The sequence below is a fragment of the Asterias rubens genome, chromosome 11 (assembly GCF_902459465.1).
Source record: "Asterias rubens chromosome 11, eAstRub1.3, whole genome shotgun sequence".
NCBI classification, from domain to species: Eukaryota; Metazoa; Echinodermata; class Asteroidea; order Forcipulatida; family Asteriidae; genus Asterias; species Asterias rubens.
Window position 1 is genome coordinate 435,436 of NC_047072.1, and position 60,948 is coordinate 496,383.

The 60,948-nt window shown below is 40.9% G+C and overlaps 3 protein-coding genes and 1 pseudogene across 4 annotated transcripts; all 4 read left to right on the top strand.

Moving 5' to 3' along the window:
• The first annotated feature begins 2,519 nt into the window (after positions 1-2,519).
• Positions 2,520-4,677, top strand: LOC117296273 (annotated as a pseudogene).
• Positions 4,678-7,582: 2,905 nt separating this feature from the next.
• On the top strand, positions 7,583-12,589 carry LOC117296272 (tubulin alpha-1C chain-like). Its single transcript, XM_033779115.1, has 4 exons — positions 7,583-7,718; positions 9,524-9,746; positions 10,836-10,984; positions 11,487-12,589. Exons 1-4 carry the CDS (start codon positions 7,716-7,718, stop codon positions 12,462-12,464), a joined length of 1,353 nt encoding a protein of 450 aa, XP_033635006.1. The 5' UTR covers positions 7,583-7,715; the 3' UTR covers positions 12,465-12,589.
• Positions 12,590-17,411: 4,822 nt separating this feature from the next.
• Positions 17,412-27,448, top strand: LOC117296271 (tubulin alpha-1 chain-like). Its single transcript, XM_033779113.1, has 4 exons — positions 17,412-17,567; positions 24,701-24,923; positions 25,991-26,139; positions 26,416-27,448. Exons 1-4 carry the CDS (start codon positions 17,565-17,567, stop codon positions 27,394-27,396), a joined length of 1,356 nt encoding a protein of 451 aa, XP_033635004.1. The 5' UTR covers positions 17,412-17,564; the 3' UTR covers positions 27,397-27,448.
• Positions 27,449-31,051: 3,603 nt separating this feature from the next.
• On the top strand, positions 31,052-60,498 carry LOC117296502 (probable ribonuclease ZC3H12C). Of its 2 annotated transcripts, XM_033779464.1 has the most exons (8): positions 31,052-31,273; positions 36,606-36,908; positions 48,689-49,506; positions 49,828-49,967; positions 53,134-53,368; positions 55,998-56,879; positions 57,414-57,537; positions 58,437-60,498. In XM_033779464.1, exons 1-8 carry the CDS (start codon positions 31,256-31,258, stop codon positions 58,779-58,781), a joined length of 2,865 nt encoding a protein of 954 aa, XP_033635355.1. In that variant the 5' UTR covers positions 31,052-31,255; the 3' UTR covers positions 58,782-60,498. The 2 variants fall into 2 exon arrangements, with proteins under 2 accessions (XP_033635355.1, XP_033635356.1); XM_033779465.1 differs by lacking the exons at positions 31,052-31,273; positions 36,606-36,908 and adding an exon at positions 42,724-42,913.
• Positions 60,499-60,948: the final 450 nt, after the last annotated feature.

Below are 60,948 nucleotides of genomic sequence, written 5' to 3' on the forward strand. Positions count from 1 at the left end.
GGGGAGAGGTTGATGGTATAAAACATTGTGAGAAACGGCACTCTCTGAAGTGCCATAATTTTCGAGAAAGAAGTAATTTTCCACGAATTTGATTTCGAGACCTCAGATTTAGAACTTGTGGTCTCGAAATCTACCATCTAAACGCACACAACCTCGTGCGACAAGGGTGTTTTTTTCTTTCATTATTATCTCGCAAGTTCGATGACCGATTGATCTCAAATTTTCACAGGTTTGATTATTTTATGCATGTTGAGATACACCAACTGTGAAGGCTAGTATTTTACCAATAGTGTCCACTGCCTTTAATATCTAAAGAAATATCGCCAACACTTGATGTGCCACAAGAAACAACAAAATATGCTTTCCGGGCTCATTGTAAAAAACCGACATCAGTCACTGAAATTCTTAACGAAGCTTAAAAACTCCACCCTCGGTATAACTCCATCCCCTGTGTTTCTTTGGCCGAAATTCAGATGTAATCCTTTTCAAAATTATTATATTTCATATCAATTGTACGCCCTATACATTTGTCCTTATTTTGTATTTTGTGTTTCTCTGTCCTTCCGTTTCCACGAAACAATAACATCGTCGCAACCTTGAAGACCGTTCCCGGCCAAACGTTCAGTTTCAATTCCCTCCACTCTCATTTTAATTTGATTATATTATTCCATTCGAGTCGGACGTTTACATCAAGGTTACAAAATTATTATCAGTTATGATTATTATTATAGTAGAGAGAGGTTCGCGGTAACACTATGTTAATAATCTGTTTTGAATAAAGTTGGTGCTTATTCTGAATATAATAATTAAGCATAACAACTTACTAGGTAACGGGCAATGAAGAGCTGTTGATAACATAAAACATTGCGAGAAACGGCTTCCTATATGTAAACGTAAGTTCCGAGAAAGAAGTAATTTTCCACGAATTTGATTTTGAGACCTCAGAATCAGATTTTGAGGTCCCGAAATCAAGCATCTGAAAGCACACAATATTATAAGACAACGATATTTGTTCTTCTATTATTATTTTGTAACTTCGACGACCAATGGAGTTCAATGAATTTTTTCACAGGTTTGTTATTTTGTGCATATGTTGAGATACACCAAGTGAGAAGACTGGTCTTTGACAATATTACCTATAGTGTCCAGTGTCTTTAAAGCCATTGGACACTTTCGGTAAACAGTATTGTCCAAAGGGCCACACTTCGTGAATCATAACTTATATATCAAATAACAAACCTGTGCAAATTTAGGCTCTAATTTTACCTATAATTACTATAAGCTTTGTGTGAGCAATGTTAATATCTACGATAAAGATGATTACAGACTGCTACATGGCTGATGTGTATACAGCCTTTCAAGTAACCTTCAATTATAATCATTTTTACCCTTTCCGAAGAGCGTTAGATTAAGAATCCCGTCCATTAACGTCCCACTCCGCCGTGATTGTTTTGTTTGCTCAGTTTTGATCAATTATAAATGTTAGGAATAATGGAGGTTTCCCATTAAGATCGGCAGATAAAGAGAAGTACATGTCATTTGTATGGCTTTGCTTCTTGGCACTAGCCATAATTTATTTAGTTATTTGCTTTTTGTGAGAGAGCAAGGGTCTATTGAAATCTATTGTTAGTATTTTTTATCAAGTATTTGGCATGCATGACTGGGGTAATTCGTCTGTTCGTCCATCCTTGTGACCAATTTCATAGTGTTGCTTAACGGTAAGCAACTTTTCGTGCTTACTGTAACAGAAATATTTGGTAAGATGTAAGCGTATTTCACAGCTTAGCAAGAAAATTAGGCGGCCATCTTGCACGTTTACTTTGGATATGCATTATGGTGTCATTCATTTTCAGGCAGTATGAGTAGGCCTATCGGAAAGTTAGCATGCTTGTTTGAGTGATTATGGTTTGCAAAGCTACGAAATTGAAATCCTACAGTAAGCACAAAAAATCGGCCATTTAGTAGCTCTATGAAATTGGGCATTGGTCGGACTTTTCTTTTTCAACTCAAAATTATTTAAAATTAACTTAGTTTACATTGTGGTTTTTTACTTGATAAACCTACGAAAGGATTTAATATTGATTTAATGTTCTTAAAGCCATTATACACTTTCGGAACAGAAAAAAAAAGTTCACAGATTTACAAATAACTTACAGGGTTTACAGAAGGTAATGGTAAAAGACTTCTCTTGAAATATTATTCCATGAAATGCTTTACTTTTTGAGAAAACATTAAAACAATTATCAATTCTCGACATCGAGAATTACGGATTTATAGTAAACACATGTCATGACACGGCGAAACGTGCGGAAACAAGGGTGGGTTTTCCCGTTATTTTCTCCCGACTCCGATGACCGATTGAGCCTAAATTTTCACAGGTTTGTTATTTTATATATAGGTAGTGATACACGAAGTGTGGGCCTTTGGACAATACTGTTTACCGAAAGTGTCCAATGGCTTTAAATTGGGCTCCTCGTAGTTAAAACAAGTTGTTTATAACTTTACTTCTTCTAGCGTGAATGTATCTCAGTCCATGTCGGCCAGGCCGGAGTCCAGATGGGCAATGCCTGCTGGGAGCTGTACTGCCTGGAGCACGGCATCCAGCCTGATGGTCAGATGCCAAGTGACAAGACTGTTGGTGCGGAGGACGACTCCTACAACACCTTCTTTGCCGAGACTGGGTCCGGCAAGCACGTCCCCCGTGCTGTCTTCATGGATTTGGAACCTACGGTGGTCGGTGAGTAGGCATTTTTCAAACCTCACCCTTTTAATAAACTTATCCCATGGGGTTATCCGCAAAGTACTGGTTATGTATGTACGTCATATTTAATTGTGAATCCCCACAACCATACTAAAAGACATGTGAAATGTTGAGGTCAAAGGCTACGTCACTGCAAGTTTATCCAATTAAATGACTGTATCATATGAAATCACTGGTTCTTAAAAGCAAGTACCTGCAGATAAAGACAGGGGACCAGTCTAATTCTTTGATACAAACGGGATACTTTTTGGGACACTGGGTAGCATCATACTTATCAAGTAAATTGGCTAGTCCAAACATGTGAAATACCCCTTAAACCTCAGATTAAATCTTACTAACAGTTGAAAATAACCGTCTTCTCTCGTCACAGATGAAATTCGTAATGGGACTTATCGCCAGCTCTTCCACCCTGAGCAGCTGATCACAGGCAAGGAAGACTCTGCAAACAACTACGCCAGAGGTCACTACACCGTCGGCAAAGAGTACATTGACTTAGTCATGGACAGAGTCCGCAAGCTGTCTGACCAGTGCACCGGTCTTCAGGGTTTCCTCATCTTCCACAGCTTCGGTGGTGGTACCGGCTCTGGCTTCACATCCCTGTTGATGGAGCGTCTCTCTGTTGACTACGGCAAGAAGTCCAAGCTGGAGTTTGCCATCTACCCAGCTCCACAGATCTCCACAGCTGTAGTAGAGCCTTATAACTCTATCCTCACCACTCACACCACCCTTGAGCATTCCGACTGTGCCTTCATGGTCGATAACGAGGCCATCTACGACATCTGTCGACGCAACCTCGACATTGAGCGACCGAGCTACACGAACCTAAACCGTTTGATTGCGCAAATCGTGTCCTCCATCACCGCTTCTTTGAGATTTGATGGTGCCCTCAATGTCGACTTGACAGAGTTCCAGACCAACTTGGTGCCCTACCCACGTATTCACTTTCCCCTTGCCACCTACGCACCAGTCATCTCTGCTGAGAAAGCCTACCACGAACAGCTGTCCGTCGCTGAGATCACTAGCGCCTGCTTCGAGCCGGCCAATCAGATGGTGAAGTGCGATCCCCGTCACGGCAAGTACATGGCCTGCTGCCTTCTCTTCCGCGGTGATGTCGTCCCCAAAGACGTGAATGATGCAATTGCAATCACTAAAACCAAGCGTACCATCCAGTTCGTCGACTGGTGTCCAACTGGCTTCAAGGTGGGCATAAACTACCAGCCACCTACCACGGTGCCCGGTGGTGATCTGGCCAAGGTGCAGCGTGCCGTCTGCATGCTGAGCAACACCACCGCCATCGCCGAGGCCTGGGGTCGTCTGGATCACAAGTTTGATCTGATGTACGCCAAGCGTGCCTTCGTCCACTGGTACGTAGGAGAGGGTATGGAGGAGGGTGAGTTCTCTGAGGCTCGTGAGGATCTGGCTGCCCTGGAGAAGGACTACGAGGAGGTTGGGATTGACTCTCTTGAAGCAGACGAGGATGAAGAAGATGAACCTGACGAATATTAAACTGTCAACACCATCCTTCTTTAACTGTGGCCCATCACTAGCCTAGGGAACGAACTCCCCAAAAATCTTTGACACGTCACGAGCTTCAAAACTCATTTGAAAGCTTATTTTTTTGTGTGCTTAAAATGTCATCTTTACGTATTTAACTCATTGTAGGTCCGCTTGCTTCTGCATCTCTACCTGCGCCAGGATTGTCTTTTAAAGAGACATGGTGCAATATAAATGGCTACTGTTTTTCTTTCAACACCAGTGGTTGGTTCAAAATTTAAATTTTATCAACCACAGTAGCCAAATGATTTGTTGTTTTCAATCCTATTTGTTTCATAATATGTTCTGTACAATTGCCCACTCAGTTGGAAGTCTACGACTTGACAATTCATATTCAGTGCTAGGTCTGTATGCTTCGTTTTTGAAAGGGCAAGGGCACCAAGGCATTTTCTCCTTGGTAAAGGGCACCCTATGAGGAAACTGTAAATTACTACAGGAGCATTTCAAGGGCACCAAGGCAATGACCAGGGGGCATGGAGGCAGCAATCGCCTTCGTTTGGTGCCAAGGGTGCCAAGGCAACTTCTCATTCGTAAAGGGCACCCTATTAGGACATTGTAAATTTCTACTTATACTTGTCAGCATTTTATGGATACCATGAAAGGCATTGATCAGGGGACATGGAGGCAATCGCTTGCGTTGAATTGCCTCCGTGAAGCGGATTGAATTAACTTTTTAGGTTTACATGTTTATATACTATTGTTTGTATTCTTATTTTGATGGAGGACTTTCTTCCAGTCAGAACACTGCATGCGTATAGAGACTGCAAGTCCCGACGTGATCCAGTTAAAGATGCTATGTCAGATGTTTGGCCCCAAACATTAAAAAAGAAATTTGAGTGAATGGTATTTCAAAGAGTATCACCCGCTCTAACGAAAACAAGTTTAACTTTTACTTTTAGTGGTCAGGAACCATGACAAAAATTTAAAACGTTTCTTATAAAACACATAAGAATTGGTCACGTGATATATTGTCGGGATCCCGGCAAAAACTAATTTTGAGCACTTTATTTCACTGCTACTCATAATTGGCGGACTTTTGTGAGCAATGGCTCGAATGAAAGCTTGTAACTTCCTCGACCCCTATCAAAATACCTATTGAATTTAAAATCAGAATGTTTGGTTTAAATCGGCACAACATCCGACATAGCATCTTTAAATATATCTTGGGAGCAGGCAAAAGGGAATCCAAACGCAAATTAAGAGCATGCAGGGGTACGTGGTTGGACCTGGGTGGTCGGGGTGAACTATTCATACGGGGGTAAGGGGGCAATAAAAGTAGAGCAACTTGCTGAACGAAAGGGATACAGGTGGGCCCATGGGCTGATACTTACCCCTCAAAAAGGGGGACAAATAGTCGCCTTTGACCCCACCAGCTACCAAAGGGAAACACGATAATCGGGTACCTTTTAAAGGTACTGGACACTATTGGTAATTACTCAAAATAATTGTAAGCATAACAAACTTATTTGGTAAGGAGCCATGGAGAGCTGTTGATAGTATAAAACATTGTGAGAAACGGCTCCCTCTAAAGTAACAGTATTTGAGAAAGAGGTAATTCCTTATCTCAAATAATAAAAGACTTCAGCTGAAGCCTTTTATCATGCATCTGAAAGCACACAAAGTTGTGCAACAGGGTGTTTTTACTCTCTTACAACTTCGGTGACCAAAAGAGTCAAAAGTTTCACAGGTTTGTTATTTGATGAATACTGTTTGGATACACCAAGTGAGACTACTTGGGCCAATTTCATAGAGCCGCTTATACTCAAAAAATATTGTTTGATGATGTTCTGCTTAGCAAAAATAAGCAGGATAACTGTCAGAGACAATATGTTTAACACACACATTTTAGCTGGTAACCTTAATCTGGTAAGCATGATTGTTGTGTTTAGCTACTGTTTGAATTAGCCCATTGTCTTTGACAATATTATTATTACCAAACGTGTCCAGCAGCCGATTTCACGAAACGCTAGATTGATCCTATCTTAACCCGTCCTAAATTAGGGTGGGTTCATTGCGTCTTTTGACACGAAATTTAACTCGTCATCAGTCTTAAGAGTAATCCTTAGTTGGGAGGAGTCTGGTGAAATCGACGGCAGTACCTTTAAGGAGAGTTAAACTTCTTGTCATCGATGTGTCTCAGCTTATTTCCTTTCACGGTTTCAGAGACGATTCCTACGGGGGATCAGCTGCCCCCAAAGGGGCAGACATGACCATTAGCAGAACATTCAACGTGACTTGAACCGGCGTCTAAATTTGGCTAGTCTAAATTAATTCCTTCCTTTTAGCACATGATCGTTGTGAAATATTAGTAGACTGGCCACGTAGCCCTTCACCGTTTGCCTCCTCAACCCGTTTACGTAGGTCGCCTGGGACGCGAATCCACGCTTGTTCAGAACCGCTTTGGCGATCTCTAAATCTCTTTTAAACGTTGATAACGATACGTTGGAACGATACTGCTCATTTTGAACTTATCTTGATATTAGTTTCTTTAAATAGTTCGTTAGAATCATCTGTAATTCTGTAATTAGTGTAATTAATTTTTAGAAACAGCTTGTTACAGAGTTTTTCACGCAATCGTTTAATAAAAATTTGTCACTTCCTGTACTGACAACATAATTTATGGAAACACTTTGTGACGTCATGGTTTCCTGTCTCTCCCCCCTGAATAAATTTGCATAATGATTTGGTTGCAGTGTGGCTTCGGGAAAGTTTTGGTTTCCTTTCCACCAGACGGCTATTGCATGATAACCTGAGTTACGACCGCGCACAATTCGCTCTTGAAGTCACCCCGATATTATTAATGTTTGGTACGGAGTCTTGGAAGTGCCGTGATATACTGCATAACATTTTCTCATGTCGACATAGGATGTCGACACCCCGATAGTAGTTATCTCAGGTTGTCGACATCCCGAAATTATGTTGACTTTCAGAGGTATACATCTTAGGATGGTAACATCCTTAAAATGTCGAGAACAGGTGAGACAACATTTTCAAATCGTCATCTTTAGCGACGTCGTCATCTTTGTTCTAATTGTATACTTGCTTGTTACTCTTAGTTGCTGTTGTAATTGCCAACCATGGGCAATTCAGCTTTGACTGCGATTAGAGTTCTTTTTAATAAACCGTTTTGGGAAAAAAATGGAAAAAACTATCCATTGTATGACACTTCCAGAGCTCCGTAGTTTTTTTTTTTTTTAAGAAGTCATACATACAATAGCCGTTGAGGTGATCGAGCCCACACCCTGACTGCTTTTGTACAGGATATGCTTTTCTCGTATTCCTTTTACTCCCGGCTAAGCTACAGTTGAGGAACACTTCTTTGCCAACCCTTGCCCCTGGCTAAAGAAGACATCAAAGAAACACTTTATCTTCAAGATTCTTCAAGACAACCTCAAGAAAAATGGTAAGACAAATTATGTATAACTTTGTTGCAATTTCTACGGTCCTATGGACAAAAATAATACAGTGCATGAAGTTGATTAAAACTTGGCATACACAAAAATAGAGAACTTTTGCTTTTTAAATGATAATTAAAATTGAAAACTATAGCATATTTGGCTAAATAGACATAACTAAGCTGTTCATTTTCTGACAAAATAATAAGGTCACCGAACCAATATTTAGTTACTGCTAATATGTCCGGGTAGGTTGACATTTTATTCTAAGTTAAACCTAGGCATATAATATTGTCTTTTCCTTACAATATCAATGGCTAATTTCTTTATCAATATTTGGCTGCCTGGGAGGATTGGGTAATCCCCATATGTTTGTTCTAACCATCCGTTTTGGAGCAGTCTTAGCTATTTGAAATAAATGGATTGTACACCATAGTTTATTTTACTAACTGTAAATGGATGGTACAGCATTGTTACAGCACCGTAAGGGGATTCGGGTGCAGGAACTTTAATTTGAACTTGAATTTAAGTTTCCAGTTTTAAAGAGACTTGCCGCAAAGGGCTGGAACAACATGTTTGTGTCGAGTTTTAAGTTGTCTGGTTTGAAAGAGCCTTCCCGGTACAGTGATGGTAGGGGACTACAACACCAGGCCTAACATGTGTGAATTCTGCTTTTCTTGTTTAAAAATACTTTACCTATAAAGGATGGTACACCATTGTTAATAACAGTTAGGCTTTTGTGACTAAAGTTGTCTGGTTTAAAGAGACTAACCTACTGTTCGTCAATATTGGTATCAAAGTGTACGCGCTTAACGGGACTTGACTGTTAAAAAGGGTCGGTACAACATTTCTCATGTCAGTCGTTAGTTATGAGTGCTTGAATATGATTCCTAACATGCCTATAAATTTAAGTTGAAGTTTTAAAGGAACAAATCTGGTCTGTGAAAAATCACAGGAACCCCCCCCCCCCCCTATTGAGAAAACTACACAAAATGTCTGGTGTTTTTAAGCCTAAATTGTTTTGGCCCGAAGGCCGCGTGAAGATTGGTTTCGAACAAAAGTATTCACACTCACAGCATTGTTTCAAAATTAAAGATTTTAATATTTTCTTGGGATGAATGGCACCAAAACTGGATTGTACTTCAGTTAAAGGCCAATTACAGTTAGACACTCTCGAACTTTTAGTTTCGAACTTTTAGTTTCGAACTTCATGTTGTTGACACCGAATAGCTCATCACAATAGTTAAATACCATCTTGTTTTTTAAATGTATCCACAAAGAACAACATAACATGGAGTTAAACCAATTTCCTGGACAAGATACGCCACCTGCTAAAAAGCCACTTCCGAAATTTAATAGAACTCGAGTTTGTTTTACCATCGTTTCCTGCTTTCCAGTTGACACAGGAAACTGAACTTTGATACGGGTTATGAAGCGCAGTAAAAGTCAAAAATAAAATAAGGTTTTCGTTAGATTTAACGCGACTTAACACGATTATTCTGCTTAGGTATTGTAATTGCTTACAAAATTAATACGACCATGGCCCAATTTCAAAGAGCCGAATATCAAAGCACCAATTAGTAGATAATTACTAAAAAAAAGTAGCTTACTACAAAAACTATAATTTAGACAAGCTGGGCTTCTGGATAAAAATAAGCTCTGGTTGCAAACTTCTCTGATCTCACTTGAACCAGAACGAGGATTTACAAAAGACAGTTAAAACAAATTGAGACAATGGCATTACACATAAATCAGTTTTATTAATCTAAAAACTTTCGCCCAAAACAGTGATTATTCTTCCATTTGTTTGCAGCGAGAAATAATTTCAATCCACATCGGCCAGGCCGGAGTCCAGATGGGCAATGCCTGCTGGGAGCTGTACTGCCTTGAGCACGGCATCCAGCCTGATGGTCAGATGCCCAGCGACACCACCGTTGGGGGCGAGTCGGACCCCTTCAACACCTTCTTCAGTGAGACCAATGCCGGCAAGCACGTGCCCAGGGCTGTGTTTGTAGATCTGGAGCCCAGTGTCATTGGTACGTAGATGGACTAGGGTTTGGGTGGGTAACTCCACTATTTCAGCATGACGTCATCGGACCTTACACTTCATCAAAAGTATTTGACAGAGACGGTATTATGATAATTAAAGGTTCACCATGCAAACATACTATACTCTCTAAAATGTAAAAGAGTGAAAAACGACACTCTTTACATTTCGAGTTGTCCGTCAAAATGGCTCTTTAAAAAGAGTAGTGGTTATTTCACTCTTTTAGAATGGTTTTATTCCAGGACAGAGTGAAAAATCACTCAAAAAGATGCATACTTCAAACTAAAAGAGTGGAAGACCACTCGAAAAAGAGTTGTCCCTCATATGGCTCTTCAAAGAGTGCTTTTTCACTCTTTTGCATTAGAGGGATTAATGGGGTTTAACCTGCTCATGGGGGTTTAAACATGGTTGCCACTTTAAAGGCAGTGGACACTATTGGCAATTACTCAAAATAATTATTAGCGTAAAACCTTTCTTGGTAACGAGTAATGGGGAGAGGCTGATGGTATAAAACATTGTGAGAAACAGCTCCCTCTGAAGTGCCATAGTTTTCGAGAAAGAAGTAATTTTCCACAAATTTGATTTCGAGACCTCAGATTTAGAACTTGAGGTCTCGAAATCAACCATCGAAATGCACACAACTTCGTGTGCCAAGGGTGTTTTCTTCTTTCATTATTATCTCGCAACTTTGATGACCGATTGAGCTCAAATTTTCACAGGTTAGTAATTTTATGCATATATAGAGATACACCAACTGTGAAGGCTAGTCTTTGACAATTACCAATAGTGTCCACTGCCTTTAAAGGGTAGGCATGGGGTATCATAGGACCCTGGCTTGTAGAGCAGAATGCACTATATTCATCGTGGTGCCGTGTCAACGGCAACAGTTTGTGTGATGACTGGGATTCGAACTCACAAACTGCTGACAACACCAGATCATGTGTCCAACTTGACCGCTCAGCCACAACATGCCGTGATGAAAGGCTACACTTCCCAACCTTTAAAGAAACTGGAGGGGAAAAAGAAATAAAGATGGTTCAAAGTTCACAGGTCGAGTTGTCTTATATTCCGCCTTCAGATGAGATCAAGAGTGGGCCCTACCGCCAGCTCTTCCACCCCGAGCAGATGATCTGCGGCAAGGAGGATGCCGCCAACAACTACGCCAGGGGTCACTACACCGTCGGCAAGGAGCAGATTGATCTTGTGCTGGACAGGATCGGTAAACTGGTAAGCAAAATGGAGTCAAGCCTAATTGCAGTCTTCTTGTATATATTATTTCCATGTTATTACCATGGGCTGAAGGAGGATGATATGATCCAAAAGAGGGCGCTATCAGAAGATTTTTTACGACTCCACATAGACACAACCTGGGCCCAATTTCATAGAGCTGCTAAGCACAAACATTTGCTAAGCATACAAATTCTTCCAAGATAAAAAACAGGATTACCAGCCAAATTTCAATTTGTTGCATAGTGCTTGTTACTGGTATTCAGCTTTTGTTTGCTTATCCTGAAAATCACATGGAAATTTGGTTGGTAATCCTGTTTTTATCAAGGAAGAAATTTCATGCTAAGCTAATGTTTGTGCTTAGCAGCTCTATGAAATTGGGCCCTGGTCCGCCGCCGTGACAAGACTTTGTTTCGTTGGGACGAACGGGCGGGAAAAGAACATTTTGGGAACAACCCTTAGAAGAAAAGAAATTAATTCAGATCGTGTATTTCTGTTGCAGTCCGAAAGATGTACGGGTCTTCAAGGTTTCCTCATCTTCCATAGCTTCGGTGGAGGCACCGGCTCTGGCTTCACGGCCTTACTGATGGAGCGTCTCTCTGTCGACTACGGCAAGAAGTCCAAGCTGGAGTTTGCCATCTACCCAGCTCCACAGGTCTCCACAGCCGTCGTGGAGCCTTACAACTCCGTGCTGACCACTCACACCACCCTTGAGCATACCGACTGCGCTTTCATGGTCGACAACGAGGCAATCTACGAGATCTGCCGTCGCAACTTGGACGTGGAACAGCCGTCGTATGCAAATCTCAACCGTCTAATCAGCCAGATCGTCTCCTCGATCACCGCGTCATTGCGCTTCGACGGCGCCCTCAACGTCGATCTGACTGAGTTTCAGACCAATTTGGTGCCTTACCCGAGGATCCACTTTCCTCTTGTGACGTATGCACCCATCATCTCTGTAGAGAAGGCCCACCATGAGCAGATGTCTGTTTCTGAGATCACTAATGCCTGCTTCGAGCCCGTCAATCAGATGGTCAAATGCAACCCCCGTCACGGCAAGTACATGGCTTGCTGCCTCCTGTACCGTGGTGATGTCGTCCCCAAGGATGTCAACGCTGCCATCGCAACCATCAAGACCAAGCGTACCATCCAGTTCGTCGACTGGTGTCCAACTGGCTTCAAGGTGGGCATCAACTACCAGCCACCTACCGTGGTGCCCGGTGGTGATCTGGCCGAAATGAAGCGCGCCGTCTGCATGCTGAGCAACACCACCGCCATCGCCGAGGCCTGGGCTCGTCTGGATCACAAGTTTGATCTGATGTACGCCAAGCGTGCCTTCGTCCACTGGTACGTAGGAGAGGGTATGGAGGAGGGTGAGTTCACCGAGGCACGTGAGGATCTAGCGGCTTTAGAGAAAGACTACGAGGAGGTCGGCACCGAGACCGAAGAGGGCGATGAAGATGATGGAGAGGAGTACTAATCGTGACGTCAGCGCAGTGACGTCACCGAGCAAGCTAACCATATCCATCATGCTTTAAAGGCACTGGGCACAAATTTGTAGTTGTCAAAGACCAGTAGGCATTTACTTGCTTGGTGTATCCAAACATATGCATATTATAACAAGTCTGTGAAAATCGATTTGTCATCGAAGTTGCAAGAGAACAGTACGAGAAAAAACACCCATGTTGCACACCCATGTTGCACACTAATTTGTGTGCTTTGAGTTGCCTAAAACATAGGCTTTCATGCCTGAAGCCTTTTGATATTTTGAGTGAGAAATTACATCTTTCTCAAAAACTACATTACTTCAGAGGGAGCCGTTTCTCACAATGTTTCATACTATCAACGGCTCTCCATTGCTCATTACCAAGTACGTTTTTATGCTTACAATAATTTGAAGTAATTAACAAAGGTGTCCAGTGCATTTAACACACTCTAACTACTAAATAATTTTGTTCTACATAGTTTCATGTTGAAGAGCTTTTCGGGGTTGCAGTTCGAGTTTGTAGTTCGAGGCTGCCGTTTTAAGCAGACCAAAATAAAACCAACAAATCTGAAGACTTCCGCGCGAATGTAAAGTGAAATAAGATTGTTCAGAGCAGCTTTTTTGATCCGAATTTCCAATGACTATAAACACATTTTACAGCCTTTTTTGTTGTCAAAGTTCTCATTACATGCAGACTTTAATTTGACAGTTAATAAAAATGAACATTTATAATTTCTAATATATATCCTCGTAATATTCCTTATGTTTTGCAATATTTGCTCTAATATAAAAGGATTTTATAATAGTGTTAACGATAAAATTAAATCTATAAAAGAACAGCTTACACAAATTTCCTTGCGTTTGTTTGAACTAGTTGTTTGAAGGAGTAGAATAACTTAGTTCGGAATTTAAAAAAATGCGTCTGGTGACCCCCCCCCCCCCCCTCAAAGATGTGGTCATCTTTGGTCATACACCCTGACTACCCAATTGAACGTAATATTGAACTAACTCAAAAGATCGGGCTCTGCCTTTTTTCTGTATTTGTTAAAATTCCCGTTAAAATTATAATAGCGCGGGTGATTTTTGAGTAGACACCATGTGAGGGCGCTGTACGAGTACGTAAATTTGTCCGCATAATATGGGTGCGTTCGTTTAGCTTCCCTGGGTCGAACCCCGCAGTGCTGACTTGGCGGGTGAGCCCCTGACAAGAGCTAATCGAACGATCACACTCGCCCTCTCGTGGTGACAGCATGCACACCTCAGGTCACCCCAAGAGACCCACTCCACAAGCAGGGCACTGGGGGCTGACCCGGATGATTTGCTAAAGAGCTGGTTTTGATAATATCGATAGCCCGTATCAAATGCGCCATCTTTTGCTATAGAACAACTTTAAAAAAACTAAGCCCAGCCCGTCTGTTTCGAGAATGCTAGACGTTGTTAGAATTACCTCAACGATATGCGATGTTGTCCATGCCTGGAGAGACAATTTCAATCATGAAGAATTTTAACCGGTTTTCGATTCATTAGTTGAAGGCCAACGGTCACGGGTATGTTTTCCTGTGAATGACTCAAGAGTGCATTGCCGCAATATTGCAATGCAGTATGCGATGTGCATAAACATGTAAATCCATGGCGTTTCCCAGGACATTCAAGCACCTTTTTAAAGGCAGTGGACACTATTGGTAATTACTCAAAATAATTGTCATCATAAAACCTTTCTTGGTTTAAACGAGTAACGGGGAGAGGTTTATAGTATAAAATATTGTGAGAAACAGCTCCCTCTGAAGTGAGGTAGTTTTCGAGAAAGAAGTAATTTTCCACGAATTTGATTTCGAGACCTCAAGTTTAGAATTTGAGGTCTCGAAATCAAGCATCAGAAAGCACACAACTTCAGGTGACAATGGAGTTTTTTTTCTTTCATTAATATCTCGCAACTTCGACGACCGATCGAGCTCAAATTTTCACAGGTTTGTTATTTTATGCATATGTTGAGATACACCAACTGTGAAGGCTAGTCTTTGACAATTACCAATAGTGTCCAGTGCCTTTAAGGAAATGTTCACTGTAGTTGGTGAGGGGTTGATTTTTTCCACCGTAGGGCTGTAGCCAGCCTCATTCTTTTCTACAAATAGTTCATGGTAGATGTGCATAGGGAGCGTTCGATTAGCTTCCCCGGGTCGACCCCGGTCTTCCCCTCGGTACATTCAAATAGTTTTGACGTCTTCGGGTTTGGATACTTACATGGAATGAATAGATGTTAAATTTGCATCGGGGATAAGGAATAAAAAAAAAAAATCACAGGACTCGGGAAAGTACTGAGTATACAGTGCTACACACATCGGTGTATATGGGTAAAAAAAAAATTATATTACATGGAATGGTTACAAAATAAATCCTGAAAGAATGGTCAAGTGACATTGTAAACATTTTCCTTCTTCTATGATTATTATTATTATTTTTTTTTTTTTTTGCCAATCTGACATTTTTTACCAGATGACAAACTGCTCCTCCCCTCTTATTGTATAATAAATCGGTGTAAGGTTCTCAGTTGTAGAGCAAATTACTTGACGACATTTGTCAACCTAAAAGCTTTTTTAAAAACTTTATTAATCATTCTGTCAAATATTTCCGTCTAAAATACAGCTGTAATTTCTCAGAAAACATTTTTGAATCCTTGAGACAACAGAGTATCATGAGGAACGATATTGGCTGCATTGCCTCGTAACCGTTACCAATCATAACACAGTGGGTGCGTTCGTTTAGCTCCCCTAGGTCTTCCCCAGTGCGTGGCGTTTTTTTTTTCCAGGACGAACATGGGTAATTATCTGCACACGTTCGTCCTAGAACAAAAAATCCAATGAGATCATTGTATCCAATGAAATATTTGGGCCTGTAAGACCGGTGCCTGTCTTATTCCATTTGGGTAGAGACAGGGGACAAGTCTAGACCAGTGCCTGTCTTTATATCCTTTTGGGTATAGAGACAGGGGGCCAGTCTAGTGCCCAACCTCCGACTCACTGACAACGAGCTTTCACTAAACTGCTCAGCCACGACGCTAATATACCATAATAATAATAATACACGGTTTTTATATAGCGCTTTTTCACGGGGTTTCTCAAAGCGCTTCCGACATTATTACCCCTGGTCACTGGGCCTCAAATCATTCCTTAAACCATCTCAGCTCCCCGGGGAGTATACAGCCTGTGCGACAATTAGATGCACTACATGGCTAAACCAATCACAAGAACCATCTCTGCCCTCACAGGTACCCATTTACCCCTGGGTGGAGAGAAGCAATTATAGTTAAGTGTCTTGCTCAGGGACACAAGTGTCAATACCTCGATCCGAACCCACACTCTGCTGAACAGAAGCACCAGAGCTTGAGTCCGGTGCTCTTTTATCCACTCGGCCACGACACCCCACTACCATGTATGTATACCCTTAGCCAACGGCAACAGTTACGGTAGTGGGTGCGTTCGTTTAGAGCTTCCCTGGGTCAACCCTGGTCTGCCCCGGTACGTTCGAATACCTTTGACGGGGCTCACCCGGGTCAGCCCCTAGTGCCCTGCTTGTGGAGTGGGTCACTTGGGGGTGACCTGAGGTGCATGTCGTCACCACGAGAGGGCGAGTGTGATCGTTCGATTGTCAGGGGCTCACCCGGGTGAGCACCGCGGTGTAGACCCAGGGAAGCTAAACGAACGCACCCTAAATTAACCAGGCACCCCCTTCCTAATTCCTGTCAGTACTCAAATCAAATCGATCATACTTCGTAATGACCCCTTAACTCTAATGGCCAATAAATCCTTATCTCAGCTTTCCATTTTGATAAACTCCATCCCACGATTTGTTGAGTGAATACGATAGCATCCTCAATGCTCAATCTACGAAGATACGCTGTTGGGATCTCTCTTTTTGGAAGCTCTCAGATAATGTCAGAGTTGGCTATCTGTTCATGCTTTGCATTCACGGCTTCCCAGAGTTGTCCAATATGGAGAGAGAGATTGCGCAATAAAGACGTCTATAATTGTGAGGGGACACCATAAACATTGAGCTGACAACGTTGTCAAACGAATCTCTATCACAGATTTATTATACCTACTTATCATAACGACGTCTGGGGACTAGTCCAGAAAATGTATAAGTATTAGTCTTCACTGCCTGCCTACACAATGATTCCTCTTCTATGAGACTAGCAACATAATAAGGCCGTGTCCGATTTTGCGGCTACAGCTACGGCTATGTCTAGATCGCTGCGTCATCATGCGTTGATGATGTATAGGAAGTCCCTGAGCAACCCCCTTCGCAACAGTCGTGGCCGTAGCCGTAGACGCCAATTCGGATAAGGTTTTAGTCTTCACTGCCTGCCTCCACAATGATTCTCCTACTTGAAAAGAGGCTAGCAATATAATAAGCCGTGTCCGAATTTGTGGCTACGGCTATGACTAGATGGCTAGATCTCAGCGTTTAAGTATAGGACATCCCTAGCGACGCCATTTGCAAAGTCGTAGCTTTAGACGCTGTTCAGATACGGCATTGGTCTTCACTGTCTGCCTCCACAATGAAACTCCTTCTTGAAAAGAGGCTAGCAATAAAATTAAAAAAGCCGTGTCTGAATTCACAGCTACGGCTGCGGCTATGGCTAGCTCGCTGCTTCGACGTGCGTTAAAGTATAGGACGTCCTTAGTAACCCCCTTAGCAACAATCGTAGCCGTAGCTCTAGTCGCCAGTTCGGATACAAGCTAACATCTGGGCCCTGTTTAGCCTCTTGTCAAGGCATTCGTGGAGAGCTGCGATCCAACAGCGACTGGAACAGGAGACCACGCCGCCAAAAGGCTAGACCGTGTTGCTTGAGAGAAGGTGACTGGAAGATGCCGTGACCGTGACGTCACCAGATGTCATCTCATGCAGGCATCTATATAAAAAAAGACTTGGATGTTTTGGCGATGCCTCATTGCTTCGTACTCTCTGAGCATTGATACAGCTGAGCACGAGGGTTAGTGGCGTGGTGTAGAGGAATACTGAACCAGTGTATCATCAATCAGCTGATCTTCACTGTCTGTAACTTCAAGTGTAGCTGCTAAGAATTCTCAAAAAATGGTGAGCTGAATTTCATTAACACCGTTTACATCAGTGTAGTTATTTTCTATTGTTGCGTAATTTGCCCGAGCCTGTGGCAATTACCATCAACCCTCGTTTTATGAAATTGGGCCAATTTTATAGAGCTGCTAAGCACACAAATTTGCTTAGCATGAAATGTTTGCCTTGATAAAAACAGGATCATCAACCGAATTTCCACGTGATTTTCAGGATAAGCAAACAACAGCTGAACACCAGAAACAAGGAATAAGCAACAAATGGATATTTGGTTGGTATTCCTGTTTTTATCAAGGAAGAAATTTCATGCTAAGCAAATTTTCGTGCTGAGCAGCTCTATGAAATTGGGCCTGGTCTTCCCTTTACCCTGGTCACCCATGCCATCTTCGATGCTGGTATTATTCAGCTCATATTATTTTCCTTGGTCTGCATGACTCTTGATATGTTTCCCATTCTGTGATTATTCTGTGGTTGTTTAATTGTTCATCTCTCTTGTCTGACCAGACTGTGTCTGACTACACTTGTTCCGATGCCCACGTTAGTTTATTTCATTGTAAAACAAACTTTGAATCTAAATCTACACTCTGCAATCTCCGGGTCAGAAATGACCCGGATTCATGGCCCAGTTGTTCCTGACCCACTTCCGGGGTCAGTGTGACCCAGAATCTGTGTCAAACTGACCCAGAAATGGAGTCAAACTGACGCAAGATCCATGATGAACTTCTTTTTTATTTAACCAGGTTCTGGGTCAGCTCAACCCAGAAATGGACCAACCCAGGTTTTTGAATCGCATGCTCAAAAATTTATTGTTTACTTCATTTCTCAAACAGATTTCAGGGGAAGTTTTCCAGTATGACTGACTTCATATTTTGTAGGTTTTGTGTAAAAATGTATTTATTTTCAATAAAAAGGGAGGCTCATCACTGGATTGGAAATGAGGTCATCTTTGACAGAACCGTACTTGAAAAAAAGAAATTAAGGAAAAAAATAGTGAATGGTTTTTCAGTACTTTCTCCTGGCTCGCATACCGGATTAAGCCCAATTTTGTTTATAGGTTTCTATGTTTATAATGGTTAATCAAATAAAACGCCATCTGCGATTAATTGTCAGCTCTAACAATCCTGTACACCTTTAAAGACACTGGACACTAGTGGTAATTGTCAAAGACCAGTCTTCTTACTTGGTGTATCTCAATATATGCACAAAATAACAAACATGGGAAAATTTGAGCTCAATTGGTCGTCGAAGTTGCGAGATAACAATGAAAGAAAAAAAACACCCTTGTCATACGAAGTTGTGTGCTTTCAGATGCTTGATTTCAAAATCTAGTTCTGAAGTCTCGAAATCAAATTCGTGGAAAATTACTTCTTTCTCGAAAACTACGTTACTTCAGAGGGAGCCGTTTCTCACAATGTTTTATACTATCAACAGCTCCTCATTACTCGTTACCAAGTAAGGTTTTATGCTAATAAGTATTTTCTTGAGTAATTACCAATAGTGTCCACTGCCTTTAATGACCAGTGTGATGGTGGAATTAAATTCGGCTACAATTTAGCAAATCCACTTCAAGGAAAAAAATTGACATCAAAACAAACCGCCAAATAGCCTAGATTCGCACTTCGCAATGATCCATAAATAACACGCCAAAAGAAACTTAATTGAAATTCCTCACTTATTAAAAACCAATCGCCAAAAGAATCCACGTCCCACTACACCCCACTCCACTCTATAATAATCCTAAACACAAACTTAAATATTTATATTTAGCTTACAAACAGAGAAATACCTTTGAGCATTATCCAATTATTAATATAAATATGTCTTGAGCCATGTCTGTCGTGACATACAATCTGTCCGCGACACCCTGTTACAACCGACTTGAGGTATGCCATGCTAGGTCCAAGCCGTTGCAGACAAGAGTGAGAACTTATGACCATGTCTGCTACCAAATATTTCACCAAATTTGGGTAAAGATCCACGCACCCTGGATACGGGGGTTTTCAGTAATAACAAAGTCTCCTTTTTATGTCAGTTTCTTTTGTCAAATAGGGGATTTTTGTTGATGTTTATGCTTCCAAGTTCTTGGGACACAAAAGCGCAATGCTAGCCACTGACCAAATAAGGAAGTCTTCACCAGGTTGGCTGCACGGGGGCTTCTCGTTGTGAAGCCGGGCGAGCTACTTCCCTGTGACTCGCTTAAGTTCTTCTTTTGTCTGGTCTCTATTTATCAACAGAACCTTGACAAGAATTCGTTATTTATAGGAACCTTGCTCACTAAGTAATTTGTTTACATCGGGAAATGTTAACCTTTTCCCGAAGTATTGTGCGTTGACTTAAAGCCATTGGATCCTTTCCAAGGCCCACACCTCGTGTATCACAACTTATATATAACAAATAACAAACCTGTGAAAATTTAGGCTCAATCGGTCATCGGAGTCGCCGAAAATAACGGGAAAACCCACCCTTGTTTCCGCACGTTTCGCCGTGTCATGACATGTGTTTAAAATAAATCCGTAATTCTCTCTATCGAGAATTGATATTGTTTTACTGTTTTCTCAAAAAGTAAAGCATTTTAATAATTTCCCCCAAAAAAATTCTCTTTCAAGTTCTAGGCATACAAGTTTTTGTTAAGTTAGAATTCTTTCCCGGCCTGTAGGCCTACATATTAAATGGTGGCCTGTAGACATTGCTTTGTCCAAATATTTTTATAAATCAGTTTTAAAGGAACACGTTGCCTTGGATCATTGCATTCTACTTTTACAACATCTTTCTACCCACATGCATTTCATAAAAAAACGGTTACAAACGCTTGTCAAAGACCAACTCGACCGATCCAAGGCAACGTTTTCCTTTGATAACCTGACCTTCACTTGTTTACTTTCGTTTTCCATAGCGGAACGGAGACAAAGGTTTTGAGCAAGACAGCGCGGCAAGTTAAAAACATATACTCTGTTTTTATTTCAACCTTATGGTTCGTAACAACCGAGCACGCATGGTATGTAAGTCTTGTAGGGTATAGATGGACGATTCCCATCCAGAAAATTCAGAGACAATGAAAGTAACCTATAGATCATAAAGAAAGAAATAAAATAATAAGGCTAAATTTGAACATGGAGTAGTACTGTTTAATGGGCTCTTGGCACCATATAATAGTAAAAAAAAAAAAAAAAAAAAGTCCGCTTCCTCAGATTCAAATATTTTAGTGATGAGAAATTACCTTTTTCAGAACAAAACTATACGTTACTTCAGAGGGAGCTGTTTCTCACAAAGTTTTATACTGTCAACAGCTCACCATTTGCTTGTTACCAAGTCAGTTTTCATGCTAAGATATATTTTAAGTAATTACCAGCTATAGTGTCCACAGTGCCCTTTATAGACACTGGACACTATTGGTAATTGTCAAAATCCAGTCTTCTCACTTGCTGTATCTCAACATAAGCATAAAATAACCAACCTGTGAAAATTTCAGCTCAAGTTGCGAGATAAATGAAAGAAAAAAGCACCCTTGTCACACGAAGTTGTGTGCTTAATTTCGAGACCTCAAATTCTAAACTTGAGGTCTCGAAATCAAATTTGTGGAAAATTACTTCTTTCTCGAAAACTATGGTACTTCTGATGGAGCCGTTTCTCACAATGTTTTATACTACCAACCTCTCCCCATTACTCGTTACCAAGTGAGGTTCTATGCTAATAATTATTTTGAGTAGTTACCAATAGTGTCCACTGCCGTAAGTCATTTTCTAAACCCCTTCCAAGTGTCCCAATTTCAACCGTAAACTCTTCTCAAATCCCAGCCGCCATGTGCGTATTTAAGATGACCCAGTTTAATACACGGTAAAGTCATCAGGGCAGTCTGGAGTCAATACCGTCCTATTTCAATCAGTCAGTTCTTAAATAATTGCAGTTTATTTATAAATCCATTAACACACAGATGTTTTACAGATGACTAACCCTTTTTATTATTATTATTATAGACAATTGCTTCCTTGTTATTAAATACGAAAATACTTCGTGTATATGTATTTATGGAAATCTTCTACAGAAGTGACGCACATTTCCGCAACAACATAAAAAAAGTACAACTCGGATATTATTTCAGTTATCTTCCAATAAACCCATTATGTTAACCCCCCCCCCCCCTCCAACACCTCGTTTTGATCTTGAGTTCAGGACGGATCAAGGGCACTACATTAGGAAATGGGATTTCAAAAGGAAAAGTATTATAAACTGTGGCTTTGGACTCTCTAAATGTAAAAGAGTGAAAAACCACTCTTTGAAGAGCCATATTATGAGGGACAACTCTTTTAGATTGAAGTTTGCATCTTTTTGAGTGATTTTTCACTCTGTCCTATAGAGTGAAACAGAGTGTCACCACTCTTTTTGAAGAGATGAAGGACTCAGCTCGAAATGTAAAGAGTGGTGTTTTTTCACTCTTTGACATTTAGAGAGAAGGGTAATCGACTGAATATACGTAAATAAATTCACGACTTGCGCCCCAAATCGCAAATATTTACGTTAATGTTTGTGATTTGGGCACAAATCATTAATTTTGCGTATAATGTTTACATACAGTTTGCAACACGGCCGAAAACGTGAATGTTGACGTAAATATTTACGAGACTATTAACAATAAATTGTGCAAAGTATTTGCGACTTCGGCACAAATAATGGATAATCGTAATTATTTATGTTCGCCCTTCTTTTCATCATCTAGTTCTAATAGATGTTAAAATTTGCATCGGGGATAAAGAATATTAATTTTGGTTTTTACCCATACACCGATGTGTGTTAGCACTGTATACTCGGTACTTTCCCGAGTCATGCGAAAAAATATCACAGGCATGTTACTCTGGTGGGATTCAAACCCACGACCCTTGCAATTCTAGAGCAGTGTCTTACCATCAATTTCCTTACTTATTTTGTAAATCAATGATTTTTTTTTTATTTATCGTTTTGACATTGTTTTTTTGAATTGCTTGTTTTATTGTCTTTATTAATTTATTTATCTATATTTTATCATGTGTATAAAACTGTGCATTCATATGTTTTTGTTATAGTATTATATCTACCTATTCATTCATTTATTTTATTTTGTTATACTTGTAAATAATTTCTTTTTATGGGGGGTTGGGGGTCGACGGATCCGGGTGATCAACCTGAACCCGCCCCTAACAGCTGAACATTAACATTCAATCCAACATTGTCAGTTCAGCTGTAGTAAATCATTCATCTCTGAGCAATGAGCACATGTTCACATTGGTAACAGAATACCATATGACTCAGAGAGTACTCGGTACCCCCCCCCCCAAGACCCTCCCATCATTCATAAAGACCGATGATGACGCAGTGCTCCCTGCATCGTTCGCATAGTTCCTCGTCTGCTCATGCTAAATAATTAGTCTTTCGTCAAGGCGCACACGGCATCCCAGATGTCATGCAAGACTCCCAAATGTCACGGCACGGGGTGGATTTCACAAAGAGTTAGGACTAGTCTTATCTCGAGTTCGGACCAGTTACTCGTCCTAACTTAGGACTATCCATGCAGTGTGTACATCTCCTAGGACTAGTCTTAAGTTAGGACTATCGTAACTCTTTGTGAAATCGACCCCAGGGCCTAAATAATTTCACAGACTTCTAAGCAGCCGTTTGTGTGCTTATTGTGTTAATTCTATTTCTTAGCGCTGCTGATGATCGACACCCAAAAACGTGCCAACCTTCCGCGGCCGGTGCATAATTGGATACAAATAGATGAAGTCACAATGCAAATCCATGGCGAACGCGCAAAATGGCCGCCTATAATTTTCTTGTTTACTTGTGAATACGCTGATGCTAAGGCAATTTTTTTCAGATGCAGTTAGCACCAAAATTAGCAGCCTATATTACATAATATGTTTATGTTCTTGAATGTTTCTATGAGACCATTTAAACTGTGTCAAACTCGGTTATTTAATCCAGCGTGTCTCGATTTAGCCGAAAATTTGCAAGCCACCGGACTAGTATATAGGCAATACGGATTCTCAGTAAACGTCTATTGAGTTTGGACTCGTCTGAAGAGTGGCAGAATTTCGGGCAGAGAGAGATAGGGGGGGTAAACTTTTGTGTTCTTAAAAAGAGCATGTTTTTTTTGTTCTCTATTTTGACTACATCAGGCGGTGGTGAGGTTCGGGTACTGAAGGCAGATTAGATCAGGTTATAGATTAGATTTTTTTTCCGTCATGCCCAGCATGAAAATCACTTTCCCGATTTGCACATTAAAATGCAGTTATTAAAAATAGCGCAAAACATACATGAACCGTTAGACATTAAAACAGCAAAAATATAATAAAAATATCACATTGCACAAATAAATAGTTTTAAAGTACAACGGAATTAAAATGTACATAAAAACAGAAACTAAACTCAGGATGACTTGGAAAGGAAAGGGGGTGGAAAAAAGAGAGAAGGAAGGGTGTGGGAGGGGTGGGAAGACAATACATGGGAACGAGGGAGAGGCCGTAGGAGACATGGATTGGGAAGTACGAAGCAAGTTATCTAATAAAATTGTTGTTAAAACAAGAAATTGCACTGGGTAAGAAGGAGAGACGATGACGATTAGTGTTGGGTTTGAGTTGACGCAATCTCCCAGACTTATTAAAAACAAAAAGTACATGCAGTGGGGTAAAACTGGGTAAATTTCAGTTTATTAGGGCCTTTGTCATCACACGAGGAAACTTTTGCGAGCATCTTGGAGGCAACCAACTACAGTGTGCCAGGACCCCTTTAGGCAGCACTGGGTCTTTTTTCGAACATTGGTCTACGATCCGCAAGAAAAATTAGGTGAACATTGGAATGTGAACGGCTTTTCTTCAAGAAGATTGCCTATAGAATTGAATGCATGTAAATTCCCTGTTGTGACATAGCTCTTAAAACCAGTGTAACTAGTTTGTGTGCCTTCGATTATTTCAGTCCATGCTTTGCATTGTTCTTTCTCATGTATACGTATGTGACATACACACATTTGGGGGGGTCTCCATCCAACAATCTTGCTTTGAGGAGACCTCCCCCGCTTGATCTATTAATTTTTCTCTCTGCAATGTTATATTTTGTTATTTCAAATGATTTAGTGGAAATAAATTGAACTATTTTGCTCTTTTCAGCGTGAATGTATCTCAGTTCATGTCGGCCAGGCCGGGTGTCAGATGGGCAATGCCTGCTGGGAGCTGTACTGTCTTGAGCACGGCATCCAGCCCGATGGATACATCCCATCGGATAAGGTGATCGGTCCCCACGATGAAGCTTTCAGTACCTTCTTCCTAGAGACCGGGGCAGGGAAGCATATTCCCCGGGCCGTCTTCGTCGACTTGGAGCCCACTGTGATCGGTGAGTCGAGGACAAATATTCGTAAAATGGTCACCGCTACCAAGTGGTAAAAACACCCTGGTCAGTTGACCTGGATTGTGAGTCCCGTTGAGTCTGAACTATTTCTGGGTCAGTATGACCCGGAGTATGTGTTAAAATGAACCCAAGTGGGTCAAACTGACTCTGTGCAACACCCGAGTTGCAATCCCCCTTTTCAAAAGATGTAAAAGACCATCGTGGCTATCGCCACTCTGTGCGTGGTCTCCCCTTTCAGTCGCTTTGGGATCGCGGCTCTACGAGGCTGTCCAAGCCACAAAGGCCTTGACAAAAGACTAGGGTCAGCCTGACCCAGAACCCCCCCCCCCCAACGCCCCCTGGAATAGGAATCCGGGTCAATTCTGACCCTATAGCAAAGGCTAAAACTTACTGACCCTCTTGATCGCCATTGAGTAAAATTGCATGACAAATCATTGTGAGCTCCCAAAATGGCACACCAAGATTGTTTATGATAACATCAGCTGATTTGAAACACTTAACAACATCCACAGTCACCACTCACCATTTCTCTACCTGTGGTCGTAGAATAAATCAAAATTGTGCAGGAAGGCTTTTAACCAGTATCCGGATCCCGACCTATCTAATAAACTGGTCCCCACAATTGCTTCATCATCAACGAGAGAAACTGACGGTAACCTTTTTGAGATAATATGGCTAAAACTGCCAAAAGTGTGCTCTTTGTAATATGGATGCACAAGCCCTAGCTTACAGACATACCAAAAACCCAATAGTGCAATTGTATTTTGTCCTCAAAATGGCTTATTGATGTTGCAGGAAAAAGTCATTTATTTTGTTTGTAATTCCGGAAATGGAACTAATGGGGCCGTAATGGGAGATAGTCTGCTGGCGATTTATACTACTAGGGCATTTTTGAAACAATGGTTTGGGATTAATGGCTTGCTCTGTAATTTGGATGCTTTAATTTACGGGGATTCATCGGACAGAGTCCGAGCCAACAACTGGTTTTCGAAAGGGCCTTAAAGTATATAAACAAAAAATACTATTGTATTTGTTTAACCACCGCACTGCAGATGAGGTTCGAACTGGCAAGTACCGCCAGCTCTTCCACCCCGAGCAGCTGATCACAGGCAAAGAGGATGCCGCCAACAACTACGCCAGAGGTCACTACACCGTCGGCAAGGAGCTCATCGATACCGTGCTAGATAGAATCAGAAAAACGGTGAGTACACCATGTTCCAATTTTACACAGCTGCAATTCTGCTAAGCAGGAAATTGTTAATCATTATTTTCTGCTAAAAGGCACTGGATACTATTTATAATTACTCAAAATAATGGTTAGCATAGAAACTTACTTGGTAATGAGTGATGAATAGCTGTTGATAGTATGAAACATTGTGAGAAAGAGGTAATTTTCACTCAAAAGACTTCAGGCCTGAAGCACGCATTGTGGTAATAAACAAGTTGTCTTTTATTTTTCATGTTTTTTTTTCTTCAGGCTGACCAGTGCACGGGTCTTCAAGGTTTCCTCATCTTCCATAGCTTCGGTGGAGGCACCGGGTCAGGCTTCACGGCCTTACTGATGGAGCGTCTCTCTGTCGACTACGGGAAGAAGTCCAAGCTGGAGTTTGCTGTCTACCCTGCTCCACAGGTCTCCACAGCGGTAGTAGAGCCTTACAACTCTGTGTTGACCACTCACACTACTCTTGAGCACTCCGACTGTGCCTTCATGGTCGACAACGAGGCGATCTACGACATCTGTCGACGCAACCTCGACATTGATAGACCGACCTACACCAACTTAAATCGTTTGATTGGTCAGATCGTCTCGTCGATCACAGCTTCTTTGAGATTTGATGGTGCCCTCAACGTCGACTTGACAGAGTTCCAGACCAACTTGGTGCCCTACCCACGTATTCACTTCCCCCTTGCCACCTACGCACCAGTCATCTCTGCTGAGAAGGCCTACCATGAGCAGCTGACCGTTGCAGAGATCACCAATGCCTGCTTCGAGCCGGCCAACCAGATGGTGAAGTGCGATCCCCGTCACGGCAAGTACATGGCTTGCTGCCTCCTATACCGTGGTGATGTCGTCCCCAAGGATGTCAACGCTGCCATCGCAACCATCAAGACCAAGCGTACCATCCAGTTCGTCGACTGGTGTCCAACTGGCTTCAAGGTGGGCATCAACTACCAGCCACCTACCGTGGTGCCCGGTGGTGATCTGGCCAAGGTGCAGCGTGCCGTCTGCATGCTGAGCAACACCACCGCCATCGCTGAGGCCTGGGCTCGTCTGGATCACAAGTTTGATCTGATGTACGCCAAGCGTGCCTTCGTCCACTGGTACGTAGGAGAGGGTATGGAGGAGGGTGAGTTCTCTGAGGCTCGTGAGGATCTGGCTGCCCTGGAGAAGGACTACGAGGAGGTTGGGGTCGACTCCGTGGAGGACGGCGAACTTGAAGAACACGAGGAATACTAAATATGTTTATCACAATATCTTTTATTTAAACTGCCTTGCTAAAAAAAAAAAAGACCAATGATTTTTATACTTTGGTTATCTGCTTATTCGTAACTTGCAATATATTTATTACAAATCATCTGTTTAACGTGTATTTATACAAAAGAGAGTCTTACATTATCGCCATCTCGCACGAGTCAATTTTACAGGCAACTAGTTCCAGGCAATCTCAAAATTAATAAAATAAAAGGCACTACAATTTTTATCTTGGCGATCGTAAAGACATTGTTTTGAAAAATACTGATGTGCTACCAAAGTGGTCGCCTCCAAGTTGTTTGCAAAGGTTGTCTCGTGTGAAAAGGCCCTAATGTTTGAAAGTTCATTTAGATGAACAAGAGAAAATGACACTATTAGTAATTGTCAAAGACCAGTCTTCTCAGTTGCTGTATCTCAACATATGCAATACAATAACAAACCTGTGCAAATTTGAGCTCAATATTGGTCGTCGAAGTTGCGAGATAATAATGAAAGAAAAAACACCCTTGTCACGCGGAGTTGTGTGCTTTCAGATGCTTGATTTCGAGACCTCAAGATCTAAATCTGAGGTCTCGAAATTAAAGTTGTGGAAAATTACTTCTTTCCCGAAAACTCCTCCACTTCAGAGGGAGCCGTTTCTCACAATGTTTTATACTACCAACCTCTCCGCATTACTCGTTACCAAGTAAGGTTTGTGCTAATAATTATTTTGAGTAATTACCAATACTGCCTTTAATAATGTTCAAATTAATCTGCAAACTTTTAGTTCTCCCGAACAAACATTCAATTAAAAAATGTGTTACTTGCTCAATAACCGTGTTCTTGATGTATGACTACTTATAGTTTATTGCATAACTATGTCTCGCGTGATGTGATGCTTCTGTGTATTTGTGAATAAACTTTTGAGTATGAGAACGTGTAGTGACGTCACGTGTAGGTTTTTTTCCGCGTTGATGAACTTTTCCGTACTGAACTATAAAGCTGTGTTATCACTCGTTGTGTTTATTGTTATGCTGGTTTCGTTTAACTCCCCACTCCTATAAAAATGTTCTCTAAATGCAGCAGAGAACGTGTAGTGACACGCATTACTTGCCAAGTTAACTACACTGGGGTTAAACAAACACGTTGCCTTGGATCGGTCGAGTTGGTCTTTGAAAAGCGTTTGGAACCGTTTGTTATAAAATGCATATGATTGGAAAAATGTTTTAAAAGTAGAATACAATGATCCACACTAATAATTTGCTTCGAAATTGCGCGTTTTTCCTTTTATTTTGGGAACTACTGACACGGTCGGCCATTTATGGGAGTCAAACTTTTGACTCCCATAAAAATGGCCGACCGTGTTAGTCGACGAGGTAAAAGGAAAACCACGCAATTTCGAGTGATACTTGTGTGGATCCTACTTATAAAATATCTTTCTAATCATATGCATTTCATAACAAACGGTTAAACGCTTTTCAAAGACCAACTCGACCGATCCAAGGCAACGTGTTCCTTTAACAGGGCAGTACCACCATAGGTGTTTTGGTGTTTTGGTGTTCGCAATCAAGTCATGCCTCCAACAAAGTCGCCCCTGACCGGCTCACCCAAGGTTGTTTATCAAAGTTGCCCCCTGACAATGTCGCCCCAAACAATGTCACCCCAAGCAAAGTCTCCCCCCTGACCGGCTCACCCAATGTTGTTACAAAGTTGCCCCCTGACAATGTCGCCCCAAACCATGTCACCCCAACCAAAATCGCCCCTGACCGGCTCACCCAAGGTTGTTACAAAGTTGCCCCCTGACAATGTCGCCCCAAACCATGTCACCCCAACCAAAATCGCCCCCTGACCGGCTCACCCAAGGTTGTTACAAAGTTGCCCGCTGACAATGCGCCCAAAAAATGTCAACCCCAAGCAAATGCGCCCCCTGACTGTCCAATTCAAAAGAAAAAGCAATGGTGAAGTATCTTAATTGCTCAATGACACGTAGTGTCACAACCGGGAGTTGAACCCACACTTCGTGCTGATCAGAATCACCACCGCACAGTTTCCTAGAGCTGCATGCTTAACACCTTTCCACTGAGCAAAAAATAAGCAGGATACCCGTCACAAAGTGCACATTATGTTGCATGGTACTTTGGCTGGTATTCTTACTCTGGTAAGCTTATTTGTTTCTTCTTAGCTACTTTATGTGCACTTAAGCAGCTCTAGATTGGGCAATAGATTATAAACAAAATTGTTCTTAAAGTTTCTCTTGCTTTGAAGCTACATACAGCTTTATTCACTTTATTCATTTATTTATCACCACAACAAAAACAAACAATAATACATCAATTTCACAAGATTAAAGTGCACACATAATGCTAGTTTTATCTAACAGATTTATGAAATAATGCCCATTGCACACCGGGTGGACAGAGTCATACCTGGAGTCTATTTGTAAGTTCGAAACTGATTCTGTTTTTTAAACAAACATCCCAAAGTGACTCCACTTCACTTTTTCATTTGAGGAACTGATACAATAGGCTTTATGCCAGATTTGAATCGGTATCATTTTGATATAAACCTTTGATCATACCTGGAATGGAGCCAAGCCCAAAATAGCAACAATGATAGAAAAAAAGCTTATACTCTGTAATCTTGAACATTGGGCAAAGTAAAGCGCGTCATTTTTGAAAATGTCCCCATTTTCGTGTTCCTCATAATCAACAGCTCTAATTAAACACTCTTTGGGAGGCCGTGCTACATAGACTGGGCACATTTGTGAGTCTTCTCACTTGGTGTATCTCAACGTTGCAGGTCCATACAACCACAAAGCTGTGAAAATTTGAACTCAAACGGTCGCCGAAGTTGTGCGAGAGAATGGAAGAAAAAACACCCTTGTCGCACAAGTTGTGTGCCTTCAGATGCCTTGATTTCGAGATCTCAGCTGAGGTTTCGAATTAAATTCAAACAGTTTAGTGAGAAATTAGCTCTTTCTCAAAAACTACACTTCAGAGGGAGCCGTTTATCACAATGTTTTAAACTATCAACAGCTCTCAATTGCGCATTACCAAGTAAGTTTTTATGCCAACAATTATTTTGAGTAATAAATACCAATAGTCACGTGTCCATCAGTGCCTTTAAAATAAAGCAGAGAAGTTGCTGCGGTTTTCGTTGCGGCATTGAAATTAAAATAAATGTATGAACTTAAATTTTGCCTATTCATTTGAATATTCCTCTTCTTAATATTCACCGGACCATGGATTTCCTTTGTCAACATGTAAACAACTGACTATTTTGTTTAACAATACATAGTGCCTGAACAAAAGGTCTTTTGTGTGACACACACAGGACACTTTCTTCACGCCTCATCATGATGGCTCAAGCATCGAAGCTCCATGATTGTTGTCAATTACATTGTCCAATAATACCACAAAAACACTTTTTTCGTTTGCAATATTCAAGTGAGTCTCCACCAATATCGACGTATTAGTTAATTTTCTTTGACCATGTTGAAATGACAACATCGTCATCTCATTTAAATTCGACCGTGTAGTTGATGCAATACAGTGTAACTACACGCCCCCACTCAACCATAGCACCATTCACAATCAATACGTACGCCGTACAAACAGGGTGATTCACCCGGTGACAAATCAACATGTGCCCCCCCAGTTCCAGGTATTGAATGTAATAATGGCTGCAATAAGTTTGCTGCCTGGCGGTCTTACATTTTGTGGGAATATTTAGTTATTTATCATCAAACATCCTGAATTTTGAATATATTTGGAGTGGGACTGATTGTATTTCTTTAAACCAAATTAGAACATCGGAAGAGCTACCACTGATTGAAGTTGTCACACTGGGAATTCTAACTGTTTACATGTGTCCACGCGTAAAGGTAAGTCAGTGTTAATATTACACTTTTGTATTTTTATGTATAAGCCCTACACCCAACAAAATAAACGATGGATAATGGCCCACTTTGTACTTCTTGTATTGTAGTTTTTCTTACGTTTTAAAGGCAGTGGACACTATTTTGTTAATTACTCAAAATAATTATTAGCATAAAACCTTACTAGGTAACGAGTAATGGGGAGCTGTTGATGGTATAAAACATTGTGAGAAACGGCCCCCTCTGAAGTAGCGTAGTTTTGGATTTCGAGATTTCGAGAATTTGATTTCGAGACCTAAGATTTAGAAATTTGAGGTCTCGAAATCAAACCACTGTTAATTCTCATTACCGCCCAGGTGACTTGCACTTTCGTGTAAAATTAGTCCAAGTAGGGAAAACACCACTTGGGCCTGAAAACCAAATTCACATACCGGTCTGACACGGTGTCAACAGAGGTGAAGAAGGGGGGGGGGGGGGGTAGGGCCCACAGAAACAATCATAAAGAGCGCTCTCAGTATTCGAATACTGCCCTATAAATAAGGTAAATATACTTATAAGTTTGGTAGATGACTGAACAATATTATAACATTGTTTTGGCCTTGATAGATAGAGATCGCGTCCTCTAGATAAATAAAAAAGCACCTGACCCTCCATATACGATTGTTTACTTGTTGACCCCCCCCCCCCGCCCCCCCCCCCCCCCCGCCTTCGGTTGCAGTTTTCTTTAGGCCTACTGCGTTTTTTGAAGTTCTTTGATTTTCATCCTTCGATTTTTAAGTGACTCTCAGACCAGATTTTTATAATTTTGTTATTGTTTTCTTTTTAATAATAATAAATTACCATGTGCTGTCTTTTGGCTCTATCACTAAAGACCCAGATATTATTTGTCTTTAGTTTGTACCTGTGCGCACTGAATCATATACTGCTGTAGATAGCATACCCTGTGATTGGTGTTGTATTGTGTTGTAAATCGTTAACGATTCTGCCCGAAGGTAAACAAAATTAGTGCACATCGAGTCAACAACAAAGGCGGATGTAAAATCGGGTAAATTCCCCGACCCCTGGCAGTGCGGTGTGACCTGTGGGTGTGACGTCAACAATAGTAGGACTGGCACGATGGCAATGTGACGATGATTGACAAGTCGTTAAAGATGCTGTGTCAGATTTTAAGCCCCAATCATTAAAAAATAAGATTTTTTTCTTTTGAGTGAATGGTATTTCAAAGAGTATCACCCGCTAACGAAAACAAAGTTTAACTTTTACTTTTAATGGCAGGAACCATGCCAAAAAATTAAAACGTTTCTTATAAAACACATAAGAATTGGTCACGTGATATATTGTCGGATCCCGACCAAAACAAATTTTGAGCACTTTATTTCACTGCTACTAATAATTGGCGGACTTTTTCGAGCAATGGCTCAAATGAAAGCTTGTAACTTTCTCGACCCCAATCAAAATACCCATTGAATTTTAAATCAAAATTGTTGGGTAAAATCGGCCAAAAAAATCTGACATAGCATCTTTAAATGTCTGTCGCGGTGATAGCGTTCCGAGTCTCCCCACGATTCAGGCGGTATTCTCGCGAGACTGCTGGCCCTGTGAGACTACTGCTCTCACGGTCCCAGTTAATGCGAAGTAGAAGTCGCCAACTCGCCAGTTCACAAGTCTAGACTATCATGTGTCTATGCGTTTGCCGCCTTATGATGTAGACGTGACTCAAGTCACAACCCGTGCAAGGTCCTTGCTTCATCGTCAGAAAACTTTTGGCACATGATCCGCATTCCGCATTCTGAACAAAAAAATAAACAATGATTGATAGGTTTATCACAATAGAATGATTGTGGTAATATTGTCAAGTAGTTTGATAAACCTACCCCACTGTCCATAAAAATTTTGACCGTAAAGATCATTATGGATCCGTGTTTCTTACTGTTTCGACACGGACGCTATTTCATGATTCTGCGGAACGACACCCCCCCCCCTCACGACCCCCCCCCCCCCCCGGCCAACCCCAATAATCACCATCTATACGTTGATAACTGCAGAGAGATTGACACACTTTTTAAAGGTACTGTCACACCGCACGCCTGTAGTCAAATTTGCCATTTCGGGATGTGCCGTTTGATTCGTCAAACAAAATGAAGGACTACTATTTGTTTTAAATTTGTTATTTAACAGCAACCGACAAATAGTAATACAAAATGCAAAATTACCATGCCTATAATGTACATTTTTCGGCAAAATAATTTTACTTGGCTCATTTTAAAAACCCTCGTTACAGTTATAACAAAAAGGTTATCTTTTTCTGTTTTTTTGTTTCTTTGTTTTGCTGTCCTCTTATAACAAACGTTCCTGTTATAAAGAGGTTAAATTTGGCCGGTCCAAGCATGGAGGAAGGAATCGCGATCTAATACGAGCATGGAGGTATAGAAGAGTCGCTTGCCATTCAAAAGACAAGGAACCATCATTGGAACAAGATGTCGATTTTGTTAGTATGTTTTTTTTTTTTACAATGCTCTCTCTAAATGTAAAAGAGTGAAAAAGCACTCTTCCAAGAGCCATATGAAGGACAACTCTTTTCTCGAGTGGTCTTCCACTCTTTTAGATTATGAAGTTTGCATCTTTTTGAGTGATTTTTCACTCTGTCCTGGAGTGAAACCTCTCTAAAAGAGTGAAATAATCACCACTCTTTTTGAAGAGCCATATGAGGGACAGCTCGAAATGTAAAGAGTGGTGTATTTTCACTCTAGAGAGCAACTTCCATATACAGCAGCTGTTTTCAAACGCTGACCATCGTTCACCTACTTTCCTACATGTAATTTTACCTCACCCTTTAACTTACATTCATTGTTCCATGAAGCTATAAAAAAAGTTCTAAAATAAAATTTATAATTTATACCTCAAACTGATTAAACCTTGATCATGATAACACTCATCTCTCTGCAAAGCAAAGCGGATAAGCAGACCAATCATCGTGAGTGACCAACGCGTGGGGTGCCGGGCGCAATCAATCCGGAGCATAATATCCGGGTCACATGAGCGTGATCCATGGCGGGACTGAACTATCCAGGGCATGGAACGGGATTGACACAATGCCTACAGTTTTGTAAAAAAAAATTAAAGAAACCTTCTGGATAAATAGGAAACGAATCAGTTTACTGGTTGGTGAGTCTTTTAGTAGTCTTCTTTAAAACACTGATATAATAATTGGTCGACAATAACAAAACCAAAACAACAACCAACAGCACTGTGGGCAGCAACAACAAGAACAGCATAAACAGCAACGGCAACATCAACATCAACAACAACATACGAAACATTTTTTTTTATACGAACACTGACAACATAGGGACACCGCGAACATTATGGCTAGATAGCTCAGTTGCTAGAGCGCCGGTGTCAGATGCAATTGTGTCCACCATGCAATACTGTCCGCTCCGGACACTTTTGCAATATGCAATCGTGTCCGGGGCTATGTACGTTGCCTGTACTGAACCTACGTATATGCAGCATGAATATTCACGTATTTTATGATCAGCGAATACCCAACGGCCGAACATTTCCCATGTCATTCATGACATACACTTAGCTTGTAAAAAATAAATGGCGAACGTGTTCCGCACGGGGCGAACACAACTGCATATGCAAATGTGTCCGGGCGGGCACATTTGCATTATGCAGCAGCGTCCGGGCGGACACGATTGCATATGCAAAACCGTCCGGCGGACATTATTGCATATGCAATAATGTCCTTCGGATAGTATTGCATAGAGGACATAATTGCATGCGACACCGGCACGTTAATCGGAGGTCGTAATGGTTCAAATCCCACTCTAGTCAATGCTTTGTTCAACCTCATGAACAAATTATTTGATGTATAAAACCCTTCTGACTAATCATCCTTTTTTGTCATAGAAACAAGAAACAACCAAACTTTGGTGATACAAGTTATTTGTATCATGTTTAGCAAAAATCTTATATATTTGTGACATGAATACCTCTAACACCTTTAAACGTTGACCTCGATCTTGACATGAAATTGAATTTGTTTACAAGTCGGAACTAACATCCCTTGCCAGTAGCAGACGTTTCTTCACTGAGTCACCTTTTCCTGCTAACTAGACGTTTCCTTGAGCCCCTTTCCTACTGTTTTCATGGGTCAGCCACTCACCAAAACCCCGCATCTTGGCCCCCGGAACTTATGCCGGACTCGGACTATGGACTCATCGCCACCCGGACATGACAATACACCGATCTATATACCTTTGCAGCTAACCTGGCCCGCTGCACTAATACTTTTTATTAGCATTGGGAAAACTACTAAATTAAGGGGATATGTCATCATGCTTAACAGACATGTGACTGATGAAACACAATGGACTATTGTGTAACAGTTTCGCGTAATATTGCACCACTGGTGTCATACAATCGAAACGTCCACTACGCGAGTGCGCGACTCTTTCAGCCAATGATGATAGCTCTTCATTGACCGTTTGGGCCGTGCGACGTCATGCTAGTGGTCTAATAATAGATCGACCCCTTGGTACTTACTCAAAATAATTGTTAGCATATAAACTTACTTTGTAACAAGCAATGGAGAGCTGTCGATAGTTTAAAAACATTGTGAGAAATGGCTCCCTCTGAACATGAAGCACGTACTTTTTAGGAAAGAGGTTATTTCTCCAAAATACTGAGATTTCAGAATAGCCGGCTGGAGGAAACCTTTTGTTTATGCATCTGAAAACACACAAATTTGTGCAACAAGTGTGTTTTTTCTTTCGTTTTTCTCAACTTCGATGACAAATTGAGTCTAAATCTTCACAGATTTGTTATTTCTATGCACCCAAGTGAGTAAACTTGTCCTTTAAGTCTGACAATTTACCAAACGTGTGCGGGCATTTACATTACGATCGGCACAGTCTCTTCAACAAATTGCTTATGTTTGAGGTATGTACGCATTGGAATTTCTCGGTTTAAGAATATTATTTGTTTTCGGTTAGTTTTGGTTTTGTTTTGGCTATAAATAATATTGTCCCCGGTGCACTGTGACTGTTTCCTCCATGCTGAACCCACCTTTAATTCAAGGAAGTGGCTATTGACACCGACTGCACGTTCCAAATTTAGAAAGTGTATTATCTAGCTGGTAAACTTTTCTATGCAGTTCAGTTCAGTATAGCAGTCGCTACACTGGTGTCCGCTATACATTGTACACGCGCAGATTTCCAAAAATGGCGAGTTTACAAACAAGAGGAGCTAAAAATGTGACTGAAAAAGTTCTGATTTTCGCTATATTCCAGTCGAATAAACTCGCCTAGTTTGTATTTTTCACTCCTAACAGGTAGCCAGTTCATATTGTACGGATGCTACGACGGACAGGATGGCTGTCTTTGCTGTCAATAGAGCTCAGCGACAGCTGGTCGAGTTGTATCGGCCGGAGATTGAGCAAAAGTTCCGGGTTGGTGTTCAGCTAAGCACGTACGCCGATCCCACGGCGGACGAAGGAGGAAACTCCGGGGGGCGAATCGCTCCCGTGCACGGCGGTGGTTTGTTGGACATGTCAGATGGCGGGCAAATTTTGCAAGAATCTCAACAGATGTGGGTGGAAATTGCCGGGGATTCATCAGTTGCTGTTAAAGCAAAGGTACGTTCATATATAACTAAATGGATAACTTTCCGTATGGCGCCACCACTTTTTCACTCATTTTTACAAAAAGGGATATATCAATCAGGTAAATTAGATACTATATTATTTTATTTCGAATGAAAAAGTGGTGGCGCCATACGGAAACTTTTCCCTAGGGTTTTACGTACTAATGAACGTGGAGACGGAAACGGAAGATAGTTCTAGGAGTAAGTACTTCTGTGCCTTTGCTGTGACTACTGGGCCCAATTTCATGATTTTGTCATGTTTCTGACTAAGCTTGCGTGGTACGGTGGAGGACCGTGTGTAGCAACAGCAGAAGCAAAGAATTGGCGCGTATTTGGGTTAGCAGGGACTGTTTCAGATGGCAGGTGCATGCAGTCCTTCCAGATCCGTTACCTGCACTACTGAACTGAACTGTACATTTTGTCCTCCACCATGCAAGCACACAGCACACACATCACACAGTACGTAATACGCCATTATTGGCGGCCTGTACTCACCAAGGAAGAAGAGGTTTTAATTAAGAAGAATTTGCTAAGAGTTTTTGCTTGTGCATTCAAAAAGAAAAGTTTCCGTATCACAACCACTTTTTCATTCGATATAAAAAAAATATGGAATCTTATTTACCTCATGGGATCCCTTTTTGTAAAGATTAACAAAAAAAGTGGTGGCGTGATTCAGAAAGTTATCCTAAAAAAACTCCACAATCATGACGATAGGCATTGTAGCTTGCATTACACAGCTAGCGCAGGAATTCAGCCCTTGCCGTGCAAGTGGAGATGGGCGATTGTAAGCGCAGAAATCAGCAGTACATGTAGTACTCTAGTAAGCAGAGCCATGAAATTGGGCACTGCACTGTCATTACTGTTGTGGCCAAGTGTTGGCCATGTTGGATGGTGGTCCACCTGTCCACTGCACATTGTCAGTGTCCATGGTGTCAGACACTAGACAGTCAGTGGGAATGACAAGTAGTAGAAACCCCTCTAGCCTGTCTAGCCTAGGGTGCGTTTTGGCGACCCGAACCAAAGCCCAACCAAGTCCACAAGTCCATAACCGGTTGGTCTGAACAGCATCGTCAACGCGCTCAACCGAACACGCGAAAACGCTCAACAGATTACCAATGTTTCTGGTTGGGGGTCGCCAAAATGCACTCCTGTATGATGAGGTTGGTTCCGCTATCGTCTCCACAAACCTCATACATAATTCTAGGAGTACTCCATGGCCATATTAAAATAGAGCCAATCAACGATACGAAGTGGTGGGTCTGCCATATTTTATGGGCTAGTGTCAGCGTACGTGTAGATGATGGTTGGTGGTGCGTGTTTGCTTTTGTTTGAAAGTGGGTAGGGGGGGGGGTAGGCGTGGCAGACAACCAGAAACCATGCAGAGACTGAGGCCTGTACCGAGATTTTCAGGTGTGCTCTGTGCTGATAGGTGTGTACTCAAAGTGTGTTTTGTACCTCATGGGAAGGGGAGCTCTTCAAAACTTAACAGTTGCGGTGGTAGCAATGTAGCCGGTGATTTCACCAAACTCTTTCTAACTTAGGATTAATTTTAGGACTGAGGACAAGTTAAGTTCTGTAACTATACATTAGGACACATTAAGTCCATCCTAAGTAAGGACACTCGTCCTAACATGAAAAATCGGCTGCTTGGCCCTGAGGGAGCCGCCGCGTCTGGACCCGTGCGAAATATCGTCATCAGGAGTTATCGTACGTAGAATATCTGGCCTGGAATTTATCTTTGAGAGGTCAAAGCCATTTTCACTTTGCAGAGGGCACTTGCATTAGAAAATCTCGAAGTCAATGGGACAACAGTCAAAGGAACAAGGGGCAACAGGCTTGTTTGTCTGGCAGTGTGTGTTTATTTTTCGGTCATTCGAAGGCTTCACTTAAACGAAGAAGAATGTGTGTAAAGTTAAGTAGTATTTAAAGCCATTGGACCCTTTCGGTAAACAGGATTGTCCAAGGCCCACACTTCGTGTATCACAACTTCTATATCAAATAACAAAACTGTGAAAATTTGGGCTTAATCGGTCATCTGAGTCGGGAGAAAATAATGGGAAAACCCACCCTTGTATCCGTGCGTTTCGCTGTGTCATGACATGTGTTTAAAATAAATCCGTAATTCTCATTAACGAGAATTGATATTGTTTTACTGTTTTCTCAAAAAGTAAAGCATTTCATGGAATAATATTTCAAGAGAAGTATTTCACCACTACCTTCTGTAAACCCCGTAAGTTATTTGTAAATATGTGAATTTTTTTTTTTTTTTCTGTACGGAAAGGGTCCAATGGCTTTAAATTAAAGGCAGTGGACACTTGGTAATTACTCAAAATAATTATTAGCATAAAACCTTTCTTGGTGACGAGTAATGGGGAGAGGTTGATGGTATAAAACATTGTGAGAAACGGCTCCCTCTGAAGTGCCATAGTTTTTGAGAAAGTAGTAATTTTCCACGAATTTGATTTCGAGACCTCAGATTTAGAGTTTGAGGTCTCGAAATCAACCATCTAAATGCGCACAACTTCGTGTGACAAGGGTGTTTTTTCTTTCATTATTATCTCGCAAGTTCGATGACCGATTGAGCTCAAATTTTCACAGATTGGTTAATTTATGCAATATGTTGAGATACACTAACTGTGAAGGCTAACTAGTCTTTGACAATTACCAATAGTGTCCACTGCCTTTAATGTATGAACTTCAAGGGCTTTGAATTAATTTTAATAATAATATTAAACTGGATTTATACACTGTACAATGCTTTCACCAAATATCCAAAATGACTGCAGGTACATAAATTACTAGTACTAAAAGGGCACAAGGTTTCAGCCCTACATGTATTTTTAGAATCATAGTAATAATAATATCGAAGTCTTATACAGGTACAGCGCACTTATCTACCAAACAAGGTCCTCAAGGCACTGAGTATAATAATACAAACTTTCAGAAAGATAGCTTATTGCAGTGATGAATTCTGAGACCCAAGTATTTAGCACCTTCTAAGGGTTTACAAGGTACTACGGCGCATACAGCAGCCACAGCCAGGAACACTGGGGCGAACCCCTTCTCTTTTTCGATAAGTGCACTGGGTTCTTTTACATGTGTTACACAACACATGGGACCAACGGCTTTACCTCCCATCCGAAGGACGAAGCAATGGTTAAGTGTCTTGCTTAAGGACACAAGTGTCACGTCTGGGGATTCGAACCCACACTCTGCTGATCAGAAACACCATAGTTTGAATTCGGTGCTCTTAACTGCTCGCTGCTCTTAAACGCTCGGCCACGAAACTTCCACAAAATTCCTTATAATACTCCTCTGCTGATAACCAGGGCAACAACCAAAATAGTAAACAAACCATAATATCGGTAGTGTTATCACATAGCGATGGTGGAAACACAATAGCCTTTGCTACTACCAGCTAACACTAAACCATTGACGTCATAACTTTCTCTGGCTTTGTGTGGAGGCCTTGGGAGAAGCACTTACACGTGACGTGACGTGACGATATCCCGAACAGGGAAGCAACTGGTTTTGCCCTTTACTTTTCCTTTCAATGTCTACATGTTGCAGGGGCTACAATACGTACATTACATGTATGTAATTAATAAGGGAATCAATGTGTGGTGAAGAGGTTTTCAACTAGTGGTTTAATCCCAACGAGGCCTGGTTCTTGATAATTACTAAGGGAGTCAATGTGTGGTGAAGATGTTTGCAACTAGTGGTTTAATCCCAACGAGGCCTGGTTCTTGATAATTACTAAGGGAATCAATGTGTGGTGAAGAGGTTTTCAACTAGTGGTTTATTCCCAACGAGGCCTGGTTCTTGATAATTTTATCGAAACGAAGTTGAGGTAAATTTTAAAGAACCAGGCCTCGGCGGGTTTAAACCACTAGTTGAAAACCGTTCATTCAACACACTTTGATTCCCATTCATAAATACCTTTTCGGTCAAAAACATCAGCACTTTTTGGTCAAAAAGTGAAATAAATGCAAACATTTTAATTGTTAAATGATTTCTTTCAACACAACACCCCTCTGCCGCCCTCTGGTAAACAACTCCTTATAAGGGAATGCTGTGCGCGTCGCGCGTATCGCGTGATGTGGCACAACTGTTTAAGCCATTGCCCTCGACCAATAGGAATGAAGAAACTGTCTTATAAGAACAGGTGCAAGGTCGCGTGTCACGCCCATGAATTAACACTTTTTACCGGTCATAAACAAAGGTTTATACACACCCACGTGACGCGCTCTCCACCAATAGGAATAGCGAAACTGTCTGAGGTATTTATGAATGTATAATAATGTAGGCCTAGACAGTGTTTGGATAGCTTTTTAGGTCACTAGTCTGCAGCCAGTCCATACAGAATACATTCCCGCACTGGTAGTGTTATCTACTGGAAGCCAGAGGGTGTTTATTGGTGTCATTTGGACAACCTGTTGTAAACTTGGACACACTGTTTTTTCCTGTCATTTACATTGCAAGTGACAAACTTGGACACTAAAAATTCCAATGTGAATGTGACTGAAATGGCTTTGAACAAGATGGGTCTTCAGGGATGATTTGAAAGTGTCTACTGTCTGGATGGCTCTGATAGAATGTGGTAGACCGTTGTAAAACCTTCCCTGCAGCTACCTGGAAAGAACGAGATCCCCATGAATGATTTCCAGCGTACATGTACAATGAAGGTGAAAGGCCACAAGTACTTCAGCCCTATTTTTTAGAAAAAAGAAAAAAAATTTGGGGCCGCCAAAACGCACTCCTGTACAATACGAACTATTCACTCACTGTACAATGTATTGCATGGACTAGTGCTAAATTACCATAATGCACAGAGACATGAGCATACATGTAGTACCATTGAGGTACATCTATAGGTAAAAGGCCACAACTACTTCAGCCCTATTTTTAGAATGAAAAAAAACCAAAATTCCAGTTGGGGTCGCCAAAACGCACTCCTGGACAATTAGGACTAATTCACTCACTGTACAATGTATTGGCATGGACTTGTGCCAAATTACCATAAATGCACAGAGACATTGAGCAAAGGTTACCATTGAGGTACATGTACATGTAGGTAACAGGCCACAAGTACTTCAGCCCTATTTTTAGGAAACAAAAAAAAATAATCCAGTTGGGGTCGCCAAAACGCACTCCTGGACAATTAGGATTATAACACCCCTTACATAGCACTTGAAGCAGTCAATATTTGTATACTATTCACTCACTGTACAATGTGTTGCCTTTTCGCAAATACTGGGGCGCGCGCGTAAAGCTTGGAATTAGGTGCATTGTGGTCTAGCTGGTATCCAAATTTGATCCATATCTATCCCACAATGCACCTCATTCAACAGTCTGCGCTTGCGCATTGGTATTTGCGATAAGGTCTATGGACTAGTGCCAAATTACCATAAATGCACAGAGACATTGAGCAAAGGTTACCATTGAGGTACATGTACATGTAGGTAACAGGCCACAAGTACTTCAGCCCTATTTTTAGAATCAAAAAATAAAGTTCCAGTTCTAACATTCCTCTGCTAACATTCCTCTGCCGGCAACCATGGCAGCAGCCAAAATAGTAAACAAACCCCTATATATTCTGTATTGATATTGCTTAGCGATGGTGGAAACACAATAACCTTTGCTACTACAAAACTCTACCATTGACGTCATAACTTTCTCTGGCTTTTGTGTCGCAAGGCCTTGAGAGAAGCACCCACACGTAACATGACGTAGTACGTGTATCAAACAGGGAAGCTGCATTGAGAGGAAGTGCCAGTACACAATATATAGGGCCTATTGGTAGGCCAGGCTCACACATGTAGTGCATGGATCATGAACAATGAGTGAAAGTGGCACCTCTGTACAACTCTAAAAACTTTACGTTCAGGATATTTTGTCGGACGCTTGTTTTGAAAAATGAAGCTGCAGGATGGAAATAACAACTCTTTGCAAACTCGGCCACTGATGGGCTTTGGATATGATGAAGTTTTGCCTTCGGTATGTAATAATTTTCTTCCCCCATGATTGTACACACTTTTGTTTAATAAATCTTTTACTACAGTTAGGGATTTGTGTTCTAAACTTTTACTACTGCTTGTGTAGTTTAGGGATGGGGTAAGGAGGGGGTGTGTCTGATAATTGCCACACAGGTGTCATGGATGTTTAAGGCGCGGGCACTTTTGGTAATTATCCAAAATAATTGTTAGCATGAAAAACTTATTGGTAAAAGGGTTTAGGGAGTTGTTGATAGTATAAAACATTGTGAGAAACGACTTCCTCTGAAGTAACGTAGTTTTCGAGAAAGAAGTACTTTTTCACTTAAATATTTGAATTTGATTTAGAGACCTCAGAATTAGGTTTTGAGGTCCCGAAATCAAGCATCTTTCACAGGTTTGTTATTTTATGCATACATGTATGTTGAGATACAACAAGTGAGAAGACTGGTACCAAAGGTGTCTAGTGTCTTTAAGTTTCGTATTCATAGGCGTTAAGACGCGTTGAACCCATCGTAATTTAGGACAAGTTGCTCGTCCTATCTCGAGATTTCGTGAAATCGGCTGATGGGGGCATGGCATGCATGGAGGCAGCAGTGCTTTTAGTTTTAAAACATACCTGAAACAGGAATTGCATTATTTGCCTTAATTGACTAAATTAAAACAAGGAAATTACATCCATTTCAAAAAGGGTTCACCAAAAAGAAGCTACATGTTGGTCAACTGTCACTCACAACGATCACCTAGAAAACTGTGACTTGAATGAACTTTGTGTTGAGTTAAATTTCCTCAGTTGATTTTCATGTTTGTTGTTTTGTTTTGTAACAAAAGAAGCAAAAGTACATTACTTGAGTACGGTCTGGTGACTTTCGTAAACATGATTGGAACTGAAAAGTTAACCAACATACATTTGTTTTAGTTGCAACATTTGGTTGTACCTCTATGGTTGTCGGGAAGGGCTGCGTGGAGTTGCTTGAGCATGTATGTACATGTAGTGTATGCAATGCAATAGACCCTTCCCATGAAATATGTAAATTGCACGTAGTGCGTGCGCACTATTGTTTTCGATGGCAAAATGAGGGAACATCGCGCTGTTTTGTACACGGCTAACAGGTGCATGGCACAGACGCGATTGCGCGTCTGCTTAGTGCACAACTCTATGAAGTTTGCCAACCAACAGGGTCTGTACGCATGTGTGGATGCAATTAGCATATTTCATGGGAAGGGTCCATTAAACCATGTGATAAGTACGTATTAAGTGAAGTACATGTATTGCTCCAAAATGTGACTGGACACTGATGTTTCTGTGGGTTGAAGGCACTGGGGTCGATTTCACAAAGAATTTAGGACTAGTCCTAGACTAGTCCTAGGAGGTATAAAAAAACTTTTAAGTTTTAAAAGGCTAGTTATAAGTTAGGACCAATAACTCGTCCTATAACTCCATATAAGAATAGTCTTTTGGTACAGTGTAATCGTCAAAGACCAGTATTCTCATTTGGTGTGCATAAAATAAACTCGATTGGTCATTAAAGTTGCATGATAATAATGAAAGAAAAAACACTCTTGTTGCACAAGTTTGTGTGCTTTCAGATGCTTAAAAAGGGCTTCAGGCCTGAAGTCTTTTAATATTCATATTGAATGAGTAACTACCACTTTCTCAAAACCTTTGTTACATGTAGTTCAGAGGGGAATAAAGGTTCTTAACCTATCAACAGTAAGCTTGGGCGATATCACGATATTATCGAATATCGCGATATTAATTTGGAAACGATTTCGATATCGGATGGATTTCATTTTAATCGAAATATCAATATATCGCGATATATCGCGATATATCACGATAATCGCGATAATCGCGATATATCGCAATATCGATTAAATATCGCGATGCATTTGCTAGCTGAGACATCTTGCACCCCATAGGTTTGGAGTAAAACCAGAAGAATAGGTCATTAGAACACCTCTCTTAAGCTATGACTGTCTCTTCTACAACTTTCACTTGGAGTTTGAAGACTGATGATGTCAAATTTCATTTATCGCGATTATATCGAATATCGCGATATATTGTCGGCGATATATCGTGAATAAAATAAATCGATATCGCCCACTCTCTCTGTAGTGTTGCTCGTTACCAAGTAACTTTTGATGCTAACAATTGTTTGGAGTATTTACCAATAGTGTCCAGTGCCTTTAAGAATCGATCTGACTCACAGAGTTTAAACTCATGCGGCTGAATTAGTACTGTGTCTATGGTCTAAACATACAATGTACCGGAAGTATGATCTCTTAAAGGAACACGTTGCCTTGGATCGGTCGAGTTGGTCTTTGAAAAGCGTCCTGTAACCGTTTGTTATAAAATTGATATGGTTAGAAAGATGTTGTAAAAGTAGAATACAATGATCTACACAAATATGCCTCTAAATTGCGTGGTTTTTCGTTTTACCTCATCGACAAACACGGTCGGCCATCCATTTATGGGAGTCAAAACTTTGACTCCCATAAATGGCCGACTCAATTTTGAGTGATACTTGTGTGGATCATTATGTTCTACTTTTAAAACATCTTTCTAACCATATGCATTTCATAACAAACGGTGTCAAACGCTTTTCATAGACCAACTCGTCCGATCCAAGGCAACGTGTTCCTTTAATTGTGTGAGTTGCTCGGTACAATGTTGCTCGACTCAATCTACCGTTTCTTTGTCATCATTGTTTGATCAGCGGAAGTGGTTCAAAGGTCAGTATGGGACTTGGATAATGCAAGTTCATAGCGATGATGTCACTACATGTATGTATATATATAAAGCACCAAATGCTTAGCGAGAGTTTTCTAAGTCCTGCTCACCAGCAAAGGGTTACCATTAAAATACTGTGTCAAAGCTTGTGACTGCTTCTCTGTTTGGCGCTTAGCAGCCTATAAGAAACTGCTCAGCTGTGGTTTTTTGTTGTGAACAGTTCTTGAAGTTTGGACCAATGTGGTGCTGATCGAACGTCCAGTTTATATTTAGCGATTGATAACGCAGGACCACAACTTCCTTGTTGTTTGCCGGTGACTTTTGGTAAGCGATGGTTTTTGATAACAATGATAGCAATTGTCATTGTTTGCACTTCTCTGTTGTTGCCCTATGGTTAAACGCACAGGAGTGATTGGTAATTACTCAAAATAACTATTAGCATAGAAACTTGCTTGGTAATAATGAGCAATGGAGAGCTGTTGATAGTATAAAACAATATGAGGAACGGCTCCCTTTGGAGTAACATAGTTTTTGAGAAAGAGGTAATTTCTCAGTCAAATATTGAACTTCAGGCCTGTTCAAAGCCTTTAAATAGGCATCTGAAAGCACACAATTTTGTTGCAACAAGGGTGTTTTTTCTTTCATTATTCTCTTGCAACTTCGATGACCAATTGAGCCCAAATTTTCACATAATATGCCAACCAGCACAGTTTGTGTTTTTTCAACCTAATATAATAGAAAGTTTGAACGATCATTAATACAAGGCCTACTTAGAACGGTTTCGTTCAGCAATATTGCATTGCAAGAAATCTAAGACTAAACTTATTTTGAACACTGAATTAAAGGCAGTGGACACTATTGGTAGTTACTCAAAATAATTATTTAGTATAAAACTATATTTGGTTTAGTAACAAGTATTTGGGAGCTGTTGATAGTATAAAACATTGTGAGAACAGCTCCCTCTGAAGTGCCATAGTTCTTGAAAAAGAAGTAATTGTCTACGAATTTGGTTCTGAGACCTCAAACTTAGAATTTAAGGGTCTCAAAATCAAGCATCTGAAAGAACACAACGTCGTGTGACAAGGTTGTTTTTTCGTTCATTATTCTCTTGCAACTTCGACGACCAATTGAGTTCAAATTTTCACAGGTTTGTTATTTTATGCATGTGTTGAGATACACCTAGTCAGAAGACTGGTCTTCGACAATTACCAATAGTGTCCAGTGTCTTTAATGCTAACATTGAGTAGCAAAAATATGTTGATTTTTTTAGTAGCAATCAATACAATTTGTGTGGCATTTTGCTCTGTTAAATACCATAAGGCACTAGTTATACCATGGAGAAAGAAAATTATCTACCTCCATGATAATACGAGGGAAAAGTTTTCACAGAGGACTAAATGTATTATGTACTGTACGGTGACATGGCCTACTGTAAGTGCAGGCCTGTTGTCATTTTGTGAAGGCCCTACAAATCTGCGGTTTGAATCTGCCCTTTGATGCCGTTTGTTGTGGTAGCCAGTCAGTGTGTGCAGCCAGTCAAGAGTGTCGTTTGTACATTTTGTATTGTAGGTGCTCTGCTCAGCACACAACGCACCAGTGGTTGTGAGTGTATGACTACTGTACATGTACTGTGCCCAGTGAAGGGTATTCCCCAGTAACAGAGCGACTATTGCAAAAGTCAAACCGTAAACAACAATTTGGGTATTTTTAAACCTGACGGGCCAGCCTTGGAGAGCGTGTTCAAGCGTGTTCAAGCGTGTTAAAAACCGTCCAACCCTGGGTTTCAAAGCATCACTTCTAAAAGGGGCCTTTCGATAATGCGAACATAAAGTCTTTCAGAATATGCCCGGTTGAAATCGCCGACTTGGGTTTCCCAGGGTTTGGATTTCTTGGGGGTGGATGTGTATAAAAGGGAGTGTTGTCCGAGTGTTTGAATGCAGATTCTCAAAAGAGTCCGGTGGTGGTGTGCAGTGAAAATTAGTCTCTGTGTTGTTTATTTTTTGAGCATTTTGCATATCTACAAATATTTGTTTTTCTTCTCCATGGATGATAAAGAGGTACATAATTTATAAATGGAGACATCTTATTTACGTTTATATTGTTGTAACTGTGTCCCATTCCTATTTGTGCTAAGCAAAGACATATGTCAAACAGTATTTTATGCTTGGAGCATCTTTGTGTAAGTTTGCTCTGCAGTATTTTCTGTGCACTTCCATTAAAACCTTTATGAAATTAGGCTTTGTAGTATGTTCTGCTTCAAAGAGTTTCATAACTGGGCCCTGTGAGACATTTTCCGCAAACAGTTTTAAGACTTCTTTTTTTGACTTCGCAGCATTGCTTTAAACCTATGGAGGGATTTAAAATTTATGTAATCCACTAGTACACTTACAGTACAGTCATGGCAGTAGCTTTTCTACACTTGTATGACATGATTTTCCAGTGACCGATGCAACTTTGCAAATCCATTATGAAAAACATGTCGTGTGCCGTCAAACATTATTGAAACACAATTCTTTTCAGCTGTCTTGAGCTCAATTTTTTTTTCATTCTTTAAATGCAACATGAGGAAGTTTATTAGCTCAACCAGCACTGATTGAAAGGGAAGTTCAATGGTTGTGTACATGTGTTTTCCTTTGGGGAAATGATTGAACTTTATTCCTGCATGGAGGAAGGAAATGCTTCAAACGCTGCAGTATAGACCTTTTCAAGTTTCTTCTTTAACCCCAGTTGTCAGAACTCGGGAAGTCTCCTGAATTCTGACAATCTACCTCGCCGCGGTAGTAGAATATAAAGCAAGACAAGTTCTCAAAAGAACAAATTTACCTGTCAAGTAGATACACACATGGTGTTACCGCAAACCAAATATATTTTGAGAATGATTTGTCACAATGCTTTGCCTCAAATCCCATGCAGTTACTGCAGTGCAATGCCTGAACACGTGCTGGGGGTGGGGGAGGTTTACTGTCAGTGTTGGGTATACGTTTAAAATGTTTGAAGAAACCCACGTTTTAATTTCATGTGTTTTGTCAATTTATATTTTTCCAGGAATACATTCTGTCTCTTTGTGATCGTGGAACAGTGCCTTCAAAGACCATGGGTCGACCGCAAGACAGAATGACGATCACCGAACGGCTTCCGTACGGATTCGGCGACCTCCTGCACGGGCATCTCGACAAGATCTCGACGGAGACTAATACGAGAATCGAGCGCGTCGGCAGAACGGACGAACTAATTCTAAACGGAGACGAAACGCATATTGCAATGGCGTTATCACTTATCGAGAATGAGTGTAGCAAATTACGGCAGGAGCAGAGTCAGAACTCATACGGGATGATACAAAGAACATCGTCTAAGGATGATTCACCTAGAAACAGACTGCAGGACGAGGGAAACGATGTGTACATTCCTTTGGTTGAAACGGATTCACAAAACAGAACTCTAGAGGTGCGGACAAACAAACCAACCGAGCTGATGAGTAACCAATCGGAGAGGACTCATGAGGAACCTGTTAAACTCATCGCTCACAGTATTAACGTCCACGCCTCGGACGTCCAACCTCTAAATCCCCAACGTCAAGACCAGAAAAACAATAGCCTCGTCAGCAGTATGCAGAAACTGGGGTACCCCAAGGAGCAAGTAGATATTATTTTGAGACAGTTGGGCCCCGATGCGGACCACAACGACGTCTTGTGGGCTCTGGTGAACCAGAACTCCTCGAAGACGGAGTTTGCCGATGTTGTCGATACCAAAGAGGAGGCTGAGATCAGAAGAGACATGAGTGACGGAATTCCTTCGGAGGAGACTGCGGACGAGTCGGACAATCTCAGACCAATTATTATCGACGGAAGCAATGTGGCGATGAGGTAAGAATAAGAACAAAACTTTGCCAAGTTAAAAAGATTGCAAATTTAAAGTTATTTTCAAATCATGCATTTTAGGAAATGGTTTCAATTTCAAATCAAGACGACAATTTTTTAAGGAAGCAACATCGACAAAATAAGGAGGCAATTAAAACTTCTCTAAATGAAAATTTGACAAAAAAGGATTTCCTTTATAAAAAAAAATTCCAGAAATGATTTGAATACAATAGTTTTGGCTTGAATGAAACAGATTAAAACAACTGCACTTAACTCTATAAACTGGTAGTATTACTTGTAATAGAAACATTTTTATTTATGTTTCAGTTTCGGTAATAAGGTGGTTTTTGCCTGCAAGGGTATCGAAGTTGCTGTGAAGTGGTTTTGCGACAGGGGTCACAAAAAGATACACGTCTTTGTTCCCAATTGGCGGAAAGAAGCATCGAAACCCGAGACCCCAATAACAGGTAAGAACATTTGTTTGTTTGTTGAAGGGCCTTTTGACTGTGTTCTTTCTCTGGGACATTTGATACTCTTATCATTAGCCGTGCTCAGATCAATGCAAAAACGACAACATTTTAAATCTGTGCTGGGGGCGGCACATTGTATTTTGCTCAAGAGTCCTGGGCAAAAGATGTGAGTCCTGCGCAGGCCCGCCCACCGTTGCTACAACACAGACATGAAGCACCATGTAATGGTTTACAAGGTGCTGTGGTGCAACTTCAAACCAGGAACACCTTACGTAAACAATGCAAAACATTTCCTACTGAAAATAATGGAAATTTTTTATGGTACTTGACCTTTGGCCAAATTTCCTCAGTTTAGGTTGTAATAACTCTTGGGCCAGTGTGTGAGACTAACTAAATAATGAAATACATTTCCTACTGAAAACAATGGACATTTTGTTTATGACTTGACGTTCGGCCAAGTTTCCTTGGTCAGTAACTCTTCGGCTGGTGTGGGACACCACCAAGTACTAACCAGTACAAACTGTGCTACTTAAAGACCCATGACATCATTCGGTGAAATCCAGAGGAGACTGGCTCAAGTTACTTAACTTGTTGACAGACATAGATGGGCTTGGTTGGCAAAGGGAAGGAAGCAGTACAGGAACTGTAAAGCACTGTATTTCCGAATGTGTAGATGGTGATAGCTCACTTCCATGGTGTTTCCGAGGTGATGCAAAGAAGGATGATGTAACGTCATGGAATGCAATTCCAGATTTAATTTTTTTATTTTTATTTTTTTCAATTTTGAGAGTAGGCCTATATTTTTTACATGTTTTATTGGTCAAGGTTATAAATGAAGAAAAAGCAAGTTTTGGATACAATTGATTTAACAAAGTAAATTGAAAAAAAATACAGCATAATTGAAGGGTATACATCAAGGTGAAAAACAGCAATTGAAGTGTAAAATTTATAAACGATCCCCCAAATAAAATATTTATTTGGAATGCCAAATGAAATTCCAACTAAATGAAATTGAGCTCATAACTGTAGGCATATGAGTCTAATTTTATAGAGCTGCCTAGAAGCAGAAAATATTGCTTTTAAAACTATTGCGTGCTAAGCAGAAATGAGCAAGAAACCAGTCACACATTGTAGGCCTGGGCCCAATTTCATAGAGCTGCTTAAGCACAAAATTTTGCTTAAGCAAAACAATCCTTGCTTAGTTAAATCAGATTACCAGCCAAGACTCCACTCAATTGTTATGCTAAGTAAACAACAGCTAAATACCAGTCGCAAACAATGTATGGCATGAAATTGTGGCCAGTAACATGCGTAAAATAAGGGAGCTATGACATGCTTAAGCAATTTTTTTGCTTAAGCAGCCCTATGAAATTGGCCCCTGGTACTTTATGGAGGCAACAAAGGCAATTGCCTCCATGCCCCCGGTCATTGCCTTGGTGCCCTTGAAATGCTAATTTTGTATATAAAAAAATCATCCAGGCGTACAAGAAGGAATATCTATAGGTATAGGTAAGGGAGGGAGCCCATTTGAAGCTTGTGTGATCAACTCCAGAAGTACTGATGATCTGTTCATACATTTTTGTTTTGAATGAGGTGTTTTTTCCGAACCAGGATTTTACAAAGTGTGTGTTGACAAACGAGTCACCCTGCCCAGTGTTACTTACAGGTACACCTCACACAAACCTATTTTTGAGTCGCATTTTTATTACCAAATGTTACCCAACACCCAAGTGGGTATCTTTATCCCCGTGTAAAATGTGTTTATAAATTTGAGCAATCATTGTTGGATTGCAGAATTTTTGTTTTGTTCTTACATACCCAGTCATTTTTTTTTTTTTTAGACATCCGTGTTTTTTTCCTGTGAGTCACATTTAAACATAATACCCAGTGTTGCCAAGCACCCAAATGGGTGTTTGACTCATAAGAGGTATGTGTATAGTGTGATAGTGGGTGTTTGCTCAGTGGCACCCAGTGTGGGTGTGGGTTTAATGCGTTGCCAAACTTTTCAAGTCCCCTTTCATTTTGGATAGTAGGGGGAGGCCCTTTATCCAAGGCCTCTGCGAATGGTAGTTAATCCCTCTTTGGTGACTCTTCGTCACCCCTCTGTACCCCTTGGTACCCAACTGGGCGTAACATAAGTGTTCAAGCTACCTGTCATCATTATTGTAACAAGCCTGTAGCCACCCACACAGAACCCAGTTGGTTGCAAAATACATTCTTGTCTTTCATCACAATAATGTACTACATCACCCTATGGAGGAAGCACCCACTCTTGTACCCATACCCAAATGGGCGTATATTTTACATTCTTTCTTTTCATTCAGTGCACCCACTCTGTACCCAAACGGGCAACATTTTTTTTCCTTTCACTTCATCTGATGTCAAGAGCTCATTCCACCTCCACCATGTATGATTTTTAACGACCCACCAAACATCTACCCTCAAAACAAATTTGTTTATGTGTTGAGCTGTCAGGAACTGAAGTTGTGTAACAAGAACAATTGAAACCGTTTCGTATGAAAGCAGATTAGTCATCTGTTTTCTACCCTGGTCAGATAGATCAAGGCTTTTGTTCCTTCTATACGCCCTGCCCCCCCCCCCCCCTGGCCCCCCTGTGGTGGTTTTAACAACAGGCAAAGATTGAATCAACAGCTAGGGAAATCCCCTTGATGCCACTGGTGTGGAACATCTAGCAGTCTTTGAATACTGTAGTGTTGACATCAGGGCCCAATTTCATAAAGCCTGTAAGCTCGAAAATGGGCTAAGCATGAAATTTCTTCCTTGATAAAAACAGGATTTTACCAACCAGATTTCCAGGTGATAAGCAAACTACAGCTGAATACCAGTAACAAGCATAATGCAAAAAATGGAAATTTGGTTGGTAAGCCTGTTTTTATCAGGGAAGAAATTTCATGCTAAGCAATTAATGTTTGTGCTTATAAGCTTTATGAAGTTGGGCTAGTCTTCTCACTTGCTGTAACTCAACATATGCATAAAATAACAAATCTGTGAAAATTTGAGCTCAATTGGTCGTCAGAGTTGCTCGTTACCAAGTAAGTTTTTATGCCATACAATTTAATTGAGTAATTGCCAATAGTGTCCACTGCCTTTAATTAGTAAAAATGTGAAATATAAACTTAGCTCTCTGATGTACTCTTTTCAGACCAAGACATCCTGACTAGATTGGAGCAACAGAAATTCCTAACGTGGACGCCATCTCGTCGTAGTGGCGGGCGACGCATTGTCTGCTACGACGATCGCTACATCCTTCGCACTGCCGTAGAAGAGGACGGAATTATCGTCTCCAACGACAACTTCCGAGACATTCAGAACGAGAAACCAGAGTGGAGGAAAGTTATCGAGGAACGGCTGTTGATGTACGCCTTTGTGAGTGACAGGTAAGGCAAACACAAGAGGGATTTTTAAAATATTGACTTGGCCTCTGAGTAATATGACAATATTTATTAAGCAGGGCCCAATTCTTGGGCTGCTTTTAAGCAGATAATTATGCTTCTAAGCAACTTTCTGGTTGGCAAAAATACATTTGGCGAGATACGAGTCACATTTCGAGTCACATTTACATATGTACATGTAGGGTCTAATTCTTTGAAGTACACATGTATGTATATGTAGTGGAGTAAAGAAAAACTAACAATAGTAGCAATCTAAGCAAGATAAATGTTATAAATAGAGTATGGGGCTGTTTTGATTTTAAGCAGAAATTCAAACATACATGTATGAACTAAAGCTAATAATACAAACCCACAGACTGAGACACGCAAAGAAAAGGAGAGACAAACGTTGGAGTTACATATAGCTGCACTTCCATGAGATACCTAATATAGATCAGAGATAAGACAACAAGTTTATAATAAGCACAAAGATGGCAGGAAAGTTCCAGCAAAAGCGATACTAATTTCAGTAGGAGATTAAGAGGTAAACATGATCAAAGTACTTAAGTAGGAGGGGAAGCTAGATGCATTAGGAAGATGAGGTCATGTTTGAAAGTATACTTCAAAAAGGAACTCGCAAACAAGCTCATAATATAAAAAGTATGTAAGTTGACCACAGTCTAGCTTGTGTCAGTCAAGGGGAACGAAACTAGACAGAACAAACCACAAAAATGTTACATTTTTACGGCCGGAATCACTGGTCTGTCATGTCTGTATGCAGTGTGTACACATGTACATAATCCAGAAGCGAGAAAATTGCGGTGGCGCCTTGAATGAAAACTAAACAAAGATAGTTCAGTAGGGTTTCGTAGGGGGATGCCCCTGTCCCTACACTATCTGAAACCATGAGTACCCTGGGCCTGCCAAACAATGGCGCTTTTGTTGTCTCCTATTGATGTTTGATGATTGTTGTCAGGTATCTTTAGTTGTGCTCTGAACTTCCTTGTTTCGGATAGCCCCTGGTGTGTTCAGTGTAGGCCAGGCAGAACTGTGATTTGACAAGGAAAACGGTACTTTTTTTTTGTAAACCTCCCTTAAAGAAATAACAGGGATGGTGTTATGTTAAACCATAGAGCTACAGGTAGGACATGGTTAAACCTTTGTTTTTGATCAATGAGGTTGTGTTCCAATTCAAGTAGTTGAAGGAACATCATGGAATTGGTTTTGCTAACAAAATAGTTGCTGGCATTGTAAGCACTTCATGTAATCCACCATCCATGCATAAACTGACAAACCTGTAGAAGTTTGAGATCGATCGGCCATCTGGGTCACGAGAGAACAGTGAAAAACCGTTAACTTATTTTGCATGACATCGTAAAAACAAAATGAATAAAATGCTCACTGAGCGCTAAACTTCAGACGTGAAATGGTGTTAGTTTTTCTCATCAAATATGACGTTTCAGACCAAAATATTTCTAAGGATGTTTTCTACTATCATCATCATTAGACCTTGTAAGTTTTTATGTAAAAATCTGATCTTTACGATTTTTGTTTCTTACCAATTCTGTATCATGCCTATGGTACAGACATGAAAGACTTACATACATGTGTGTACACTACTACATGTATGTTACAGACATTAAAGCCATAGGTACATGTACAGTACACAACAGCCCATCACTTCCTCAATTCGTGTACGTGTAGGTTAAAGGTCAGAGCATTGAAAGGGTCCCAAATCCTGGAAAGTCAACAACTTGGCAAAACACCAGATAAAAACTTGGACAGGAAATGGTATCATTTTCTATCCCTGAAAATGACTTCACACTGAACTTGTGAAATAATTTGGGAAATTTCCCCCCTAAAAACCTGAAACTATATGGATTTTTGGTTGTTTACATAACTCATCAGGGTTCTTTTTTTTTTAACAAGATTTATTATTTATTTTTTTAAGTGCAAGTTCCTTTTTTAGTTGTTAAGATTTCCAATTTAAACGAGGTCACCCTCGTCACGTTTGAAACCCTTAAATGTACATATTATACAGAGCTGAAATTAGGTATAAACATTGCCCAAACTAATTTTACTGTTAGCCCAAACAAAAATTGCTCATCAGTGGGTCAAGCTTACCAGTCTGGTATAACGTATGAAGGGGAGGAAGTATGTACTAAAGGCAGTGGACACTATTGGTAATTACTCAAAATAATTATTAGCGTAAAACCTTACTTGGTGATGAGTAATGGGGAGAGGTTGGTGGTATAAAACATTGTGAGAAACGGCTCCCTCTGAAGTGCCATAGTTTTGGAGAAAGAAGTAATTTTCCATGAATTTGATTTCAAGACCTCAGATTTAGAACTTGAGGTCTCGAAATCAACCATCTAAACACACACAACTTCGTGTGACATGGGTGTTTTTTTCTTTCATTATTATCTCGCAAGTTCGACGACCGATTGAGCTCAAATTTTCACAGGTTTATTTATGCATGTTGAGAAACACCAACTGTGAAGGCTAGTCTTTGACAATTACAAATAGTGTCCACTGCCTTTAAGGTTACCTTTGCCCAAATTTGCCTGACAAATTTAGAGTTTAGCAAGTACAAAATTAAAGCCAGTATTTTTATGTTTTTATTTTATTGTTTCAGGTTTATGCCCCCCGATGACCCTCTCGGTAGATACGGCCCTAGCCTGGACAACTTCCTCCGCATGAAACCAACAATGCCGGACCACCTTCCCCAGGCTTGCCCCTACGGCAAGAAGTGCACCTATGGCAACAAGTGCAAGTATTACCACTCGGACCGCCCAAACCGACCAATGAAATCCATCAGCGAGACCTTGAAAGAGCACGACAAAAAGCGCAAGGAAGCAGCGAAACTGAACAATGAGCGCAGCAACAGCCCGAGATTTACCGCCGCATCCACGGCGCCCATCCCTGGTTACCGGCCCCCGGAGGATGTGACCACCACACACGACTGGCAAACCGCCCCGCTACCCGGAGCAAACACGCAATGGAGCCCCCAGCGCAAGAGCGTCGTCTCCGATTCAATCACGTCGCCGGTATCGACAAAGTCTAGCTCCCCGCATCATTCATATGCAAAAGAACCAACACCCCAAGCACCCTACCAAAGGGATGAGGTATACTTGGGACAAGACCAACAGCGGTATCATCAGAACATAGGAGGACATCAGTCCCTTAGTCAGGTGTCTCCACGGCATCTTAACACCCCACCATTAGGGAGAGCGGGACATACCTCCCCGTTACCCAACTACACGTCAAACTCTCAGAGAGCCAACCAGCAAGGCATGTACACGGTGCCGCTCCAAAGTTACTTCACTCTCAATCAGCCGGAGAGGGGGTACGCGCAGTTTGAGGAATCACACAACAGCAATAGATTGTCCATGCCAGCAACTATGTACGGGTCGGGTGAATCACTGGGTGTTACTCCCTCTGGAATCAATGTTGAGAGGCGACCGTCTCATGAGCTAGTTTCAGGTTTCCAGAGGCTCGGCATGCAAGATCCTCAAAGGTAAGTCTCACAGTACAGTGAATGACTTCTCACGTACATGTATACAGCATTGCAAAATGCTACTCAAATTTTTATTATAAGCTACTAAAAAAAAGCACCATTTTCTACTCAATATATTATTAGCATTCTGTGTTCACAAAACAAGTTCAGTTTTAAAAGGTTTGCTTTGCAAACTCGCTGGACAAGTCCATCCCCAGGCCTGATACATGTGATTGCCTCTCTGCCCTTGGCCATTGCCTTGGTGCTCTTGAGCCCTTTACCAAGGAGAAAATGCCTTGGTGCCCTTGCCCCTTCAAAAACGAAGCATACAGGCCTGTAATTGTATAGCTACATGTACTAGAATAAAAACCACCATTTTCTACTCAATATTAGTATTCTGTGTACAAGTTGAAGTTTATTTATTAGTTTTACAAGTTCAATCTGAATAAGTTTGCTATGCAAACTTGCTGGACAAGACCTACCCCCTAAAATGTACCCTGTTATTTAAAACGTGACCGATCTTACCAATTCTGATTTTGTTTTGTTTTTCTATAGTGGAATCCATTTGCCGCAGGAGCCCCAACATAGCTTCAATAATTACAGGCAACCACAGTACCATAGTGGGGAACAGTTCCCAGGGCAGATGCAGCAGCCATCCCACCCTGCCGACTACAACCAGGTAGGTCTTAAAACCTGTCTCCCTTCCTTTGATTCAATCGTTGTCCAAGAATTTATTTCCGTTTTGGGAAGACGATGCTCGACCAATACATCTGAGCAATTCGGCCAGTAGGCAAGTCTTGTGTAACCCAGCAACCCTAAAAATCCTTTTAAGTAGTTAATATTGACAATTTCGTTCTGTTTGGGTAACAATATGTAATTTGGTTTGCGGTAACACCATGTGTAGCTACCTGCCAGGTAGAGTTTGTTCTTAGAGAACTGTCTTGCTCTATTCTACTACCGCGGAGTAGATGTCCGGGGGTTCGGGGGACTTCTCAGTTCTGAAAAGAACTGTCCTGCTTTTTTAACTATTACCTGGGCGGATGGTATAGCAAAATAGGCTGGGATTACATGCACTACTCTAGCTTATATACATGTGGGATCGTGATTAACTGTACTACCGCGGAGTCACTTCTTAATTTGGTCCCAACGTTTCGACTAGCTTGCTCTAGTCATCGCCAGGAGACTTGGGTAACCTTCTCAATGAATGCTGTACCACCTCACTACAATTGTGCCCTGTAGCGTGTTGTGGTCAAGGGGTATAGAGGTGCACCGCACCAAAGTTTTGCCAAGTCGTCTGAGTTTGGGTTCAAATCCCAGTCGTGACAAATCCCGGTCGTGACACTTGTTCTCTTGGGGCAAGACAATTTCAACTATATTGTTTGCTTTCCATCTGAGTTTGGGTTCAAATCCCGGCCGTAATAATAACAATAATTGTTTATACCACTTGAAGAGGCACACTAATCTTTTCAGGGTTCAAACATTTTGGGATTTAGGATGGTCTCTAACCAAAAATCACTTGGGGATTGGGACTCGGTGATTGGTATCTATTCTAACAAGTTGTCTTTTATCTCTTTACAGGGTACAACACAACCCCTGCCTTACCCTTCAAGGCACCGATCCTCCCCGATGTCGTCCGACCAGAGGATGTTCTCCCCACCCAGGCGTTCCGTTTCACAAGGGTACCCCTCCCACAGCGAGCCCAGTCACCAGAACTACCAGCCCTCGCCCCAACCCATGACACGAGGGCCGTACAGACCCGCTGAGCCTGCTAAGATAACCTCATCGGAGGAACAAGGGAGGCAGAATATTCTTCACCATATGTCGGGTATCTTCGGGGCGAAGAAAGTGGAGGCGGTGATGAGAAGGCATCCGACTGAGACAAACCCACAGAAGCTGGTTATATATTTGTCCACTAATACATAGGGAAGTGGAGACGTGGATTTGATAGTTGCCAAAGACGTTGGTCAGATAATTGATCACTAACACATTTAGAGGTGGATTACTGAAGTGGTTTTGACGTGCCTTTATAAGATATAACTGTGTGCACTCATTAATGCTATCACATGCTGAAAAATAGGTGTTTGGAAAAGCTGCCGACATCGGTATCACTGAAGTGGATGTGTGTCCACTGTTAAATATATAAGTATGTCCACTAAAGTGGACAGGTTGCTATTTCAAGTACATGTATATTCACTATAAATGCTTGCATTCTGACATGTCTAAAAACCATGTTGTAAGTGGAAATGTAACCTTTTGATACAAGTATACCCACTAATGCTAGCATGCTGAAAACCAAATTAGTGGAAAGGTTGCTATTTGATGTAAATCCCACATGTTGATGAAAACCATGTAAGAGGAAAGGTTACTATCCACTAATGCTATGCTGAAAATCTTGTTAGTGGAAAGGTTCCTAATTGATAGAAGTATATCCACTAAAGCTAGCATTGAAATCCTTGTGGAAAGGTCCCTTGTTGATATAAATATATCCACTACTGCTAGCATGCTGAAAACCAGTCAAGTGGACAGGTTGCTATTTGATATCAACCAACTGAAAACCTTGTGGAAAGGTTCTTTATTCATAGAAATATATCCACTACTGCTAGCACGCTGAAAACCAGTCAAGTGGACAGGTTGCTATTTGATATCAACCAACTGAAAACCTTGTGGAAAGGTTCTTCATTCATAGAAATATATCCACTACTGCTAGCACGCTGAAAACCAGTCAAGTGGACAGGTTGCTATTTGATATCAACCAATGCTATACTGAAAACCTTGTGGAAAGGTCCTTATCATAGAAATATATCCACTAAGTTGACTAATGCTAGCGTGCTGAAACAATGGAAGTGGAAAGGTCAATATTTGTTATTTAAACAGTTGCTACAATACAGAAAGTGTTTTGTTTGTTTAAGAATAGAATTTCAAAGCATTTCACAAACTAATATCGCTTTCGGTTAGATCTATTTTGACTTGAACTTTGCATCTGGTAAGTCAAAACCTTTGATTGTGGAGCAAAAGGAAATTATAAAACAATTAGTTCCAGGTTTGTTATGAGTGAAAAGAGAAAAAGTTTTTATTAACGTGATAGGATTTTTGTTATCCATTGTCATAGATTTATTTGAATGCTATGAAATCATTTTGTAATTTTTATCAGGGTGGTCAGGTTGGCGTAGTGGTATCTTTCCTTGCCTTCCACCTCTGGGACTCTGGTTCGAATCCCGCCGGGGGCACTATGTGGTTTGGGTTTGTAGTTCCTACCTGACTGCGGTGGTTTTCCCACGAATAACTCTGTGAGGTTTTCCTCCCACATCTAAAAATGAAACTTCCCTTCTTGTTTTCTACCCCGGTCAAGTTACTGAACAGGCTTTGACAAGAACTATCTGTAGATGTAGTTTTGATATTTCTTCATCTATAAAGTTGAAGGTAAAATGGATTTTAAATCAACATTTAAAATTTCAAAGAAAATTAAATTTAAAAGGGTAAAGACGAGACCTTACAAAGGTCAATTAATGTCAAATATTTATGAGTGGTGTTGGAGATAATGTAACACGAACGTTATAAAATAAAGGGTTCGAACTGCCTCTAGCTACCGGGCGATCTCAGTGGTCTAGTTGGTAAGACACTGCTCTAGAATTGCAAGGGTCGTGGGTTCGAATCCTACCCGAGTCATATGCCTGTTTTTTTTTTTCACAGAGCTCTGGAAAGTACTGTGTATACATTGCTAACACACATCGTTGTATATGGGTTAAAACCAAAATGAATATGAACATTATATATGTGTGTTGACATGTTTTTACTTTCTTGAAAAGAATTGTCCATTTTCTCAGTAAAAGACTTAGAAAGTTTTGCTTCAATTTGAAAATTGAGCGATAATGGATGCAATTTCATATCCATGAATTTACACGCGAGCTATTTTTGGCGTGCTCTGCCTTTATGCAAGGCAAGATGATGACAAGAGACTATAGTTCTAGGAACAGTACAGTATATTACTGCACTTTTGTGTTATTTGATAAAAGCATGTTAAGAACTGCTAGTAAAATGTAAAGACAATTGTCAAAAGTTTCTATCCCCGGTTTTGGTGTTAGCTATGCTA

Excerpts from the sequence above, each read along its gene's own strand:
- LOC117296272 (XM_033779115.1), top strand. Across the intron at positions 9,747-10,835 it reads TCTGGAGCCCAGTGTCATTG|ATGAGATCAAGAGTGGGCCC; the intron begins GTACGTAGATGG and ends TTCCGCCTTCAG. Across the intron at positions 10,985-11,486 it reads TGGACAGGATCGGTAAACTG|TCCGAAAGATGTACGGGTCT; the intron begins GTAAGCAAAATG and ends TTTCTGTTGCAG.
- LOC117296271 (XM_033779113.1), top strand. Across the intron at positions 24,924-25,990 it reads CTTGGAGCCCACTGTGATCG|ATGAGGTTCGAACTGGCAAG; the intron begins GTGAGTCGAGGA and ends ACCGCACTGCAG. Across the intron at positions 26,140-26,415 it reads TAGATAGAATCAGAAAAACG|GCTGACCAGTGCACGGGTCT; the intron begins GTGAGTACACCA and ends TTTTTTCTTCAG.
- LOC117296502 (XM_033779464.1), top strand. Across the intron at positions 36,909-48,688 it reads CAGTTGCTGTTAAAGCAAAG|GAATACATTCTGTCTCTTTG; the intron begins GTACGTTCATAT and ends ATATTTTTCCAG. Across the intron at positions 53,369-55,997 it reads TACGCCTTTGTGAGTGACAG|GTTTATGCCCCCCGATGACC; the intron begins GTAAGGCAAACA and ends TTATTGTTTCAG.